Here is a 62,827-nt window from a genome sequence, read left to right on the forward strand (position 1 = left end):
ACTCTGGCATGAAAAGATTGGTTTAAACCAAGGAGGGAAGGGAGATGTTCATCTTTCTGCAGCAGACTATAAATACAGTCTCATCTGCACAGACATCGTGTTGAGCTGAGAAAGCCAACTCAACAGAATTGAATGAAAGAGCAGGGAATGTGTATGACATGGGGCCTATTACACCCTTGATTTCCATCCACATTTTCTGCGAAAGGACAGACAGCTCAAAGAAGGCTCTCTCTGATCTCCCAGAATGAAATGTAAGGAGAGTCACAGGGACTCACTGCTGACCTGCACCTCCTTCTGTGGTGTCCTAGCTAGCTGCCTGGCAGACCGACAATCCCAAATGGATGGTGAAAATCCACTATTCTCCAGTCCATCTGAAACCTCACTGGCAAGGGGGAAAGCAGGGAACTAAACCCCGAGGGCCCCCTGCATGCCACACAGCATTTCATTCAACCCTCCTTCACCTTGAGCGGTAAGGATGACCTCAGGGCAACTGTGAAAAGAATCACCTGAGCCTCCCACAGCTGGCCGATGCAAGGGGAGAGTTCTGAACAGGTCTGACTCCAGATGCCCCACGACGGCCCCACAGCAGGGTAGCTCCCTAGGCTGTCTTCCTCAATCTCAGCTGCGGCCTGCACAGTGAGACACTGAGCCATGGTAGAGACTCGTCTCGGCCCCTGAACGCAGGTCTTGGCTGACAGCATCACCTCGTCTCCGTGCCCACCACCCCTGCCAGCCCTGCTCCAGCTCCTTCTGTGTCAGGGAAGAATCACAGCCTGGCGACCTGAATCCCGCCCCCCACCACCACCTCTCCAGGCACCTGCCTACCTGCCTCAGGCCAAACGCCCCGCTCCCACCCTCTCCCCACCCCTTGTCTGACGCAGCCACGCTCTTTCCAACACCTACACTTCCACTCGGCCATCCCGCACCAAGAGCCCTTACGGTCTTCTCCCACGTCACGCCAAGACTCTGCTCCAGGCACTGCGACCACAGCACTCACCTCACTGTATTTCATCCCAGCAACATTTGAGACATACTTAAGACTAAAAAATATTCGCTCTTTACCTTAAATTCAAATGTAGGTGGGCGTCCTGTATCTTACCTGGCAACCCTAGGCCCTGCACACAGACCGGCCAACAGGGAGGAAAGGGCAGCGCCAGGAGAGGAGGGAGCAGAACACAAGGATGAGACACAAGGTGAACCGGGACGAGAACGATGGGCAGAAGCTACACAGAGAACCGCAAGAATATTAAGCCTGAACCGCGGACCTCGAGAGTCAGTCCTCCACAAAACGGCCCGATCCAGAACTCCAAAGTCACTCTCCAGGGCTCCCTCCAGCAGCCGGGGTCTAGAGCAGCACGTTTCTTTCATGAAACCAGACCCCTGTGCTGGGCCCTCTGCCGGCTTCGCGCAGCTCCCTCCCACGGGCGCGTTATTCCCCTAAGTCCGGTGTCCACTGGTTGAAAACCCCCTCCTCCTTCAAAGCAATCTTGGAGGACAAGCAGCTCAAGTCCCTCGAAGCCCAGCTCAGAGGACCTGGGTCACACGAAGCCCCGCCCCCAGACTGTCCCTCCAGCACCATCAACACGCCCTCAGGGCAGCCACGTGGAGGCTTCTCGGCCTCACCAGGACCGCAAGCCGCATAGAGGAGGCGAGGCAGGGCCAGTGCCAAAGGCATCATTTAAGGACTACACAGAGAAGGGGACCAAACACCTGACAGACAGACAAAATCGGAGCTACAATGTGAAGAGCCCAAGCCACTGCTGAAAGAACAAGTGTGTCAGAAGGAAATCCTGGAAGCGCTCTCGAGACACCTGTTACCCAGTTCACAGCCTGTCACACCACATCCTGCAACTGGGGATAGAACTTCTACTCACTTATCAGTGGCAGGATGAGGATGGAAGAGGAAAAGAGAGGAAAACCATGGCAAATACTTCCTTCTGAGTTCCAGATGTCATGGTGCACCCATCTCTGTGAAAATGCCGAGACTCACCATATAACTCAATTACACTGACTTTGCTGTTGCCAATTTAGGATCATGCTGTTTGTCTTTACTTCGTGAGTAATGTATTACAAAGTCCAAGCACCGAACTTAATTACGTGTCAGAATTTCAATACAATGCAACCAACAGGGTATCAAGAAAATAGAATGTGTAAAACAAATGTTTCTTCCTAATGCTTCATTCTAATTTTTAACAAGTAAAATTTCAGAACAATGTTACCTGATTTAGCAAACTCTGAGCTTCAGTAACAGGTTACTAGTAACATATTAAGAGTAATAGAGACTTCCCTGGTGGTTCACTGGAAGGTGGTCCAGTGGTCCACCTTCCAGTGCAGGGGATGCGGGTTGGATCCCTGGTCTGGGAACTAAGATCTCACATGCCAGCGGGCAACTAAGCCCGTGGACCGCAACTAGAGAACTTGCGCACCACAGCTAGAGAGCCTGCGTGATGCAAACTACAGAGCCCATGTGCTCTGGAACCTGCGCACCACAGCTAGAGAAGAGAAAACTCGCACACCCCAACTAGAGAGAAGCCCATGCGCAGCAACAAAAAGATCCCGCATGAGTCAACGAAGATCCAGCGTGCCTCAACTAAGACCCAACCCAGCCAAAATAAAATAATTTAAAATCTTAAAAAAAAAAAAAAAAAAAAGAATAATAATAGACTCTCATACAAACAGCAAAGCAGCTCACCCCAAACTCAGCAGATGGGGGTCTTCAGATTCTAATCCTTCAAAACTATTTCTTAGGTTTAAAACATTACCCCCCAAATTACCAAATCCTGTCTCTGAGAACATTGCTTACCTAATCTGATTTACTGCAAATGAGTAAGTTTAACTATTTCAGCTTTTAAAACAACCATCCTGGGCTTCCCTGGTGGCTCAGTGGTTAAGAATCCGCCTGCCAATGCAGGGGACATGGGTTCGAGCCCTGGCCCAGGAAGATCCCACTGGCCGTGGAGCAACTAAGCCCGTGCGCCACAACTACCGAGCCTGTGCTCTAGAGCCCGTGAGCCACAACTACTGAGCCCGCGTGCCACAACTATTGAAGCCCACGCGCCCCTACAGCCCATGCTCTGCAACGAGAAGCCACTGCAATGAGAAGCCCACGCACCGCAACGAAGAGCAGCCCCCACTTGCCGCAACTAGAGAAAGCCCATGCGAAGACCCAACAACGAAGACCCAACACAGCCATTAATTAATTAATTAATTGAAAAAGAAAAAAGACACAATGCAGGCAAAAATAATTGAAAACAAACAAACAAACAACCATCCCTTCTAAGGACTTCAAAACACAAACAGATTTTTATAAGAGAGAGAAGAGCAGCATTATTCTGCGCCATAACACTAAACACAGAGCATGGTGCCAGAAGGCAGATCTCCAACTAGCAGCCTGGGACACTGCGGCTGTGCACTCAGGAATTCACAGTCTAGTGGAAAGAACCCAGATTATTCCGGTAGAACCTGGGTTCAAGTGCCAGCTCCACCACTTACTAGTTATGTGGCTCTGGGCATGTTACTCACGTCCAAACTTCAGTCCTTGCACCTCTAGGTGGAGGCTAAGAGCTCCTACACAGGACTGCTACAGGAACCACACCAAACAGCATGCTGCTATCCTCCCTACACCACAGAGGTGAATTCCCTGTACCCTAACTTCTTACTTCTTCTTTCCACCTCCTCACACCACCAGCAGAAAAGAAGGGCTCTCTCCCCCCAGGACAATCCCCAGGGCTGCTCTGCTCCACTCCATCTTCCAGACAACTAAAAACTCCACAGTCCACTCCAGGTGTGTGCCACCCCCTCTGGGGCCTAACCACTGCTGCTGTCACCCCGTGGGGTCTAACTCAGAACGGGCTTCCTTTGCCTTCCTCACTCAGTGGGTCACTAACTTGGACTTGCCCTTCCTCTGTCCCTGGTGTCCAGCCCTCTCCTCACTCGCTCCCTCGCCCAGTGTGAGTCTCCCCACTGGCCTTTCATCACACCTCCTGACACACATCTCTCTCTGAACCTTTCTGCATGCTTTCAATCCCTTCTATCCTTCCATCTTTCTTGTTTTTGAATTGCTGCTTTTTAAAGATGAGATAAAGGTATTGTGGGTTTTTGTAAAAGATTCTTTATTACTTAAATTAGAAAATAACAGAAAAAACTCTGGGCCTGGCTTCCCAGGCCCTCTAATCAATCCTCTCTGCTTCCTGTTTCCCTACGACCGAGGACAGACAGCAAACTACAATCCATGGGCCAAATCCAGCTCATAGCTTGTTTCTGTACAGTCCACAAACTAAGAATATTTCTTGCATTTTTAAATGGTTGGGGAGAAAAAAAAATCAAGAGTATCTTGTGACATCAAAAACTATACAAAATTCAAGTTTTCAGATCCACTAAGAAAATTTTATTGAAACACAGGTACACTCATTCATTCATGTATTTCTATGGCTACTTCTGTGTTGATTAGTTGTAACAGAGACTATATGGCCTGCAAAGTCAAAAACACTTACTACCTGGCTCTTTACAGAAAAAGCCTGTCAGTCTCTCAGTCCCTACTGAGACTATAATGATATGCCTTCCCCTCCTCTCGGTTGACTTTGACTTTCTTCTTCTTTTCTTTTCTTTTTTTTTTTTGGCCATGCCATAGGGTCTTAACCACTGGAGCGCCAGGGAAGTCCCTTTGTTTTTTGGGGGGCTGACTTTCATATAGAACTATAGGTGACTAAATTCCCCACCTCAGGAATGTTTTCCCCTTTTCCAAATCCCAACCATTACCAGCAGCTTATGTGGAAGCAGGTAAGCAAAACATTCCTTGTTACTACACAGATTGAGGCCTTGGCGATGCTGTCCCCGTGTGTACAAGGGACAGCTGACGACCCCCTATTCATTTCCAATCTTTCACAGTGGGCTGGCAGGCTAGCAGCTAGGAAAGAGAGCATGCAGTATAGGGTACTGAAAGAAATGCTCAAGGAAGCCATGGGAATAATGTGTCTGTCCTGTACCACAATGTCATCATTTACGTGTTACCAGTATAGGTGAAAGTCAAAAAGATACCAACTCAAAACAGCAGAATTTCAAAAAGAAATCAGGAAGAAAAAGCTGATGAGGGGCAGAAGGGGATGAGGAGAAAACCGACAACTTAGAGACTCTCACAAACTGTGGTTAGTGGAAAACTGTGGAGACCCTAGCATTAAAGGGGCAGGCAGCCCTCCCCCAGAGGCCAAAGCAGCCTAAGAAGGAAGGTCCCTATGAAGCTGGAACCTCAGCTCATCGGGTGTCCTGACGCCCTCGAGCTGCCACGCTACATAACCCCAGGGATCACTACCTCCTTGCACACCATCTGGGAACAAATAAGAAATAAGAAACCTGGAATGCATCTCTGTGACTAGTCTCAGATAGGAAACCCTGACCTTTTGAAGGCAAAATGTTTTCACCTCAAATTTTTTTCAACTTTACCGAGATATAATTGATAAATAAAACTAACACATTTAAAATGTACATCATGGCGACTGATGTACACATATATTGTAAAAGGATTCCCACCACCTAGTTAATTAATACGTCACCTCACATATTTATCTTTTGTTCATGTGTGTGAAAAGCAGATTTTGGAAGGGTGCAGGTGCTGTCAAAGGTTAGAATCTGATCCTATTGTCCACAAGTTCCTGGCAAGAGGAAAGCTCTGAAAGACAGTCTCTGGAAGACTTGCTTCTGTAGCAGAAGAGGGAGTTTGGGCTTAAAGTGTCCCCACAGCACAGCAGGGCTCTTCCAAGGGTAACAATACAGTCCTGAGCTGAAATAAATCATCTGATTTACACTGTCTGGATCCAGGAAGACAGGAGTCCCAGGTAGACTGTCCTCCTCAGAGGAACCTGGTAGGGTACTGTGTGCAGTTCTAGAACCACACTGTGAGGAGAAAATCTAATAACCAGCCTGTCTCCAGTCCAGAGAGCTCTGAAAACAACTCAAGTAAGTAAGACTTTCAACTCGATAAGTGAAAATAGTCGTTTTCAAACTTCAAAAGGTCCAGAAGGCAGGAATAGGACTAGAGAGTGAAAGTTATCAAGCGACAGATTCCGAGGCAACTAGTAATCAGCGATGTCCCTATACCAACCGAGTGGCCTTAAAACTGGTTGGGTCCTCCCCTCGCCGAAGGCACTCAAGCGGGGCCGGGAGGACTGCTTGTCATCAGACACCAGCTGAATGTTCGGCTCCTGCACTAACTTCAGGTAGCTAGATACTCGGACAGTCAAAACGCTTCAGCTCTCAGGGCTCCAGGTAACAGTGGTGTAACGTCAACTGTTTTAAAGAGCATCACATTGAACTTACACGGGGGAACTTGCTGGGCTCACTTTCTCACTTGCCTGTTTCCTGAGGGAGTCTCTTTCTCAGTGCAGCCACCAGCCACCCCCATCACCTGAAATGTCCCAAGCTCGCTTCTGACGCAGCATGGCACATATATCTAAGCTCCAGGCTCCTGACAATTAAAAAAAAAAAAAGTATGTAGACAAAAGACAAAGAAACCAGTAACTGCTATGCAAAAATTAATCAGCTGTTTGAGAGATAACAGGTCTTTTTCCTCTTGACCTCACTACGCTCTGAAGCTTTACCTGTAAAGATGTTCAGAGACTGAGAACCCTTCACAGAAGTCACTCTCTGGCATCAATACAGACCCTGCTGCTGCTGACCACCCTCTCCCCACCTGCAGGACTTCCTGGCCGGACAAGGTGCAGCACCTATGCAATCACATGCGACGAGGAATGAAACAGCATAGGAACCTTGGGTGGTTATCCCTGAGGATAATGAACCTTGGGTGAGAAAGTAAACACTGCGTTAGCGTTTCAGCAGAGACTCTCATACTTGCATAATAAATCCCCCCCTTAGCCTACCATCACAGGATATATTCTTCAATTTTTATTTCCCGCTTAAAAAAATCACTACAGAAATAGTATTGGAAAAAATTATAAATTCCAAATTCATACTTCACTGTCACTTTATTTAAAATAATGTGTATACTGCATATGTGAGAAAAACGAACCAATCAAACAAAATCATCATTAACTACTATCAAGTGACCATCCCATATTTAAAACTTGCCTCTGGGGGCTTCCCTTGTGGCGCAGCGGTTGAGAGTCCGCCTGCCGATGCAGGGGACACAGGTTCGTGCCCTGGTCCGGGAAGATCCCACATGCCGCGGAGCAGCTGGGCCCGTGAGCCAAGGCCGCTGAGCCTGCGCGTCCGGAGCCTGTGCTCCGCAACAGGAGAGGCCCGCGTACCGCAAAAAACAAACAAACAAAAAATGCAATAAAATATTTGGGGCTTCCCTGGTGGCGCAGTGGTTGAGAATCCGCCTGCCGATGCAGGGGACACGGGTTCTGTGCCCCGGTCCGGGAAGATCCCACATGCCGCGGAGCGGCTGGGCCCGTGAGCCATGGCCGCTGAGCCTGCGCGTCCTGAGCCTGTGCTCCGCAACGGGAGAGGCCACAACAGCGAGAGGCCCGCATACCGCAAAAAAAAAAAAAAAAAAAAAAAAAATTAAAACAAAACAAAACAAAAACTTGCCTCTGAGTGGCTTAAGGAAGAAGAGGCATGAAATTAGGAAGAGAAGAGAGGGGGCCCAGCCAAGCGCTCAGGCAAGAAAGGGTGTAGAAGGAGGAGGCAAAGAAGAGGACCTCAGTAAGACCAGGCAGGCATCAAGGTCAGTCCCCCAGCCATCGTCCTATGACACTCCCACAGGCTTTGTCACTAGTTGCCCCTTCAATTCTTGGGCAGTTTTTCATACGTGAGGCCAAATGTCAGTGCAACTATAACTACCATTTACTAGGGAACCTGCCAAAGCAGCACAAAATAAATCCAGCCCTCTTTCCATGTGAGAGCTCTTCAAATATTTCAATTATAAGAGAAACAATGCCCTACATAGTCTTCTATTCTCCAGGCTAAATGGCACTGTCGTTCCTTCAACCATATGGCAAATGCATTCCAGTTGAAAGGCAGCATATTACAGTGAAAAGAACATAGGACTTTAAGTCAGAAAACTGGGCTCAAGTCCAAGCTTGGCCCCTGGTTAACTCTGTATTCTTAACCTCGTGTCCTCATTTATAAAATTAAGGAAAATAACTACCTTAAGCTGTATAGTGAGAGGACCGTATTTAATGAAAGGTACACATGAAATGTATGCTTTTTCAGCCATGCTGCCATGGATGCTCATTAGATTCCACAGTACTAATAACCTAAACCTCATAAACCTTATGAATTAAATTAGTTTTATAAATAAAGTTTTGGAACCCAACCCAACTAAGCACATGTGTGGTGGGGGAGGACAGCGAGAAGCAAAGGCAGGAGAGGAGGTAACTAAGATCCCTGTACTGCTAGACAGTATGCTGGTTGGCATTTATGTTCTACACTAGACCTTCAGAAATATTACTTTAACATAAACTTGCAGGTTGTGTTTTGGTCTAAATTTTTATAAACGAACATTAGTAACTGAATTGCCCAAAAAAATTTTCTGCAAAATAATGCTTTATTCATTAGAGTGACATTCTGATTATTAATAGATGACTAGCATTCCATCATGATGGAGCTGGTCTGGATGAACAAGACTTTGACCTGGATGGTAACACAAAGGGTGAATAACTGTGTGTCTAAAATGTGCATTTCTGGGCTCCCCTGGTGGCGTAGTGGTTGAGAGTCCGCCTGCCGATGCAGGGGACACGGGTTCGTGCCCTGGTCAGGGAGGATCCCACATGCCGCGGAACGGCTGGGCCTGTGAGCCATGGCCACTGAGCCTGCGCGTCTGGAGCCTGTGCTCCGCAATGGGAGAGGCCACAACAGTGAGAGGCCCGCGTACAGCAAAAAAATAAAATAAAATAAAATAAAATAAAATGTGCATCTCTAACTTCACTTCAAAGTCAAATATAAAAAACAAAATCAGAACCGAAATGCTTATTTTAACTGCATTACCACTAGGGCCAACATAGAAGGGTTAGTGCAGGCCAAACTAGGCTGCATATCAATATAAATCTGCCCTTATTGGGAGGGAATTCCCTCCAGGCCTAACCACTCTAGAGGACCCAGATTATTTTCCCTAAGCATCACCATGAATAATTTAAAGTAGGCTTTACTGGAGGGACAATCTCAATAATTCATAGAGCAATATAACAAACACAGAAAAGTTCAGGAAGAAAACAAGAGTCTTGACTGGGCCCAGATGTTCTGCCATGTCCCCCAAAAGTACTCTCAACTGCATCCATCAGAAACCTCCAGCACACATATCTCACCTGGTTTTCAGGGAATGATGTCTATTACTTGTCAACAGAATAAGAGGATTTGGATACAATTTATAAATGTGCAAACTTTGCTACCAAGGACTCATGTGGATCTCCTAGAACTCCATATCCACATTAACCAATTGGGGCGTTTTTTTTTTTTTTTTTTTTCCTTTTTTTTATTTTATGAAAATGTTTCTACTTTCTCCTGCAAGATTATTAATACTAATACTGACTTAAAGTAACTTGTAACAACATTTAGGGCAATCTAGCCTTTGGTACTTCATATACACTACTCAGAAAGCCCCCACAGACTCAAACTGCAATGGTAAAACCCTAGGCTATGCTACTTGTTTATTTCCTGACTTTCCACCCCTGCCCCTATTAGAAAGTAAACTCTAAGAGTGCAAGGTGTTTTGTTTGTTTTGTTCATGCTGTTGCCTCAGAGCCTAGAACAGTGCCTGATCCATAATAGCCTTTTATTATCTGCTGAATTGAGTGAATAAACGGTATATTTACACTATGGAATATTACTATGAAGCCATTAATCACAATGAGTCAGAATGATACCAGCTGATTTAATGGACTTTCCAGAAGTATTAAGTGAGGAAAACAAAAAGAAGAAGTGCCAAAAATATCCCATGTTTTAAAAAGTATGCCCTGAAAACCCATACATTGATCAGGAAGTGGAGAACTCAGAACTTGACACGCTGCCAGAGGGACTGTAAAATGGAGCAGCTTTGAAAAACAGTTGGTGGTTCCTCAAAAAGTTTAACATTGCTACCATATGACCCAGTGATTCCACTTCTACTTATACACCTAAGAGAACAGAAAACATCTGTCCACACAAAAATTTGTACATGAATGTTCCCAGCAGCATTATTCATAATATCCAAAAGTGGAATAAACCAGGGACTTCCCTGGTGGTCCAGTGGTTAAAGACGCTGCACTTCCAATGCAGGGGTTGCGGGTTCAGTCCCTGGTCGCGGAACTAAAATCCCACATGCTGTGTGGCCAAAAAATAAAAAATAAAAAAAAAGAAAGAAAAGAGAAGTGGAATAAACTAAATGTCCATCAACTAATGAATAGATAACGAAGTATGGATATTATTTAGCCATAAAAGGAATGAAGTACTAATGAATGCTACAACATGGATAACCCTTGGAAACATGCTAAATGAAAGAAACCACACAAAAGGCCACATATTGTCTGATTCCATTTATATCCAGAACAGACAAGTCCAGAGAAAGTAGATTAGTGATTGCCACGGGCTTGGGGGAGTGGAGAATGGGGAGTGACTGTTGCTGGGTACAAGGTTTCTTCCTGAGGTGATGAAAATGCTCTGAAATTAGAGAGTGGTGCTCAATGCACAACTCTGTGAATGTACTAAAAACCACTGAGGTGTGCAATTCAAAAAGCATGGCAATCTAAATGTCGATCAACACAGGAATGGATAAAGAAGATGTGGTACATATATACAATGGAATATTACTCAGCCATAAAAAAGAACAAAATCATTCCATTTGCAGCAACATGGATGGACCTAGAGACTGTCATACTGAGTGAAGTTAAGTCAGACAGAGAAAGACAAATATTATATGATATCGCTTATATGTGGAATCTAAAAAAAGGGAACAAAATGAACTTATCTACAAAACGGAAATAGAGTTACAGATGTAGAAAACAAACTTATGGTTACCAGGGGGTCGGGGGGAGAGATAAACTGGAAGATTGGGATTGACGTATACACACTACTATGTATAAAACATTGATAGATAACTAATAAGGACCTACTGTATAGCACAGGGAATTCTACTCAGTACTCTGTAATAGCCTATGTGGGAGGGGAATCTGAAAAGGAGTGGGTATATGTGTATGTATAGCTGATTCACTTTGCCGTACACCTGAAACTAACACAACATTGTAAATCAACTGTACTCTAGGGACTTCCCTGGTGGTCCACTGGTTAAGAATCCGTCTTCCAATGCAGGGGACACAGGTTCCATCCCTGGTTGGGGAACTAAGATCCCACATGCCTCAAGGCAACTGAGCCTGCACACCACAACTACTGAGCCCACGCGCCACAACTAGAGAGAAGCCCATGCACCACAACTAGAGAGAAGCCCGCACGCCACAACTAAAGATCCCACGTGCCACAACTAAGACTGGATGCAGCCAAAAATAAATTAATTAAATTAAAAAAAAACTATACGCCAATAAAAATTTAAATAAACAAAAAAATAAATTTGACTAATTTAAGTTGGAAAAAAACAAAAAGGATGAACTTTATCGTATATGAATTATACCTCAATAAAGCTGTTATTTTTAAAAACCATACATGTTTGCAAATGAATACATGAATGAATATATGCATACACGATTCTTGTATTCAAATGAATACATGAACGATGAAGAGTGGTATGAAAGGTTGACATTCCTGGTGGTGGAGTTCAGGGGAGGGGAGAGTGGGGTGGGGAGAGGAGACAAGTGTTGAAGCAAGAGGGAAGAGATAAACAAAAAAAGACTAAAAAATCCAAGGCTGGTGGCCTTGAGTGGCGGGGGCCGGGCAAAGTTGAAAAAGTACGCAATGAGGTAAGCTTGATGAATAAAAATGAGGGGGACTTCCCTGGCGGTCCAGTGGTTAGGACTCAGCGCTTTCACTGCAGAGGGCCCAGGGTTCAATCCCTGGCCAGGGAACTAAGATCCTGCAAGCCTTGCAGCTCGGCCAAAGAAAAAAAAAAGAAGAAAAATGAGGGAACTGGGGTTGAAAAATCCAGCAGGTAATTTGTAACGAGGCAGAGAAAGCACACCTGAGTAAGTGTAATGATGTGACGGAATTTGCAGAAATGCAGAGGCCAGAAAGGGAAAAGAACAAGAACACAGGACAGAAGATTTAAGACTGACCCTAACCAGGGACTTCCCTGGCGGTCCAGTGGTTAGGACTCAGTGCTTTCACTGCTGGAGCCTGGGTTCAATCCCTGGTCAGGGAACTAAGGTCCAGCAAGCCACCAGGCCAGGGCTAGGGGTGTTGGGGTGGGAGGCTGGGGGAGACTGACCCAAACCCACCAAGGTTTAAATTGTGCAAGAAGACTCAATAGCTCCTGCTCAAGAACTCTTGGGCCTGGTGGGGTAGAACAAACTATGACCAGGAGACGCTTCCAGGGAAAGAAGGGAGTGGCACTAAGGACACTGGCGTCTCCTACATGGGAGGACGGGGGCATCTCTCCGAAGAAAGTGTCCAGTTTTGACTGTTCTGGAAAAAAGCAGCCCCAACAAACTGCTTCAGGACTTCCCGGGGACGAGGTGCCCCTGGAAAATGGCTGAGTTGGGACTTTCCCCAAGAACATGAGAAGTGAGAGAGGAAGAAAGGGACAACTTTCATTTTTAACAAGTATTGCTTGACAAATCCTAACACTGCCGTCAGTTTCTTTGCCTCCTTCCCAAGCTTAATCAGGGTTTTTTTTTTTTTTTTTTTCTTTTGTACAAACTCAGTTCTTTTGAAAAGAAGTGTATAATATGGGGCTTTTTTTTTTTTTCAAGAGACAAAGTATTTTTCCCCTTTAACATTTCTGTTTTCCCTGGGCTATATGCACAAGAGACGAACTTGAAATTTAATATCTTCATCTCTTAAAACTTTACCATCCAAAAACAACAACAACAACAACAAAAACCACCACCACCAAGATGGAAGGTATACAAGGGGAAAAAGGGAAACAACATGAAACAAATGCACATTCCTTCCAGAGTCTGGAACAAAGGTGATATAATAGACATCACAGACAGTCTCCTCCATCAAGAAATTAGATTTTAATTAGACACTAAGACACAATTAAATGGAGTTTGCACGTTGGTGTGCATGGCTGGGAGGTGTCTCAGGGATGGCCAGGCCAAGTGGACCTGGAGTGAAAAGCTCCTCAGGGGCAGGGACTAAGTGACCCACTTCCTCAGGACCCATGCCTGACAAACTACTCACCCAGCAGATGCAACGACACGCACCCTGCTCTGCACTGCGCTGTCCCAGCTGGTGGAGAAGAGCAGACAAAACCAGGGAGCCAAATCCTAACAGGACAGGGTGCTGGACAAGCCTGCAGGAGACAGGATAAGGGATGCCTTTCAGGCCAGGTCCTATCTGAGCTGAGTTTTCAAGGATGAAGTGAGAGAAGAGCTTTCCAGCAGAGGAGACTGGAGAGAGCTCCAAGGACCAAGAGCTGAACGAAGCACCTAAAAGGAAGTGGGGGCAGGACAAAAGTGGCGGCCAGAGCCCAGTGACACCAAGCTAAGGATCGGTAGATCTGATTGTAAAGATAGTGGGAGCCATTGAAGGATTTTAAATTGTGCAGAGAGCAGGGCAGTAACTGTGAACAGATTAACATTTTAGAAAGAAAGGCAGGGGCAAACCTCAGGATTTAACCAAAAAATAAAGACAGGAACTACAATGAAGATGTGCAAAAAGGTCAGGAAAAACACTTAACAGATCTGCATTCTCTTCTTCTGGACAAATGTCCTTTACAGAGTTTCCATGTTATCCTTTGAAAATGGAGAACTCAGGTGGGTGAGAGCAGTCAGTCCTCCCAATGTGAACATGAGTATTTGAAGAATTACAGATTGCATTATTAATTTTGAGACACTTTTAAAATGTATGCTTGATACACATTATATATTGTAGTTTTGTAAGTACAAAAGAAAATTTACAATAACTCTAAATCTAAATCTAGTAAGATTTTTTAAATCTTTAAAAATTTTTAAGATTTCACAGATACAATGGTCATCTGTTACATTCACTTTGGAACTGGACAGGGTGCTGGACAGCCACTTCTCCCCTCAGCATATCGGAAATATAATCTGTAAGCCTAATTTCTTGATGGTCATGGTGTTCCATAGCAAAAGACTGGGGTCACAATACTAAAAGGTTTCAGAGCTGACAGAGAATCCCCACAGGGGTTCTTTACCTCGGCAGCCAGTCTATTCAATACTAACAATTCCAACCACCAGGAGGAATCTCCCTGCCTAGGCTTATACACACACAAAAATATCCTGACATTTTATATCTGGTAGGAAAGGATGATCAGAATTATCTTTAATACTAAGCAAATTCAACAGAGCCTTCTTAGTTGCCTGTGGATTGGGACAAATGACCACAAAGTAACTCATATTTACTCTTAAAAAGTAATCTATATTTTAATCTTCTCAGTAGCAAAAGCCCCAGGAACTTTTTCACTAAACTCCCTTACAACAACAGAAAAACAATAGATTCTACGTTCCCTTTATTTCTAAAAATACCTTATTATGATAAGAAAAACAACCTGTAGTTGCCATTTATTACAATCTCATTTACCACCATTTACTATCACTTGTTATCATTTATTACTATCATTTATTATGTCATAGAAGATGCTTTAATTTTAATATCAAGAAAATGACATTTTTTAGAAAGGGAAGTCCTAGTTGAATAAATTTAGTTTTATGAAAAACTCCCTACATTGTCCTCGTTTTTCTTAATACACTGAAGCCCACTCAACAGTTCATTTCAGGGGCCTGACCAAGAGTCTCCGAGACTGGTTCTCACCATCTTTACAACACCACCTGGTCTTTGACGAGGGACCACAATGTCATGGAACTGGTGAGAAGGCCCAGTTCTACCCCTGGCTGAAGAGGACTAAGTAGGCAAAGATCCATTAAACATTAAAATTGGCAACTCAAGCTCCTTTCCATCTCCACCCCCAAACCCCACACTTTACAGATAGGGAAATGAAGCCCAAAAAGGAAAACCGACTTGCCCAAAGCCATAAAGCCAAGAGAATTTAACTCACCTACTGACACCCTGCCACTGTTCCTCTACTGAGGTGGAGAGTTTGCGTAATGACTATGGACAAGTTAGCCATGTGATTTAAATATGTATATGGTTATACAGCAAGTCTTAATGTATTATGAAAAACCATCCCTAATAATAATTTTGAACCAAAGCAATACTATCACCTGAGTCATCTAAAATATAAGATGTACTTTATGGAGTCAGTTATAAAGAGAACCTCTGCTTCAGAGAAATCCCGTCTCAAGAGGACACACTGCAGATACACAACCCCAAAAGTTCAAGTTTAAAACAGAAATTTTGATACAAACCTCACCTTAACCAAAACTGCTATAATCACTTCCCACTCACTATGATGCTGAACTGCACACTTAGATATTTGGACTGTTGCCAAGGTGCAGAGTGATAAAGCTTTTCTATGGCACAATATTCACTTTCTTTTCTTTTTTTAAAAAATTTATTTATTTAATTTATTTATTTTTAGCTGTGTTGGGTCTTCGTTGCTGCGCGTGGGCTTTCTTTAGTTGTGGTGCGCGGGCTTCTCACTGCGGCGGCTTCTCTTGTTGCAGAGCACGGGATCTAGGTGCACCGGCTTCAGGAGCTGTGGCTCGCGGGCTCTAGAGCACAGGCTTAGTAGTTGTGGCACACGGGCTTAGTTGCTCTGCGGCATGTGGGATCTTCCCGGACCAGAGCTCGAACCCATGTCCCCTGCATTGGCAGGCAGATTCTTAACCACCGCGCCACCAGGGAACCCCTCACTTTCTTACTGAAAATGAATGTCAAGAAAATCCCTACATACGTAGAGTATGCACAGGCAATTAAAAAGCATTCTCCAGCTATCTCAAGATGCTTGGAGTACACTCATTCAAAGGAGAAAAGGAGACATCTTTCAAGAGAAAAGAATTACTGGATCAGCTATCTCTTTATAGAAAAAAATCTTACCTAGGTCAATACCCTACTTCTCCTTACCCTTCTGCATCGATGTGTCTATTTGATAACCTACCCATATTATAGTGATGTCTGCTGGTATCTACCAAGCCCCAGGCTCTGATTTCATCTCAAGATGCAGCCCCCGGGGTGACAGCAAACATTTTTTAGTCTCTTGCATCTGTTGCAAACTTACAAAACATTATCAATGGCTGAAGATGATTTTTTTTTTAATACAACACAGACATTTCCCCCTGTGATCAATACAGAACGACGAATTTATGGGAATTTTCCCTGGGAATTTTCCTTGCCGGCGAATTACCAAGGACATTAACAAATCAAGATTCTCTGCGCTTGAATGATCACAGGAGTTACTTGGTTTTGTAAATGGGCCGAAACTGAGTGGAAACTGATTTCTTTTCCAGTCATCTCCAGGGGAGCTGCCCAGAAACGAACTCTGATGTCTTAAACGTAACCACTGAAGCCATACAATGACCACACTGCGGGAAAGGCAGAATTTCCTCGGCAGAACACAAGATTATTCACATCCAACCTGATGCAATTAACCAGGTCTGGAGAAAAAAGGATACTCCTACTGCTCCGGGCTGACCCCGCCGGCGCAGCTGGGCGCGGGCGGGGGCGCGGCCCGGCGGAAGCAGAGCCCGCAGGAGGCCCGGGTCGGCCGCCCGCCCTGTCCTCGGGCCCGGGGATGGAGGCTGGGGACTTAAGGACTGGGGGCCAGGGGATATGGGGCGGCGGCCCCAGCCTCTCCTGGGGCGCGAGGAGAGGAGACCGGTGGGCGCGGCCGCAGAACCAGCCGGGCCCCAAGCAGCCGGGACGCCCGCCGGCCAGGGTCGCGGCTTGGGCTGCCCGGGGGCCCGCGAGGGGATGGCGCAGGCGCGCGCCGGGCGGGGGGCCCGGGAGGGGACGGCGCAGGCGCGGGCCGCCGGGGTCTGCGGGGCCGCCGGGGCCTGGCCGCGCGGGCGGCGCTGAGGAGAGGGACGCTCCCGTCGCGCATACTCAGGGAACCCGGCCCCGGCTCTTACCGCGCGGCGCCGCCTCGCTTGCTCGCTGGCTCCGGGCTGGGGCCGGGCGGCGAGCTCGCCCGGTGGCGCGGCCCGAATCCGTTGAGTCCGGCCTCAGGGTAGCAGCCAACCCCGCGGCGCCGTTCGCTCGGCCCGCCCAGCCTCCCTCGCGGCCCACGCCCCCAGCCCGCCCCTTGTCCGTCCCACACGGCCGCCGAAGACTGCGCAGGCGCGGCGCCGGCCCCGCCCACATCCGCCGCCGCGCAGGCGTCTGCAGAACAGCCCATTCGGCTCGCGTCCCTCCCGGCTCTGGATCGCGCAGGCGCCGTACCATCCGGCCGGCCACAGAAAGGCCTCAGGCAGGCAGTGCGCATGCGTCAGGCTTCCTGCTCGAGGTCTGGCTGGCGGATCCTCCTGGAGGATGCACTAGGCACTGCCGAGTGATGTGTTAACGCTCCATCATCCCAAAGGCTCGGCTTAGCCCAGAGGTCCACCATTCAGGGACGTATCTATAGCGTGCCAAGGACGGCGCTGGGCTTGAGCTGGACAGTGGTGGGAAAACACAGAAGCCCTGCCCTCCCGGTACTCCCCGGAGATTTGGGGGGAGATGAGATGCAGGTTTTTAAAAAAAGCACAACTTTTAAAAAAAATTAATTAATTAATTAATTTTTGTCTGCATTTGGTCTTCGTTGCCCCGTGCGGGCTTTCTCTAGTTGTGGCGAGTGGGGGCTACTCTTCATTGCAGTGCGTGGGCTTCTCATTGCGGTGGCTTCTCTTGTGGAGCACGGGCTCTAGGTGCGCGAGCTTTAGTAGTTGCGGCACGTGGGCTCAGTAGTTGTGGCTCGCGGGCTCTAGAGTACAGGCTCAGTAGTTGTAGCGCACAGGCTTAGTTGCTCCGTGGCACGTGGGACCTTCCTGGACCAGGGCTAGAACCCGTGTCCCCTGCATTGGCAGGCGGATTCTTAACCACTGCGCCACGAGCGAAGCGCCAACATTTCTTTATTGGTCCTAAGTCTAGACAGAATTTCTTTTTCTTCCTGTGTCATTTTTACTGAGTTATATTTTTGCAGGAAAGTGTCTTTTGTTAATGTTTTCCAGATCATTGGCATAACGTTCATGTAATTCTCTGATGGTTTTTGTTATAATCATTGTTTCTTTTTGTTTCTGAATAAATTTCTAATATATTTACATATTTCAAAATTCAGAAAGCACCTTCTCAACCCCGTCTCCATTGCTGTAATTCCTCTTCCCAGCTGCAACTAAATGTATTCAGTTTCTTGATAAAAATATTTTTTGAATATAAACAAATATCCAAAATAAGCAGATTGGTTCTTTAGCTTCCTTTTTTTTTTTAACACAAATGGTAGTCTACTATACATAATGATCTGTACCTTTCTTTTTAAAACCGGAATAGCCATGATGGTTTAATAGTCTGGAGATAATCAATCATTCAACATTTGTGTAGGACTTAGGTCATGGTCCTCATCACCAGACAGCCTGGGTTTGAATCCTGGCTTCATCACTTACTAACCATTTGTCTTTGCATTTCAGTTTCTTCATCTACAAAATGGGAGCTGTTATGGGTTGGGGGGATTAAGTGGGATAATGCATGAAGGGAGCTTAGTATGGTGCCCAGCACCCAGTAAACACCTGGTGACTGTGAAGGGCATTCATGTTGCATCTGTTTCAGCATTTACAGTTCAAACAGGACTCAACATCATTTAGATCTTCACGCCAGCCCTGTAAGAACTGCATGGAGGACAAGAGATACTTTTTTTATATTAAAGTGCACAAAATAAATATACAACTCAATGAAATACAAAAAAGTGAAGGTCAAGAAAAAGAACTTGAGCAGTTTGCCAAGTCCCTCCTCTCCCCTGCCAACACTACATCCTCCCCCAAATGTAACCACATTCTGACATCTAACTCAGGATGAATATGGGCTGATTTTGAACTTTAAATAAATGGAATTGTATTGTATTGATTTCCTAGGGCTGCTGTAACAAATTACCACAACCTTGGTGGCTTAAACCAAAAGAAATGTATCATCTCACAGTTCTAGAGGCTGGAAGTCCAACATCTAGGTGTCAGCATCTCTGAGTCTCCTCAGAAGGCCCTGGGGGAGGATCCATCCCTTGCCTCTTCTACCTTCTGCCAGCTGCCTTCATTTCTTGATGTTCCTTTGCTTGTGGCTGCATCATTCCGATCTCTGCCTTGGTCTATGGCCTTCTCTGTGTTTGTGTGAAATCTCCCTTTGATTCTTATATAAGGACACTCATGATGGCGTTTAGGGCCCACCTGGATAATCCAGAATAACCCCCCATCTCATGATCCTTAATTTATCACATCTGCAAAGACCCTTTTTCCAAATAAGGTAACATTTATAGGTCCCAGGGAAAGACTGGATATCTTTAGGGGGCATTATTCAGCCTACAGCAAGTATCTTTTTGTGTCTACCCTCTTTCACGCAACATGAATTCTGTGAGATTCATCCATCTTGTTGCATGCATCTGTGGCATGCAAAATGAATATCATTATGGTTGCTGTATAGTATTGCACTGAATGAACTAACCATTCCATGGTTTATCCATTCTATTGATGGACATTTGGGTTGTCTCCAGTTGTGAACTATTTGCGGAATGAAAATTGGATTAAGAAAAAAAAGATTCCTGGAGTCTCCAATGGGAAGCTATATGCATCCTTGGTACACACCCTTCTAGGTAATCTGATTCTGATTCTGCGGGGGCTTTGGGCCTTATATTGTCATTGAGCTCTTTTGCAATATTGTAGAAAATTGACAGCAATGTGAATAATTCTTGTCCAGGGACAACCCTCCCCCACAGTGGAAGAACCAGTTTTGCCTCCAAGTTCATTTCAATATTTCTGTTCTGTATATGTGTCTGACCTTGGAGTTCTCCTTTGAACTGATGGTAACATCTTACTGGCTCCCTCATTTAATGAATGTTAAGTAAACTCTTTGATATATGTTTATTTTATATTTGTATAAGAGTCATGATTTTACCTTTTTAAAACATTACCCTTTAACATTAGGAATAAAGTTCCTATGAACGTCTTTATACACAGCGAAGTACTTTTAATGAACCAAAACTACTAACCTAGATTTTCTGCCATTGAAATTCCAAAGCAAAAGCATCATTTTCCACCAAGCAGGAGGCTACTGACATTTCCTGAGTAGGAACCAGGTCTGCTGAACCGCACCTGTGCGGTTCAGCACAGGTGCGGGTTGGGTGGGTGGGTGGGTGGGTGGGAGAGGGTACAAAGATGGTTTTGACCAGGTCCCTAGCCTCTGAGAGCCTTCTCTGCCAGGGACAGCAGTGTAACCTGGTCCTGAATCAGGTGAGATGCTGCTAAGGTGTCCCGGAGGGATCAGCAGGATTCTGGGAGGAGGTGGCATTTGAGGAGGATTTGAGGCAGAGAGAGCCTCCCACCCTAGACCTCGGAACCAGGCTTCTATAATGTGGACAGGGGCCGGTCACTGCAGCTTTAGGACAGGGAAGTGACATGTTGTGAGATGTTCTTTAGGAAGACTGCCCTCGTGGCACATGCAGTATGGGGAGGGTGACCTGGGGGGGCTGGAGGCCCGGCATGGCGATGGGGTCAGAGGAGAGGACACAGATCAGAGGGTGGGGTGCACGGAACTGTCCAGACTTCACCCCAGTGTGTGGCTGGGCCTCAGTGCTGGGTGGTCCCATCAGCCTTACCACACCTTGGTCCCTTCTCCTCGGCTTGTCAGGACTGGAGGGGCAGAAAGAGCAGGCAATTTGGGCAGCTGCGGGCCAGGAGCAAGAAGGGAACTGGAGAGGTGCCCAGAGCATTTATCACTGTGCGAGCCCCTTCCAGGGCCCAGCCTCCACGACCCACGACCACCAAGTGGCAGGATTTGGGACACTGTGATGATCAGCCTCAGAGGCTGACACTTCCCCCCCGGTCAGGCCCCGCCAGCCCTGCAGTGCTGGGGTCTCATCACCACTGAGATGGGTGGAGCGCTGCAGCCTGGAACCCCCTTGAGCTCTGTGCCTCTGGTTTCCTGGTGACCCCCTCGGCTCACCCTGACGCTCACCCCCGACACTGACTGTTCCACTTGGGCCCAGCTGCTCTGTCTGCACCACAGCTGGAGGAGCCAAACAGGCAGGGACCGCAGGCCAAATTTTAATCAGAAAACAACTGTTCCCAGCCGTTAGCAAATCATCAGCTCTGAGTGCCAGGACATCAGCTTGGGATTCTTGACATGCCTCTCTTGGAGCCAGGGGTGCGCCGAGTCTCAGGAGACGTTCAGCTGTCAGCTGAGCAAAGATGTGTCTGCAGACAGAGATGGGCTGCTCGCCCTGAGAGGGACTCAGGTACCCAGCAGCCATGGTCTGAACCCCAGGAGACTCCTTGGGATGCCCAGCCGGCTTGCAGGTGATCCAGAAGAGACACAGGAAGGACACCAACTCAGGACAGGTGTCCCCCCTTCCTCACAGCCCACAGAGATCAGAGATCATGAAACCCTCTTGTTTCACAGTCAGAGAAACTGATGTCAGCAAGAAGGGAACCCATGTACCAGGTCTGCTGGTCTCCGGACTTGAGCCCAAGCTCTGGCCGGGACAGCTGTGTGACCTCGAGTATGGCCCTCAAATTCTCTGTACTTCCAGTTCTTTTGTGAACAATGGCAATTCTCCCACACCGGTCAGGGATGCTGGGGAACTAAATAATAGGTCCGCACCCCAATAAGTGCCCCCCTGGACACCATGCTTCTCTGCACACGGCAATCACACGGCTAGTAAACGGTAATGTCTATGGCCCCGGAGACTGTAAGCGTCCCAAGGGCAGGGCCTGGCATGTGGCAAGAGCTCTGGAAATGCTTCCTCTGTCATCTCTCAGCTCTAGGTCCCCAACCACAGAAAGCAGTCACCCTTGTGCAGCCTCCTGGTTCAACTCCATGGGGACCTCAGGAAACAACGGCATATCGTGGTGGGGACATGGAAGACGAGGGATGATGAGCTGGATAAAGGGATTCCACCCAAATGTGCCTGAGGCTTAACTAGCGCTCCTCAGCCTGTGTGTCCCCCTTCCCAGTGTCAGAGTGAGCAAGTCCCGATTTTACAGGTGAGGAGGGAGTTCCCTGGCAATCTCGCGCTTTCACTGCTGTGGGCCTGGCCGGGTTCAATCCCTGGTCGGGGAACTAGATCCCACAAGCTGCGCAGCGCGGCCAAAAAAAAAAGTACAGGTGAGGCTCTGGGAGCTGCATGAGTTGCCCAAGCCTTGGACTCTGGACCCTGGGCTCTCTCCCTCAGCCGCTGGTGCCCCCCCCTTGCAAACTAGTCTCCCGAGAATCTTGCACACATCCCAAGGCTCCGAACATGCCCATGTCTCCTTTGAGAATCGAGAATCATCTTCGGGACTCACAGCTCCCCACCTTTCTTTTTTTGGCCAGCCCTCAGGCGGTGACGAGACAAGTGTGAACTGGAAGAGATTCCAGTTGACTTGAGGAGGAGGAGGAGGAGGAGGAGGAGGAGGAGGAGGAGGGTGACGGCAAGGAGTTGGTGTGTGGACTGAGCCCTTGGTGACCTGGCTGAACTGGCCAGAGGCCCTGAGAAGGCCTGTCTTGGGACATGTGGCCTGTGAGGTCCAGCTGGGCACCTGGTGCATCTCATTTGGGGACACGCGGAGGAGCAGCCTCGGTCCCCCAGAATGTGCTCATCCATGAGGTTCACTGGTGTAGCCTGGACAAGGAGGGTGATAGCCCCCTGCCCTCGGTGTGATCAGTCAACCACCCTGGGACCCTTTAAGAGGGTCGTTAACCCTGAGCAGCATGGGGAGGACCCGAGTTCCATGCTTGGATCCACATCCAGGGGTCAGAATAGTCAAAGGCCACTGTATTAGTGGACTCAGGCCGCCACAACAATAAATCACAGACCAGGGGCTTAAACAGACATTGATTTTTCTGAAGGTCAATGTGCCATCCGGGTTGGTTCCTCCTGAGGCCTCTACTGCAGCTGAGCCCCTTCTCTCCGTGTCCTCATACGGCCTTTCCTCTGTGAGAAGTGGAGAGATCTCTAGTGGCTCTTCCTTTTTTTATTTTCAGCCGTGCCGCGTGGCTTGTGGGATCTTAGTTCCCCAACCCAGGGCCCTCGGCAGTGAAAGCGCAAAGTCCTAACCACTGGACCACCAGGGAAGTCCCTCTCTTCCCCTTCTTATGAGGCCACCAGTCATATCAGATTATGACCACCCTTATGACCTCATTTAACCTTAATTACCTTCCTAAAAGGTAATCTCTGAACACGGTCACACACGGCGTTAGGGCTTCAACGTGTGAATTTGGGGGACACAATTCAGTTCATAACTACCATGGAACACTGGAGTCTAGAAAACTCTGGGGGCCAGAAAGGAGCACAAGGAGGGTGTGGACAAAGCCAGCTGGTGGAGGAGGAATTTACTACCCTCTAGTACCCCAGCATGGCACCACCTGGAGGCGGGGTTAGCATGAGATGGCTTGGGTGGGCTGGGACTCACAGGCTAGAGGCCAGCCTGCCAGGGTGGACAGGCTCCTGCAGCCGCTGCCCACTGACCAGGAGTCCCAGGATGAAGGGCCCTGCTTGGGAAATGCAGATCAGGAGTGCTTATCTAATGAAGAACACAGACAAAAGTCACAGATGCTGTAGCCTGTTCCAACTAACTTCTGATCGTCACCCCGATATTGGAAACGTTATTTTCAGAAAATAGAAGAAACAGCAGCCATTCCCCTCTCCCTATTGCTTCTCCCTCCTTCTGGCCCAGTGACAGTAGGGAGGCTGGGCTTATGGGGGCTGGGGAGCCCCAGAGGGAACCGGGGCAGTGCCACCCAGCAAGGCAGTTTTTAAGTGGTGGTTTTATTTCAACAAGCAGCTGCAGCATCTGTTTCCCTCTGCATGGGTCCCGGTTTCCCACGCTGGCCCTGGTGCCGGGCCTTGGGTTTGGGAGGCCCACCCCCAGGGGTCATTCAAGCCCTCGAGCCCCGGGGAAGCCCCATGTCTGGGGCGGCCACCCTCCTGGTGCCCCCTCTTCCCGGGGCTGCTCAGCCGGCAGTAGCTCAGGACCTGCCTGAGCCCATGAAGACCATGCTCCTCAAGGCCAGAATCTCGGCCAGAATCCCATTTGAACCTCCCCATCCCCAGCTGCTGGGCTCGTTTCCACCAAGTGACTGAAAACCCCGAGGGAGAGTTTCTGGTCAGGTCTGCCCGGTTCCACCCACAGGAGGGGAACGGAAAGAAGTTGGTGTGTGGACTGAGCCCTTGGTGACTTGGCAGAACTGGCCAGAGAGGCCCTGAGAAGGCCTTTCTTGGGACATGTGTCCCATGAGGTCCGGCCGGGCACTTGGTGAATCTCATCTGGCGACATGCAGAGGAGCAGCCTCAGCCCCCCAACCCAGACACGTCTGAGAGACGCAGCGGGGCTCCATCTTCCAAGAAACCGTTTACGTGGCTGCCTGTCTGTCATGCCCTGTCTGGCTTCCCACCCTGGGAGAGCTGGGGTGACGCAGGGCTCTCTCCCCTGGTCTGACAGCTCCTTCACCCAGAGGTGACTCTCAGGCCCGATCTTGCCCATTGACCCATGGCAGCTGCTCTGGGAGGCCATTTGGGCCTCTTCACGAGCTGGTGTGTCTGTCTCCCTCTCACTTTTTCTGTTTATTTTTCCGGAGCTGTTTGTGACAGCCCATCATTAGCTTCATCACGGAAATGCTTCCGTTTAAGGCAACTGGGGCATCCTTTTTTGAGGGGGGCAGGTATACAAGCTCTTCTTTCTACACAAAATCCTGCCCTCCTTTATCTGCCCAGGGTACGTGTGTGACACTGGGCCTCGGCGCAGGGCCCGCTCAGCTGGCCATGTCCAGTCCAGCAGAAAGGGAGCCAGCCTATAGGGATCAAGACACCAAGACCCCAGCCTCTGTTCTTCAACCAACTCTGGGACACCAGGTGTGTGGGGAGGCCTTCGCGCACCTGTTTACCCACCTACCAAGTAAAGGGATTGGATTAAGAGGCCTCTGAGGGTCTTTGAGGTGTAAGACCTCAAATTCCATAGCAGTGAACGGTCTTGCTCCCTGGGCCATGCCACCGGCCGGGGCTTGGCTGCACACAGCCCCTGCTCTCAGGAACATGGGGACAGTCAGCTTGCCCCCCAAAATCAACTCCTAGTAAGAGAGATGCAATGGGGCTTTTTTTTTTTGGAACAGATTTTCAAATAGGAAGGTAGGGATAGAGAGGGCTAAGTAGCCTTTCAGGGGCCAAATACTTGGAGGAGGACCAGTGGCAGCCCTTTCCTTATGAGGTGTCAGGTGGGCAGATGGCATGGTGTACATGAAGACCCTGGGGGAGCCTCGGGGTGATGGCGGACAGGCACCGAGCACAGCAATAGGGGTCCGAGTGGGCGTGGCCCCAGCTCGTCCCAAGCTGCATCAGCAGAGCCCACCTTGCACACCCCTCTCCACCTGGGCGTGGCTTCCCTGTAAGCTGGGTGGCTTTTTCTGTGGGCAAGGCTGGTGACGTATGAGTGACCCATGTCCCGTCTGCTGGCAACAGAAAGGCTGCACCTGGCAGCACCACTGGAAACCACAGAGGCTGAGGGGCTCGTGCAGGGCTAGCCTCTGTGGGGCTGGAGCCCTCCCTGCCCTCGGGCTTGGCACGGCTGGTGCCCCCTCTGCCGTTCATCCCAAACCAGACGGCCCCATGCTCAGCGGGGCGACTGCCTGTGGGCAAGTGGGCGCCCTGGGCCTGACCTGTCCCCAGCAGTGCCCACTACCCTCAGGGAGGCCTCCTGGACACCTACCTCTCCACTCCACCTGCTTCTTCTTCCAGCTCCAATGCCCACCCTCAGCCCCAACCCAGTGGCTCCAGGGATGCTTCCCAGAGGCTCTGATCACGGTGTTTCTTTCTCCTGCAGCCATCACCACTTACACAAGTCGTCTCGGGGAACTTTAACGAAAGTGGCAGCTGTCCTTTCCCCTGTGGTGGTACAGACACGGCCGAACTCAAACTCAGACATGCGGCTGCGGAGAGACTGCCTGCCACCTGCAGCCCGAGGCTGGGCTGCCCCCTGCTCAGGCTCCAGACCCAGACCTAGGGCCCAGACGGCGAGGCATCACTTCTCGTTGCCAAATCCAGCGGCTGAGCCTTGCGGAAGGTCACGTCTGGCCTCCAGGTAATCACCTGCCCACCGGCTTTGCCGACCCTCAGGCCTGAGCGTCAGACGGATGACAGGGGCGCCCAGCGACCCAAAGCGACCGCCACCACTGAGGCTCGGCAAAGGAGTGTTTTGACAGCTGAACAAGAAACAGTGGTCATTCCATCACTAAACACCATGCATCCTACATAAATAAAAAGCAAATAGAGGAAGGAGATGGGGGGAGGGAACAAAAATTGGCACAGACACTGAGAGATTGCTTTCCAGTTTCAATGCGACAGACGCAAATCATGAGACTCCAGGGAAAAAGAAACCGGGGCCAGGTCTAGCTTTTCTAAGTAAAGTGTGTTCCCTCTGCAGGGCCAGACGGGGATGGGAAGCCAGGCCAGAAGAGGCCAGGGACTGGAGGCCCGGGAAACGCATGGATCCCAGAGACATGCAAAGCACAGGGGACCCCGCTCCCCGCCCTCATCCCCCAGGAGAGCAGCACTGCTTTAAAACAGTGGGTCTGCTCTCCTCACGAGAAAAAAGTACAACTAAATAAATAAAGTATGCAGGCTTAAGACCTTCGAGTGACTTCTTTTTCCGTCCCTGCCTCAGCAGGTCCGCGAGCGGAGGGTAGAGTTGGGGGGGCACGTGGCCCCGTGTGCCACGACCTCGGGCAGGAGCTGCCCGCTGACACACCAGCTAAGCCTTCCCACCCCGCCAGGGACACGGGAAGGGTCCTGGACAGTGCCACCTGTTACTGGTCTAATCGCGTGACAAGCAAACGCCTTTTCCTGAGTCATGCCACTGCTTCCCTCCTCCGGTTCAGCTACATCCTCTCTTCCTGCAAGTCCAGCATGGAAGTTTCTCCTCGCCCCCATTCCTTTTTTGAAAAAAGTGATGCAATTCTTCACAGACTTGTTTCTTCAAAATACTTAGTGGTTTCCCCAGTTCTCTTCCCTCTAAGTCATATGGTCAGGAGGGTTACCAGGCACATATCCTGGCTTCTGCACAGGTGTGTGGAGCGTGGGGGGCTCTGTCCCTCCACCTGCTTTGGGATGGGAGCCCCTACCCTCGGCCCAGCCTGTTCCTAATCCCCCCCGACCCCAATTCCAGATGCTCAGGAGACTTCAGAAGTGGCTCCTGATGGAAACAGAGCTGGCGCTCAGAGGAAGACGAGATGCCGCTGGGACACAGACTGTCCACAGAGTACATTCTAACATCTTATTAGGAATCTGAATCTGTTAGGAAAAAAATTAGAAACTATGTATAAAACTTAAAAATATTCAAGTATCAAAAGGCTATTCAGATCAAAGTTTAAAACAAGCTGTCAGTAAGCTGCCGCTGCCCAGAGGAAAACTTTACAAAAGTTTGCTGAGTGTGTGTAGCAAAGAGCGAGGAATGAAGCGATCTGGGGTGTGGGGGGGGGAGTGCGACACGATTAGGGCAAGGGAGATTTGGGGGTAGATGGGCCACAGGCCGGAGAAGGCCAGAGATCAAGGCCTTTCTGAGCTGACGAGGAGAGTGCGTGCCCGGCGGGTCAGTCGGGATGGTGAACAGGATCACTTTCCCTAGACCACCAGCCATAAAGTGCGCAGCCTGGGCCTCCCTCCCCTGGTGTCCGGTCCTGGACGTTATGCAGCTCCGCAGGGAGCTGCCTTCCGAGGGGCACGTGATCAGCAAAAACAAAGCAACAGGATAGAACAGGAAGACCCATTTCTGCACAAATCCTTCTAGAAAGAAAGAAGAAAGGAGGTGAAAGGGGTCAAGCGCTACACAGTGTAGATTTAGCTTTTCAAACCCTGTTACAAACAGGAGTCGAATTTCTAAGTCTGGGAAATCTAAACGCCCCCACCCACGCTGGACAGGGCCTGGCCCCTGGGCACAAAGCAGCAGCAGTTATTTATTCAAGACACGATACCGAGGGAATCTGCTCCTGTTCCTTTCTCCCTGGAGAGGGTGCATCTCGACAGGTGATCCAGTAGAAATCTTTAAACTCTCATAAGTTAAATTCGTAAAAACCACTCCCTTTGCCTGGTCCCGCCCAGGCCCGTGACCGGAGACACGAGGGCTGGCTTGGGGCGCCCTCTGGTGGCGGCGTAGAAAACCACAGTCTGAGGCCAGCCCAGAGTTCTCAGGCCCCACCGGAGGGGGGCCTGGAACTGCCCAGGCCACTTGGCCTTTTGCCTTGGGTAGTTGTCTCTTGGCAGCAGCCTGGCCCTGGGGGGTGGCCTAATGACTCCTCTAGAAGGTTCGGTTCCCGCTCTGTGGATAGCCCGTTTCCCTAGGAGGTTCCCAGGCCGTTCTGCCGGCATCTTGGAGGTGGAGTTGGGCCTTTAGACTTCGGTGGAGAAGAGGATGCTCTGTCTCTTGCTGTCTGGGGCAGGAATGGCCTCCAGTTGCAGGAAGTACAGCAGCACCTGGACCTGCCGGGCAGAGCAGGAGGGGACAGCGGCTCAGAGAAGAGGCCTTTCCAGCAGAGCCCAGGGCCTGCAGACCAAGGGCCCTGCTGGTGACACGAGCCCCTCACAGCAACAGATCTGGTTGCCCCTGAAGGACGGCCAGGTGGGACGCGCCCTGAGAAACCCCACAAAGGTGCAGAGGAAAAAGCGGTGGCCTGGGTCCTCCCCACTCCTCCCTGCCTCGTGGCCCTGGACAAGTCCCTCTCCAAACCTTGGACACCCACCCTGCACAACTCGGTGGGAACCACCGGCAGGATGCAGGGAGGGGTAGACAGAGACCACCTGTGTCAGGCCGGGTGGCAAGGGCCATCGTACCTGGGACATGACCTCCAGGGACCAGCTGTCGGTCATGGAGATGGGTTGGCTGGGGTTGGCGGGGAGCTTGCTCTCCTTGTCTGAGGGCCGGAGCAGTGTGGGGCCGAACACCGTGGCGAGGTTGTGCAGGGACATCTTGTTCACTGTCTCCTTTTCTGCCACCCTGTGGAGGGCCAAGGCAGAAGAGTGGGTGTTGCTGTGACACCACCTTGAGGATGGAGGTGGGTGGGGGGACCCAGGTCCCCCCCGGGGTGGGGGGCTCAGCCCCAGCTGTGCAGAAAGCAGACCCCACCCTGGCTCTTCTGGGTCAGAGGGGCCCGGGATGAAGAGTGCTCAAGGCCACCAGGTGGTGGGGCCGGTTGTGGGATGGATGGGGGGCAGTGGTGGTGGGGATCCGAGCACACCACTCGCCGTGGCAGAGAGGGATGGGGGTGGCAGTGGCTCTGGTACCCAGAGGGGATAACCACAGACCGGGGCAGGTGTAGAGAGAAGGCCCTGGGTGCTGGGGAGTCTGACACCAGGGAGACAGCGGGGCACGGAGGACCCTCCCCATTGCTGCCCTGGGGGTCCCGGAGCCCTGAGCCTCCACATAGGAGCTGGGGTTACCTTTTCAGGTGGTCCAGAAGGAAGAGGAATGTCAGCAGGTTGGACTCCGGGAGTGACAGCAGCAGGTTAAGCATGCAGCTCTCCTTTGCCACGGGGTCTGAGAGAGCTGCAGGGGGCGGGGGGGCAGTTATTTCTCAGGGTCACAAGCATGGGCTGGAGGCCTCTCCCAGGGCCTGTGTCGGAGGGCACAGGACAGCCCAGGTCTGTCACCGTCCTGCCTCACACAGCACTGGCCCCCACTGAGGACACGGTGGTGGGAGCTGGGGTGGGGAGCCAGCCACCCTGGACGCCTTTTCTGAATCTCAAAGTGGTCAACGGCACCAAAGGGACCAGCAGCAGGAGGTGCTGGGCACAGCTGCCCTCCTGGCACACTCGGCCATTCCTGCCTCCTGTTCGGAAGAGCCCAAGGCAGGGGAAGCCGGGCTTGGAATAAAGCAGGAAGAGTGACAAGCAGGAGGGCCGCGAGGCCCCAAGGCCCCCTCATCACATCACCCTGTGCACCCAGGGAGCCAGGTCCTCTGTTGAATGGCCCTGGAGGGAGGTGCGGAGGCCGCAGCTGCCCCATGTGCCAGCGCCCCCCACCCTCCAGGTGGACTGGGGGTCAGGTCGGGCTTGAAGCCCTGCTTGACGGGGCCAGGACCAGGGGTAGGTGAGGAGGACAGTGGCCTCCAGGACCCCGCACCCAGGCGTGTCCACAGCAGCGCCAGCTGCTGCAGCCTCTCGGGCGACTTGGAGGGACCGGGACAGCAGGCAGCCCGCTGAGGATGGGCAGAGGCCTCTCGGGACCGGCTTGGTTCTCGGTCCCCCGCCACACGCAGGGTTTGGGCTGAAACTCGGGTTCCCTCACCTCGCCCCTGACCCCCCTCACTCACCGATGCCCTCGGCGAAGTTGGGGTAGAACTCGTCGGTAAAGAGGGGCTCAGGCAGCTCTCGGAAGTAGAGCTTCAGCGTCCCGGCAATGGCGTTCACGTCCATCTCGCTCATCATCACCGACACGTCCTTGTTGTCTGGAGAGAGCGCAGACGTAGAACAAGGCCCACAATGGACCCCGAGTCACTTCTACCCTCTGAGCCACAGGCCGGGCCCATGCTGGCCACCCAAAGGGAGCTGTAACTGTGGCTGGGCCCACACGTCCAGGGCTCCAGGCCAGGCCGAAGTCCCGGCTCTGCCCCCTTCCACTTCCAGGACCCTCTGGGGTCTCGTGTCCTTATCTGGCAATTGGGGCAGTTCCACCAGCTTCTCTGCAGCCAGACGCACTGACCCCTGGGCTTTGGTTGGCACCTCTTTTCCATTCCCAGCTGGGGGCAAGCAGGTGGAGCCCCGGTGCGAGATGGAGCCGCCCCCACAGAAGCCCCTGGTCCAACTCCGCAAGAGCCACGCCCGTGTGGTCAGGACGGGTTAAGAACTGGCTTGTGCAGAACCTCGTCCCACAGCGCCATTTCCTTCTCGTTGTAACATAAACGGGCACGCCAGGATCTCGGCTTGGGCACTGTGCCCACACCACCATCCCGCACTGCCCAGCCCGACACTCACTGACGTCAAAAGCCGCCTTCAGTGCCTGGATGTCGGTGGCCACTCCGGACACGCGGTAGATGCCCACTTCCTCCATGCCCCGGCGTTCGATCTCCTCCACGCACTGGCGTACGATGTAGGGCACCTTGGAACGCTCCCTCCTGCAAGGGAGGGGACGCCCTCAGTGCCTGGCAGCCCTGGCTCGGGCTGCAGTGGGGCTGATCCCCGCGCCTCTCTGCACACCTGAAGCACCCAGGTTTGGGCACACCCAGAGCCTTCTGTGTGTTCTCCCTCTGTTCTGAGATCTCATGATTATCACTGCTTACATCTTATCGGGGCCTTTCCAACAGCTCCAGATGGCTGGACACCCTACAAGTCACACACGACCTTTGAGGGACAGTCAGGAGGCTTTTCTAAGTGAGGTCAGCCACTGGAAGTCAGTTAAAAGATCCCAGGCCCTGGGTTAACAGGTGAAGTCACAAGGGTCCTGGAAAGCGGTCTGGTCTCCGAGTTGGGTCAGGGGACCCGGTCTCAGCCCTGCCCCCTACCTGCTATGCGAGAGAACAATCCTGCCCCCTTCAGGCCTGGGGCACAGGTGAGCCCTAAGCCCAGCAGGCGGCCCGGCCGGAGGGCCAGCTCCATGGGGCTGCCTCATGCCAGTGCTCAGACTCCTGTGATTCTACACTTTTCTCTTCCACGTCCTAACAATGGACAATTCCAGTAGCTCCAGGCAGGATGCCGGGGTAAGAGCACTTCAAACACAGGAGACTTGCTGTCTGGAGGGTCAGCTTCAGTCTAGTTTAGTGACTGCATTCGGGAGCCCAGCAAAGCTCTGTCCCTCGACACTCCCAAAAGCAGTGCTTCTCTGGGGCACCTGCTGACAGTGCTCTCTGCTCCCGCCCTGAGCCACCCAGAGGTGCTGGGGTGCAGCCGGGAGCAGGGAGCAGTGTTTGGACACAAAAGGTGTCCAGGGAGCGTCTGACGCAGGTTCCTGCCTGACGACCAGCGAGGTCAGGGCCCGGCCAGATTCCAAATCGGGGAAGCGAATGGATTCGGGGAGGAGGCGGCCTGTGTCCCTGAGAACTGCCCTCAAACCTACACACAAGCTTCTCCTGGCAACTGACCCGTGACAAAGGGGCAGCGTTTCCATCATTGAACAGGAGGCCTGATCGTGACCAATTCCGAGTGAGGGAAGAAAACCCTGCCAAGCGCAGCTCCACAGGCAGCACAGGAAGGGGGTGGGACACCCCTGAGCTTATGAGGACACCTTTCATGGTAAACATGGGAGGCAGCTGAGCACAGTGCTCCAAGGGCCTGGGAGGCGTCCCCATGCAGTGACTGTGCACAGAGCAGGAGACCCACACCTGCTCTTTCCTCCAGAAACACCTGGGGAGGGGGTGCCCTCGGTCCTTGGGGACAAGAGACGCATGAGCTCCAACCCCTCACCACTCACTTGGTAACCACGGCGATCTTGACTCCGAAGACGCCTGTCTGTTTTCGGGAAGGCATCCTCTTCAAGCTGAACTCTCTGCTGGTGAACTTGACTGACAGCTTCACTTCAATCTGCAGGTGGAGGGAGCACGACCCTCTCACCCTCCTGGTCCTCACAGTCTGTGTTCCCAGGGCCCCTGGGACCTCAGCAATTCTTTCCACCACCCGCCCCGGGAGAGCAGGGTAAGGTCCAGGTGGGGGGTGGCCCCTAGTCCAACTCAGCAAGAGCCAGGAATGGTCAGGGTAATCTAAGAACCAGCTTCTGCAGAACCTCCCCCAACGACCCCATTGCTTCTCTTTCTTATATAATTCTAACAACAACAACAAAACACTAGAGAAAAAGTATAGAGAATAATATAACAAAAAGATGAATTATCTATCAAATGGTAACATTTTGTCCTACATGCCCAGACCTTTTTTGGTGTGTGGTAATAGTTTTTCTTTTTAAAGTCTAAATCCTTCTGGGGCAGAGTGGCATGGACATATATACACTACCAAACGTAAAATAGATAGCTAGTGGGAAGCAGCCGCATAGCACAGGGAGATCAGCTCGGTGCTTTGTGACCACCTAGAGGGGTGGGATAGGGAGGGTGGAAGGGAGGGAGATGCAAGAGGGAAGAGATATGGGGACATATGTATATGTATAACTGATTCACTTTGTTATAAAGCAGAAACTAACACACCATTGTAAAGCAATTATACTCCAATAAAGATGTTAAAAAAAAAATCCTTCTGGGGCACTGAAGGCTAATCAGGGGTCTTAGTTTCTATGGGCAGACCCCAGGGTCAAGGCACTGTCTGTCCCCATGATGCCACTGGATTGCCATTTGAGGAGGGATGCTCAGTGCCTGGCGGGTGACTGCACTCCAGCCACCAGGCGGACTCCTGCCTGCACACAGCGATTCTGCCCCATGGTGCCTCTGCCTCCTCCAGCCACATTCCCCCTCAGACACCGGCTCAGGCTCAGCCTCCTTCCGACTGTTTTGGAAGAGACCAGGACCACCCCAGCCTTCGGCAGGAAGCGGGTGCCAACACAGCCCCATGGGTACATACCCCATTCATGGCGATGATGGTCCGCTGCCAGTCTCTGTCCTGCAGGGCCTGGGGGTCCAGCTGAAAGCAAGCGGTCATGATTATCAGATGCCCTGGGGTCTGTGCAGAGGCCCGGCCGGGCAGCAGACCAAGCCTGCTACTTCTCCATGTCTAAGTCAAATCGGAGCCAGACCTTGGCCGGCATCTCTATCCAAAGACCAAGAGGGGTCCTGAGAGAGGAGAGGACCTGCTAGAAGCCCCCGGCACCTCAGCCCTCCTGCCCCCAGACCTTCGCTGCCTGTAGCCCAGGCTTGCCCCTGGGATGAGTCAGCACCAGCTCGGGCCCTGTACCCTGATCCTCTGGTCCCTTCCCAATGGGAGCTAACATCAGTGCTGGCAGCCCTGCCGTCCTGCTCCCTGCCCCCACCCCCGGCATCAGAGGTGCTTCACGCAGCTTGGAGGAGGCTGAACAGTCGATTTAGACACACTTTGGGAAGGCCGATTTCAAAAGCATCTTCCTGGGGGGGGGTGTCATCCAAGAGCTGGGGACACTGTCCCGAGCTCTGGTTGTGGGAGCCCGTGCAGGCAGGGTCTCCAGTCCAGGTCGGGCCCATGGCTCAGAGACAGGCCCAGAAGGACCTGGAGCCCAGCTCCAAATCACGCCACTGGCGAGGGGGCTGGACAAAGGCTCCCTGCAGCCCCTCTTGCTTCTATCCCATAGAGCGCTGTCCGAGCGCCGGTCCTCGGGACCCTGCTGTTTAGTGTCACCTGACTGTGCTGCTGTAAGATGCCTTGACCTTCCTGGTCAGGCTGCGTGTCCCCTGTCCACAAGGGCTCCATCTCCCCTGTTCTGGGGAGCACATGTTCTATACCAGCGGGTTGGGCTGGACGAATAAGCACCTGGGAGCTCTTGTTAAAGAAATACCTCCCCAGTCTCTGCAGAACTGACGGCAGCACAACGAAAAACTGCCCAGGTGATTCTGGTGTGAAGCGAGGTCAGGGAGCCACCATCCGACACCACATAACCTGGCACTCCTTGCACGGTGCCCCGGGATTTCATCGCTTGCTTTGGGTGATGGTTCATTTCTGCTACTAGAAAGCTGCTTAAGAGCAGGACCACACTTCACGATTGCTGCACACGCGTGCACCCCACCCCAACATGCGGCGGTACTGCGCACAGTGTGCTCAGGACAGCCATCACGTGTTTATCCACTGCAAGGGACCCAAGAGGAGACAGCCACCTGGGCCGTGTGCAGGGGAGGCAGCTGGAAAGCGAGGCCCCGAAGCCCTACCTCTCAGATGTGTGCACCCAGGCCCTCGCCCTGCCCCGGCTCGGCACAGAGATCGTCATCACAGATACTCCTGGGGGTGGGCCTTCCTCCCCTCCCCTCTAGATCCTACTGGGTACCATTCACAAGGATCTGAAATGCATGGACAGACTGACACAGACAGAGGGAGGCAGAGCATCTCCCTCCTGGGCCGTGTGGTGACAGGTTCTCCTTCTCTTCCAGGAGGGTCTCAGGGGCCACACTCCTGGGCCGTGGGTACCCCACCTTAAGGGGCAGGTCTGTGAGCAGAGAGCAGTCACAGAACACTCCCACATGGTGCTTCCCGACACCCAGCTGGGGTCACACCTCCTCCGGGGGAGGGTGTGTGCAGGGGGGTGACACCAGGGCCCTCTCAGCTCTGGGGCCAGTGGAGCTCCCAGCTCTCAACCAGACCAGGTGGGGCGGGAGGGAAGGACGCGCACTGCTGGTCCCTCACCCCCAACTCCTGTGTCCTGGCTGCCCAGGAAGGAAGGGGGCAGGCACGGTTCTTCCTGCTCCCAAGGAAAGGGACGGTTTCCCTCCACCTCTGGCAGTTGTAAACAGGGAGACATGGCAGCAGAAAGATACCTTTCCTTTCCCTCCAAAGAACGGTAATCACTAAGCCCCTCTCCCCTCCCCTCTTCCCAGGACAGAGACTGGCACACACAGCCCAGCCCCAGCCAACCAGCAGAGGGACAGGGAGGGGAACAGAGCCCGACACCGGGCGGCAGGGACCCTGCCTGGCACCACCCACCCAGGAGTCCCCGGCCCACCGCAGGCCCACCTTGCTCTTGCACACGAGGCTTCGGATGTGTGTCCACAGGGCGGTGCCGCAAGCACATAGGTGCTTTTCGACAGAGGCCACCCGTCTCCGGCCTGCCCGGCTCGGGTGGAGGTACCGCAGGAAGCCCTGCAAGGCGGCTGCACATGGTGTCTCTCGCATCCTCAGCCCTGCTGCTCGAGGGGCTGGCAGCAGGGCAGGGGTGTGATGGAGAGAAGCGCAATGGACAGGAGCGTGGCAGGGCAGGAGCGCGATGGGCAGCAGTGCGGCGAGCTCCTGGCCTCCTCCGCCTTTTGACCAGGCTTCTCAGGAAGCCCCGCCCCTGCAGTCTAGCCAAGGTAAAAGTTTCCCATCACCCCTGAGTTCTACTTTTTGTCTGTATGGGAAAAACACCCCCCACCAGCAGCCTATTGGTTTTGGGAATTCCGATGCGTCACGATTTTCTCCAAAGCCCAGAAAAGCCAAGCTTCCTTCTCAAGTGGCTGGTTTCCTGTCGGTGACTTTGGAGGTGCTGAGTAACCCGTGTCTGCCAGGCCAGTCTGCCTCAGGGCAGACGTGCTCAGGGGACACCCCCCCCCACCTCCCCACAGCCAGTGACCCCATCACGGCAGGCACTGCCGGGGCTGGACTCGGGTGGGAGAACACCCCACAGCCCCCAGAGCACAGCCAGTTGGCCCAGTGATAAGGGAGTTTGGTGCCACCATCCACCCCCAGCACCGAGGTCCAGCCCCACCTCCACCGGGCCCCAGAGGCCGGGGCGCGCACTAGCCCCCAGAGTGCAGACCTGGGCCACGGCGCTGCCCGGGTGGCTCCAGTGGGAAGACGGTCCCCAGGCTGGCTCGGCTCTAACAAACAGAGCGTGCTGAGCAGAGCGGAAGCAGCATGAGAATAACACAACGGTGAGGCTGCGGCTCGGTTCCGTCCAGCCCCAAACACCACTCAAGGCTGGCACGCTCTCTCCTGGGCTATTGAAAGCACAGGGAAGTAAACAAGTGGGGACCATGGAGGGGAGAGGACCGGAAAACGGCAGTCAAGGGAAAACCCAGGGCCGCTGTCGGGATCTCGGCACGGAATGCGCCAACTGCTCAGAATCAGGGCCTGGGTGGGCACAGGGTCTGCTCACACCCGTCTTCCCAGGAGGAAGGTCCAGGTCCCCGTTTATCTCTCCTAGGGCTGGGCAAGGGGGACCTCTGAGGAACAAATGTGGGCAGTAAGCCTGGTGGACGGTTGCCCCAAGGTCTGCCTGGAAGACGGTCCCGTGCGACCGGCCAGGGAGGCGGTGAGGATGGGGCAGGCGCTGAGGACCAGGCACTGCCCTGCCTGCTCTATAGCAGACACGGCCAAATGGGTCACCGACGGACAACCCCGGGGCATCTTCTCACCCACCCCAGCTTGGGCGGTGGCAGGACTGAACTGTCCAAGAAGGAAATGTTGTTCCCTCCTCACCAGCCTCATTGGATACTGTGGTTTCCTCCGGGAAACTGTCAACATCCAGGACTGTCCAGCGGGGCTCCCCAGCCCTCCCGACTGAGCCCCACGTGTCTGCACTGTAACCCACTCCCTGGAGTGGTCCAGACCAGAGACTCCCCCCAGGAGGGGAATCTGCTCTCCTGCTTCTCCTCTCACTAATCTATTCTCGGGAGCTCTATCCTCTACATCTTTAACTCCTTCCTGACCTTCCCTGACCCCAACCAGGCCACAGCATCACCCAAAAAGACAAAGGACAGCGCCAATCAAAAAGACAGATGGTAACAAGGGTCAGGGAGGATGTGGAGAAACAGGAGCCCTCGGACACCACCACGGGGATGTGAGCTGCTGTGGCCTTTCTGGAAAAGCAGGGCAGCTCCTCACAAAGTTAACCTTGGCTGCCTGACATGGCAATTCCCCTCCTGGGTCTCCACACAGGAAGGAGGAAAACATCTGTCAACACACAGACCGTGCACACATTCATGGGGCATTAACCATCACAAGCCCAAGCTGGAAACAACCCAAGTATCCATCAACTGGTGAACAGATGGATAAACAAAACGTGGCGTGTGGATACACGGACGAGATGTGGTCCAGCCAAAAAAGGAATAAAGTAAATGCTCTATGACGCGGGTGACCCTCAAAAACATTTTGCTAAGTGGAGGAAGCCAGTCACAAAGACCACGTCATGGAGTATGGTTCTGTTTATAGGAAACATGCAGAATGAGCAAATCTATAGACGAAAAGCAGGTCAGCCCGGGCCTGGGGGTGGGAACAGGGAAAGGGTTTTGGGTGGATGGAAACATTCTCAAACAGGATTGTTGGTGATGGTTGTACAATGCTGTAAGTTACTGAAGATCATTGACTTACCTACTTTAAAGGGATGCATGGTATGGTGTCAGTTAACGAAGAAAAGATACTGGGTCCCAAACTTGACCACAATGGAGCCAAGGAGGGACTGGGTCCCAGCACCACTCTCCCCATGGTGGCGGAGATATGCTTCTTCAGGACAAATCCCAGGGAATCCGTACAAGGATGTGCTCTTGTGGTTTTACATGTTCACAACTTTTACAGTTGAACATCTAAAATCTTCCTCAAATGTTTGTGAAAACCAATCACCACCCATTTTACAACACAGTCTCACCCCATTCATCTCTGACCCGCCAACGCACCTCCATCCCCAGGTGCACAAGTGGCCCTGGCACGGTGAACGGCCATGTGGATGGAACGTGGATGGTCCTGAGATGATCCTGATGGCAGGTGCGACTTGGGGACTTTGTGACAGGATCAGCTGCCCCCTCCCCATCTCCTTCCTGCCTGACGGGTCTCCAGGGCTCTTATCCACACTTTGGCTGGTGTGTATCTCTCCTGCTAGAATGCAGGCGCCCCGAGGACAGGGCCTTCTCTGTTTCATTCACTGTGGTATCTCTGTGCCCAGACATACATGCATATAATACGTAACGTAAACATGTACGTAACACAGTATTGTGCAACCATCCCCACTGTCCATCTCCAGAAGCTGCTCATCTTCCCAAACAGAAACTGCCTCATTAAGCAATAACTCTCTGTCCACCCCCACCCCCACAGTGGCCTCTATTCTACTTTCTGCCTCCATGAATTTGACTACCCTGGGTACCTCATTCAAGTGGAATCAGACAGTATTTGTCCTTTTGTGACTAGCTTATTTCACTGAGCAGAAGGTCCTCAAGGTTCATCCACGTTGTAGTGTGTCAGAACATCCTCCCCTTTTTATGGCTGCATACTATTCCACAGTATGGTCACGCCACATTTTGTTTATCTACTCACCAGCAGCTGGTGGAGGCTTGGGTTCTTTCCAGTTTGAGGCTGTCATGGTCTGTGCTGCTGAGAACATGTGTGTACAAGTCTTGGTGGCACTTCCACATCTGGTGATGTTGCCAGGCACTCCCCTGGGCTCCCGGGGCACAATGGCCCAGAACTGGTGGTCGAATGGGGAGACTGACTGAGAGTGAGTATACCTCACAGCTTGGTGATGGCTGGAGTGTGGGTGCCAGGACGCCCCAAAAGGGGCACAGTTGGACCCCCTAGCCCATACCCAGTCCAGGTACAAGCTTCCCGGCTGAAGGAGAAGTCTGGGAAACCGTGTCCCACCCCGAGCCGGCCCCGAGCTGTAGTCTCAAATAAAGCGAGGGTCAAACCAGACACCCGAGGCCCCAGTCTCACCCGTGAGGCTCACATAAGACGTAAAACATTAAAAAAAAAAATCACTTCTGATGCTCCCATCAGAACCTGAGTTGTGAGCCGAGCAAGACACACACAAGAGCAAGGGAAATGGGAGAAGACAAAATTCTAGGATGTGATATAAAGCTACCCTCTGAGCAGAAGAGAGGACATTGCACAGGGAAGTGAGAGAAGGGAAACTGAAGGAAGAAATTCACGACAGTGTGAGGCTCCACTTTCCCTGGGCTTTGCTGACCCTGGTGATGCCCCTCGCTCCCTACCCAGGACATGCTGGGGGCACTGGGGCCCCTGTCCTGGCCCGGCGACTCCTCAGACCACAGCACCCCGTACATCCCCATGAATCTGGCTGCTCTTGGAGCTTAGGATGTGCTCATCTCCACCCAGGGAACCAGCCCCTGAAGCCCCAGACGCAATGACCCTCAGTGAAGGCGTCTGTCCTGACTCCTCCCTCTGACATAACTGCACCATCAAGGCCAGTGGCTGCCCCAGGCAGGGCTTGCTCCGGCTCGAGGCCCGTCTGCAGCATCTTCCTTTCTGAGCTCTGGACCGTGAAGCCTGGGGACAGCTGTCTTCTTGTCCTCGGGCTCCCCGGGGCCTGGTGCACGGAGGCCGTCGATCACTAAGGTGGCACAGCGGGCTCCTGGGGTCTGAGGACGGACAGCTCACTGAGCCTCAGATCTGACTTGAAGAGGGAGCTCACTGGGCCCTCTACACCTGCCCGCAATGACCCCGGGGCCACGTCCCCACTGGACAGCCTGTGCCTCTTCCTTCCTGGTCCCTGGCTGGTGCTCTGAGCTAACCAGCTCACCCACCCTGGGCTCTGGAGGGAGAGTCCCCCACCCTCCTCTCGCGGGGGCTCCATCTCTCGGGGAGGGAAGCGGGACCTGGCAACTCACCCAGGACAGTCACCTGAAACGCAGGGGCCGAAACCTGAGAGTCCAGCCAGCGGTTCCTGAACCCACCACTCACCGACACCAACAGGGGGGTAAAAACACGTGGATCTAGAACCCTAACCTGGGGGACTGGGACCTAGCTCCCCAGATGATACTGACACCTCTGGCCCAGGCAGGTGTGTCCGATTTCGATCCCTGGCCCCTTGGGGCCCGCTGACCCCTGGCTGGCTCCCACTTCTCCATGGTCCCCCTTGGACACTCTGGGGTGCTGCACCTTCCCCCCCTCATGGGAAGGGCTCTCCACTCAGCTTCTGAGTTAAGGTGTGTACATGGGGCAGGGAGCACCTGGGGGATGTAGGCATGCGCCGCCCCCCCAACCCCGCAGCAGGACATGCAGGGCCACACACCCCTCGCACGTGGCCCGGCTCGGAAGGCACCTGGTTTTACTGGGAAAAGCCCCAACTCAGGAAGGCTGGGCCCCGGGAGTCATGGACGCCCTCCCCCAGGTGGACCCTCCATAGAAAAAAGGCATCCGTGGGGGAGGGGGAGGGAGAAAGAGGCCTGGCTGGGGCCCCAGGGTGTCGCTGGCATGACCACCCTCCCCTGACTTCCTTCCTTCTTCCTCCTGAGGATCCCGATTCATAAACAAGGTGCCCCCTGGCCGCCTACAGCCTGAGTCACAAACGCCCCTCCTGCCCCTCTGGGATCCCCCACCCCCCGGGGTGATGAGGCTCAAGGGTGGGGTTTCCCACCATGTCTCCCAGGGAAGCAGAGATGAGGGGGCGGAGCCAAAGCCAGCCTTTCCCACTAACAACAGTGACGACAAATAATAACAACAGCAGCAGCTGACACTGAAGGCCCCACGCACAGCTCCATGACCCCCACCCATTTACAGGTGAGGAAACGAGTTTGGGCAGACACAGCTATGACTCACCCCAGGTCCCAGGAGGTGCAGTGGGAGAGACTTGACAGTCTCTCCTTGACTCAAATCTACAGGCTTCTCAGAGCTGCTTTCCAACTACAAGCATCCCTCATTTTTCTGTGCTCTGCAGATACTGTTTTTACAAACTGAAGGTTTGTGGCAACCCTGCATTGTTAGATGCTGCTTGGCATATTTCAGCAATGAAGTATTTTTTAATTGAGGTACTTACAGTGTTTTTTCAGACATGATGCTACTGCACACTTAGACTTCAGTACAGTGTAAACATCACCTTTATACACACTGGGAAACCAGAAAATTCACATGACTTGCTTTACTGCAGTGTATCTGAGGTACGCCTGTAGGTCTTGTCCCTGGGGCATGTCCTCAAGAGGCCAATTTTAGCAAGAATCCTGCTAAGTCAGTTTAGCAAGAATCCCCCATCCTCGCTCGATATCTAACCAACCTCGACATCTGACCAAGCTACTCATTCCCCACCGTCCCCTGGTGATGTCTGATCACCTGGGCTTGTCTTTAGCAAGAATCCCATTAGGTCGGCTTAGCCAGAAGCCCCCTTGGCCCTGGTGTTATTTGACTACTACCATTATTGATGTTCTCAGTCATTTTCCATCTGCTCCCTGTCCCCCCGCGCGGTAAATTCCCACCTTTCTTTGTTGTTTTCAGAGCTGAGCCCCATCTCTCTCCTATTTCGACAGCCCCCTGGAATGAAGTCCGCATTGCTGGTTTAACAAGGCCATGAATGTATTTTTTAAGAGAGTCCACCCCTCCCCCCGCATCTCACATCTGGGTCCTACTGGAAGGAGGACTGTCTGAGGAGCTCAAAGCACCATGGATGGGGAAGCGCAGGCTGGGATCAGACATTGGGAGCAGCAGGGACTCGGGGAGATGCCCCTCACCAGCCCCCTAACCTCACCTCTCATGTCTTCCCCAGATGGGGCAGGCACTCACCTGGTACCCCCTGACTGTCGGAGAATACAAGTGTGAGCATAAGGAAACGTTTTGTTTACGTCAAGATGTATCAAGGCAGAGGGTTTCCAAAGACGGCCTGACTCAGTGAAGGAGGAAAACGAGTGTCAGTTCTTTCCTCTTTTCCTTTCTGAGACCCTCGGTTACCCAGCGGCAGTGCTTAGAGGCCCCAGTTCAAAGTCCACCACCCCTGGGACCCCAGCTGTGGAGGGTGATGACTGGTGTCAAAGGTTGGAGGAACCGGAGCCAAGAAAAGGAGCCGGGCACCAGCCTGTCAGCTCATCGTAGGCTCTGCAAGATGCCTGTGGGTGAGGGACGCGGGGGCTGGGGGCAGGTGCAGACACGGAGGGGAGTGGGAGGGAGCAAAGGGAGCCAGCCATCCTCGGGCAGCAGAGGTGACGACCAAGGACCAGAGTGATGACTGGCATGAGGCAGGTGCCTAAACACGGCGGCACTCAAAGGCATCCAGCTCAGGACACTCACGGAACAGCACCGTTTGGGGACCGCCCTAGCATCCATCAAGAACAAAATGGCCCAGCAGTGCGGTTGGAATCCATGGGATTCCACGTAAAGCCAGGAGGGTGGACAAGATCTATGTGGAAATACAAGGCTGGGTTTCAAGATCACTGCGGGGAGTCAATGCACATGAGCCGCAAGGCAGTAAATATCAGGCAGCACCCACAGGAGCCACCCACGCAGCACCCTGTCTGCCAAGCTCACGCAGGGTGGCCCTGGTGGAGGGAGGGACCTGGCTGGCCACAGGTCCCTGGTTGGGACGCCAAAAGTGGGACGACTGATAAATCCTGGCCTGCCTTTCTGCTTTTCCACCCAGAAGCCCAGCTCTAAACCAAGACCCTAAAACTGGCCCAACGGAACACCGGGCTGACGGGGAGCAAGGAGGGACCATCCCCTTCTCACCCAGGATCGAAGCCACAGGCAGGTCTCAGGTCCAGGACAGCCGCCAAGCGACCCTGGACCAGGAGCCGGCCTTCGTGGACCATCCCCGCCCAAGAGGGGCCACGAGTCCTGCCTTCCCTGTGCCGGGCGAGGCTGCCGCCCTGCTCCCCAACACGCATCCCAACCTCAGTGGGCTCACTAGAGTGTCGTCCCGGACTGGTGTCCCCTCCCACCCTGGGCCGTCTCCACCTAGGAGAGCCCAGCCCCAGGTGTCATTGGCTTCCTCTCCGTGTCTTTGTCTTGCCCTGTGGTGCCAGCTGGTGGGTGGGTGAGGGGAGCAGAACAGGGTGATCAGAGGGGCGTTTTTGCTTTCAGACCTGCTCTCAACGTACAGGGGTCCCCGGAGACCCTGAGCCATCAAATCCCCTGATAAGCTTCCAAGGTGGGGAAGCCAGCCAGCTGGAGTGGTGACTCCCAGACTTGCCAACGGAGATGACGAACTACCCAGGGATGAGTCACCCTTTCTCCTGTCATTCCTGCTGTGAGGATCTTCACTTCCTGCCCCAGGGAAGGGAGGCGGGGCTTCCTGGAGAGCCCTGTCCTCTGACTTGCACCTGGAATGTCCAACCACTCCCCCGCCAGGAGGCCTCATCCAGGGGTCCCGGGGCACCAGGGGTACTGGGGAACAGTCAGGGCCCACCTCCAGGGCAGAGCAGGGAGGGAACCGCTTAGCTGGGTCCAGTAAGATGCCCCGTAAGGAAAGAGGGTGCCGGGGCTTTCTCCACGGTGGGCAGAACCGTGCAGGTGAGGCTGCAAGAAGCGCAAGGCAGGTGGTGCAGCTCCTGTCTGCCAAGCAGTGTGAGAGCCGGGGGGTGGGGGGGGTGCTTCCAGGGCCTGGGTAAACTGGAAGGACTGAGGGCCCAAATGGTTTGAACCTGGGACCCCTCTCTGGTCCTGTACAGACACTCCTGGCCCACCAGGGGCTCCTATGACAACTCCAGGGGGGGACCTGTGCCCCAGGAGGGATACAGCTGCACCCCCTGGAATCTGAGTCTAGAAGCCAGAGAGGGGATGTCAGGCAGGTAGACTCAGACTCTCATGCTTTTCTAAGAGGAAGCTCCTAATTGCCAATTGCAGCCCAGGGCACCAACTCAGCAGCCTGCCTTGGGGTCTTCCGGAGGCCATGGAGGCACTGCAGCCCCACTGGAAAAACAGGTGGATCTGAACTTCCTTTGGGGACAAGATAGGGCATGACAGACAGACAGACAGAGGGGCAGAAAAGGACCCACGAAGGTGCCAGCCCAGGTCTCCCACGGCGGATGATTCAGAGCCAGGCCTGCCTCACCCCCATCTCAGTGTCCCTGGGTGTCCAGTAGGGAAGAACACAGGGCATCTGGAGCTGGGGTGCGTCCAGGGCCGGGGGACAACTACATGGCGGTGGTGGGGGCAGACAGGACCCTGCAGGGAGCAGAGGGCAGCAGCCTCACCTGCACCTGGCCCTTCCCCATGATCCTGTCTGCACTCTCGCCGTCCTCCTTGGTGATCTTGCTTTTGTTGTAACACTTCTCGTAGCACAGTATCCTCAAGGTCTGTGAGCCTTCCAGCTCGATCTCAAACTCCTGTGGCCCCGAGAGAGAAGGAAAGCCCCGAGTTAACTGGGGGGGCCCCGGCGAGTGGGGGTCAGTGCTGCCGGCTGAAGGGGCCTCTGAACCGTGGCTCCTGCACAGACGGCTCCCGAGCTGCCCCGGGAGGCCCCGCGTCGAGACTCTCCTCACTTTCGTCCCGTGATGCAGACCCTCGGAAGCCACTTCCCTGTGAGCATCACACCATGGCCCAGTCTGGATGCTTCTGGAAGCTCTGAGTGCCTCTCAAACTTAATCCAAGCTCCTTAAGCCAGCATCTCGCAGCGTGGTCCCCGCACCACCTGCACCAGAAGCTCTGGGGTGCTGGTTACAAACGCAGACACTCTGTGGTCTTTGGGGCATGTGTCCTCGGAGGTTCACCAATTACGACAAGTGCCCCACTCTGCTGCATCAATAGTGGGGGGGGACAGGGGAACATGGAAAATCTCTGTCCTTTCTGCTCAGTTTTGCTGTGGACCTAAAGCTGCTCTACAAATAAAGTCTATTTGAAAGGGGAAAAAAAAAAAAATCGATCCAGGGAGGCGACCTAGGCGAGAGGGACCTGGGAGGAAAGAATTCTCCCATAGGTTTTCAAGGTGTCTACTTTCTCCTCCATCACCCCTAGGAAACCTTCAGTAAATGCTGCATTTCACACCAGTGCTTTTGCAGGCATGGGTTCTTGCTGGGGAAGCAGCGGGGAGGGGAGAGCAAATATTTCTGAGCCTGAATGTGGGTAGGGAGGGTGTGTATGCCCAGAATCTGTGAGGCCCTGGATAATCCATACACACACAGCCAGGGTGGCCGCCGGGTGGCCTGATGCTCTGAAGCTCCCCACACCCCATGCTTGGTCCCTCGAGCCCCCAGGGCTGCTCTCACACCAGAACCCTCTGCATAATATCCAGAGCCCTGCCCTTGTCGCCTCTGCTGGGTCACGGCCCTCTTGCTCTCCGCAAAGCCTTCTTTGATGGATCCACCTGGCTGTGATACCCCCGTGTCACAGCAGACACCAGCCCTTTCCGTATGGGCACCCAGAGCTATAAGGACCAGGTAGTCCATTGGCTCCCCGTGCCCCAGTCCTATGGAGGCGGCACAACTAATAATCACAGGAGTGATGCTGAGAAAAGAGACTGGGGTTCCCTCCAGCCCAGCGAGGCCCCACACACAAGCAGAGCCCCAGCTTCCGGACACTGAGAGGGTCACAGAGCTCATTCCAATTTCTGAGGAAAAACGCCATGGAAACCTCCCAAGGAAACACTGAGCAATAACAAAGGCCTTAGTATCAAGAAGCCCTTCTAAGTTCTTTTTCCAGATGCTTTGCCAGCAAAACAAGTTTCTTTGTAACTGGGGGGAGGGAGGGGAGTGGAGAATTCTCAGGAACATGGAGATAAAAATCTCTATCTCTTGGCATGCCCAGTCCTCCAGGAGATTCTGGGAATGCTGGCACCGTTGCCTGCGGGGAAGCCCTTGGGGGTCACACTCTCTCCCTGGAAGATGTTCCTCCTGATCACCCAGAAGTCGGGCCTCACCTCATTCCAGTTGGGCTCAGCCGTGTCCCTATAGACGCGTGTCTTGGCTTTATTTACAAAGTAGCCAAAGGAATCCACCTCCAGGGTGCAGTACAGACCTGCAGGAGAGCGACACAGAGAGGGTTACCATGCTGTCCCTTATTACCAATGTTTTTTATAAAAGCAGGTGTTATTTTCTAAATCATAAAAAACAGACGTGGTTTTATTTTTGTCTTGATTTTTTTGGCCGCACAGCGTGGCATTCGGGATCTTCGTTCCCCAACCAGGGATCGAACCTGTGCCCCCTGCAGTGGAAGTGCGGAGTCTCACCCACTGGACTGCCAGGGAAGTCCTTGGTTTTCTTTTTAAAACAAGACACCAAACCAGTGGCCGGCAAGGTTAGCAGCACCTCACAACGGTGCGCAGGGAACCGGCACCTCTCAGAACATTTGCTCCCCTGCTCACTGACAGCAGCTCGGTGCTGGGAGAAAAGTGGGCGCAGGGGCGCGGCATCCATCAGTGTACTAATAAAGTTAGTAGAGGGTAAAACGAAAAAGTATTTGTATTCAGACTTATTCATCTCTAGTTAGTGAGATAATTTATTCAAGAGATATTGTGTTCCATTCTTTTTTATTAAAGAATGTCTTTACTGAGGTATGAATTATATACCTTAAAGTTTACCCACTTTAAGTGACCAATTCAATGCTTTTTGTTCAGTTTACAGAGTGGTGTAATCACTACCACTATCCAACTGTAGCACATTTCCATCACCCCTAAAAGATCTCCTATGCCCATTTCTCCCATTCAACCACAAAGCTGTAAATTTGTTTATGTCTATCTGAATCTCTTGCTCATTTTTTAAAAACTGGGTTGTCTCAAGCATTGCGTTGTAAGAGTTCTCTACGTATTCTGGATACAAGGCCCTGATCATATATACAGTTTGTAAATATCTTCTATCCTGTGGCTCGTCAGGGATTTCTTGTTTGGTTTTGTAGCAACAGTGGGAAGGTCAGCAGAACGGTGCCTGCCCTGTGTCCTCCTCTGAGGGACCCTGAGAACTTGGTGCCAGGCTGACAGGTGAGCGTCTGCTGTACCTGGGCTGAAATGCGACCAGCCCTCACCACTCTGACAGCTCAAGTGGCTGGGAGAGGTGCCCCCAGGGGGAAGTATTAAAAGGGTATCCCTCTGGCTCATCAGAGCGGCAGAATCTCCTCTGCTGACCAGGGTCAGGGTGCCAGCCCTCAGCCTCCCGGCTTCCTGGCAACCTAGGCAGCGTTTTCTGTCTATAGCAAACCCCAGCCCCTGCAACTGCAGGACTCGCCTGCAGGGGGCAGCTCCCCAGCTCGCAGGGTCTGAGCCAGGCGCTGGCAACGGCAGGGTCCACCCCAGGGAAAGCAACCCCACACCCAGTGGGCGTCAGCCAGCACCGCACCTCCGGGCGGTCAGCTGCTTCTCTGGTCCCCGCACCCTTCGGCTCAGTGTCCGGCCGCCTTCCTCCCCAACCCAGCCGCTTACTAGAACTCTGCTTAAAGCCAGTGGCGGAGTGGACGATGACATTCAGGAACCCGTAGAGCCCGGGAGATTCATCATCTGTGCGAGAGACCAGAGAGGTGAGCGTCCGTCCTCCTGGGAGAAGCAGGCAGGTGACAGGTTCTGCTTCAAGGTGACCCTCATGGGGGCCCCGTGTGACTGTCACTTGCTTAGCAGGGGACAAGGCAATGTCAGGAGCAGAAACACACCCATCGTGGCCTCTGTCTCGGGGACCTTAGGATCTAGTTGGGTTCACAACATAGGCAAACCAGGGACCGAGAAGAGACGTGACAGATTCTCGGGACAGGAGAGGGGTCGGGGAGCATGCCACATGGATGGGGTGTGTGTGCCTGAGTGTGCAAAGCATACCCCTGTGTGTGGCTGCACGTGCACAAGTGTGTGTAACAGTGAACGCAAGATGCAGCACAACCACAGGTGGGGGTGGGCAGCACCAGGCTGAGGGGTGGGCGGGGGGATGGGGAGCGGGGCCCAGAGCACAGAGGGTCTGAGGAGCGGCTCGGGACTTGGGGCCAAGTCATCGGTTTTCTCAGCCACCCGGTGGCCACCGCCTGGGAGCAACCACCCCTAACCCGTCCCGTCCACACCCCGGAGAGGCCGACAGGCCCTCAGCAGCACACCCAGCCTTGGAATGGACATCTCTGGTCTCAGGATGGCACTAACAGCAGAAAGGGACGGCGGCCTGGGGGGTACAGCCCACCTTCTTTGTTGATGGTCAGTGGGATGCTGTGGACGGTCTGAAGTTTGACGCACGAGTTGGTCAGCATCTGCAGCTCCACAGACGTCAGGGAGAAACTCTTGAAACCTGAGATGGGGGCACAGGTGTACCAACTGGTGAGTCTGCCCAGCTCTCGGACTCCCCAGGACCCCCATGGGGTGTTCTCAGACGTACCCCCACTGGGTCCTCAGCACACCCTGGTTAGAAGGACCGCAGGGGCCACCTGCTCCCAGGGAGGAGCCGGTAAGGGGCAGGTGAGGCATGGCCCCGGGGGGCCCAGGCTGGGCTCAGAGGGCGGGAGGAATCTTCGCACAACGCTCACAAACACAGGGCCGCCCACCACCTTGGCACGGCCTCAAGGCGGTTGCGAGGGGGTGATCTGGGGCACCTTCCTGTGGGGCTCTGTCCCCTGCTCCCCCCTCTCTCCACCAGGTGGGGAAAGGGGACTATTTCTGAGCAGACAACACATGCTGTAAATGGTCGGGGCCCCTGGTTACAACCGGACACCTGGGACAGGAACTCTGGCAGGGCCCCAGGCACTGGCCGTCAGAGTCACCAGGAGCGCCCGTCCTGCCCCCGGAGGCAGTGGCACTGGTGTCTCAGCACAGGCACGAATGACAACCCTGGGGGGACAGGCGCTCAGGATAGGGCAGAGGCGTGCGGAGCCCCCAACCTACCTTGGGGGGCACACAGGGCACACGCGGAAACCTTTTAGCAAGGATGGCTCGGGAATCCCAAACCGTATGGCTGGGGGCGGAGGAGGGAACCAGGCAGCTGCAGCCCCAGGACCTGGGGCAGGGTCTGCCGTCCCACCCTGAAGGCTGCCAGGCAGGACGGGGCAGCTCTGAGCTGAGCAGAAGGAAAGAACTGCTAACGGCGGGAAGCGCCCAAAGGAGGGGCCGTCCAGAGGGGAGGGGGCGCCCTGTCCTGACAGCGGTCAAGCACAGGGGAGCAGGGCCAGCACAGTGTGGCTGCCCAGGTGGGCTCAGTCGAGGGCCGTATGGCATCAGCATCTGCTGGGGTGTGTGGCAGGCCTGGGGGGAGGCAAGGTGGGTGGGCCACGTGCGTGGCAGCCTCGGAAAGGCAGCAGGGGTGCAGGGGGCCCCTGGGGACAGGCAGGGAATTCAGAGTAGCGAGGTCCAGAATGCAGGTGGGAATTCAGAGAAGGCCAGAGGAGCACAGGGCCGCCCACCACCTTGGCACGGCCTCAAGGCGGTTGCGAGGGGGTGATCTGGGGCACCTTCCTGTGGGGCTCTGTCCCCTGCTCCCCCCTCTCCACCAGGTGGGGAAAGGGGACTATTTCTGAGCAGACAACACATGCTGTAAATGGTCTGGGCCCCTGGTTACAACCGGACACCTGGGACAGGAACTCTGGCAGGGCCCCAGGCACTGGCCGTCAGAGTCACCAGGAGCGCCCGTCCTGCCCCCGGAGGCAGTGGCACTGGTGTCTCAGCACAGGCACGAATGACAACCCTGGGGGGACAGGCGCTCAGGATAGGGCAGAGGCGTGCGGAGCCCCCAACCTACCTTGGGGGGCACACAGGGCACACGCGGAAACCTTTTAGCAAGGATGGCTCGGGAATCCCAAACCGTATGGCTGGGGGCGGAGGAGGGAACCAGGCAGCTGCAGCCCCAGGACCTGGGGCAGGGTCTGCCGTCCCACCCTGAAGGCTGCCAGGCAGGACGGGGCAGCTCTGAGCTGAGCAGAAGGAAAGAACTGCTAACGGCGGGAAGCGCCCAAAGGAGGGGCCGTCCAGAGGGGAGGGGGCGCCCTGTCCTGACAGCGGTCAAGCACAGGGGAGCAGGGCCAGCACAGTGTGGCTGCCCAGGTGGGCTCAGTCGAGGGCCGTATGGCATCAGCATCTGCTGGGGTGTGTGGCAGGCCTGGGGGGAGGCAAGGTGGGTGGGCCACGTGCGTGGCAGCCTCGGAAAGGCAGCAGGGGTGCAGGGGGCCCCTGGGGACAGGCAGGGAATTCAGAGTAGCGAGGTCCAGAATGCAGGTGGGAATTCAGAGAAGGCCAGAGGAGGGGAAGGGGGTTCATGGGAGGAGGTCAGAGGGCAGGCAGGGGGGCACAGAGGGCAGGGGGCCCTATCAGGACAGCCCGTCCCCCATTATTTCCCGTATTCAGGCTCCACGGCACATCTCACTTGGATAAGAGTTCCACTGTCCCTTGGGGAAAACAAGGTTTGAGACCATGGGAGGTGACCATCCAGCCCTGACGCTCCCGAGCCCACATCCCGGGTGCACAGGCCACTCACATTTCTTCTGCTGCTCCCGGATGTTCTCCCTCCACTCGGCCCGCTCATAGTCGGATGAGATCAGGAACGTGTAACTCTGGAGGAGGGGAGAGCACACTCGTCATCTCCACCCCGGCTGAGCGGGCGCCCAGGGGATCCAGGGTTCCGTCCTGGTCACCGCGTGGAGCCTGCAGCACGCCCACAGGAGGCATGAGCATCTCCGCGCTGCAGGCCGGCGGAGCTGGGGCGGCTGTGCTCACAGCACTGCTCGTCCCTCCCTGCACCCTCCACCCCTCCTGCTGCGCCTGGGTCAGGGCGTGGCAAATCAGAGTGCAGGGCCACCGGGGTCACCAGGTGGGACCTGCAGAGGGGAGGGCTGATGCCCACAAGCTGGGCCCGTGACGCAGAGGCAAGGCTCCCGCAAAGCCCACTGGCTGCCCCCCACCGGCTGCCCCCTGACAAGTGCGTGATGCCCATGGAGGGAAAGGCCCCAGCTACAGAGGCAGCAGAAGCCACTCAGGAAAGAAGCTGTCTCTCTGGCCCAAGAGGTCCCGGACAGCATTCCTGCACCGAGGGCTGGGTCTGCACAAACCTGCAGGCCCCCCGCTCTATTGAGACTCCCTGGAGGCCCCACCACCTCCCAGCCATGGCGGCTCCGGCCCAAAGCCCCAGAGAGCGGCCCGTGTGCCACGCTGGGCGCTCACCTTGCCATTGCGGCTGTGCACGCGGAAGGCCATGCTGGGGGACATGAGCAAGAGCAGCGACTCCTGCTCCGAGAGCTTCTTCCTCAGCCTCTCAATGGCCTTGCTGCCCTTGTTCGCTCTCTGTGGGGAGAGGGCACGGTCACGTTTCCAGTTCTGGCCCAGCGCAGCCCACTCCCAGTCTGCCTGCCCCACCACCCCTGATGCTCGGTCGGTGGAGGACGGGAGACCGTCTGGCAGCCCAGTGTGGACAGGGTCTTGGCCACAGCGTCCAGGCCTGGCATAGACTGCCAGACGTGCTCAGCCCATCCTTCTTAAGGGATTCAGTTCTTCCTCTAATAAACCTCCCTTTTTTCACTTGCTCCAAACTTAGACAATGTGAAAGGGCCTGTCGTGACCCCAAAGGCCCCTCCCTGCTCCCGGATCTGCCACATTTCAGCATCAGGTCCCCCGGGAGTGACTGCGAGGGTCCTGATGGAGGGTGACATGCACCCCCAGGACCTGGCTGGGAAAACCCTCCCTGCCGCGTGTCGTGTTCCTCCCTCCTGAAGCCCTCTGTCCCCGGGGGGAGGCTGTGCTGCCTGCCACTAGGCAGAGGGCACGGCTCGGATGGGTGAGTGGTAGCAGAGAGCTTGACAGCCCCATGGATGCAGCCCTGGCTCCCTTCTGCCTCGGGACACTCTGCCATGGGGGCCACGGGTCCATCGGGACGAATAAACAACCCAGAGCTCATGCCGGTCCTGGGGCTCCTGTGTTTTCCTCATCCTGCGGGGTTTGCAGTACAGAAGGTTGGGTAGGGTGAGGGCTGAGAAGGACCCCTGTTCTGCTGCACCCACCTCAGCTAGGTGTCCCTGGACATCAACCTTCTGAGGACCCACCTTGTCTTTGGCCACTGTGAGGCACCCGCTCTGGCCTGGGCTGACCCTACAGGCGCAGGGCTCATCCTCACTGTTCCTCCAGAACACAGTTCCTCTCCATAAACAACCAGGGGCCTGCTGGGTGCAGTCCAGACCCCCTGGGGGGGCTGTGTTTCCCCCCAGCCTGGGATTCGCTCCGGATCAGGGCAGTTATAAGAGGGACAGAGGGGCCCCTCCCCCTACGCCATCCTGGATAGCTCCATGCCTGATGGGAGGCCTGGCACTGTGAGGGTTCACAGGGGTCCCAGCAGGTCCCAGAGACCAGCAGTGGGGTCAGATGCCCTGCAGAACTCGCCCGCCTGCCAGCGTGAGGGGATGCTGCCCACTCGAGCTGCAGAGCCCGGCCTGACACCACCCCCCAGCCCCACCTTCTCTCTCTGGATGTCACTCTTGATCTGGGAGATCTTGATCTTCATGGCATCCAGCTCCTCATCCAGCACCAGGGGGATGTTGGGTGCAGCCTCCGAGTCGTCTACCGTCTGGAAGCTGAGATCCGTGAGCGGGATGTACCATTTGCAGTCGTATTGCTGGGTTTTGCTGGGTGGGGGGAGGGGCAGGTTAACAGGCTGACCACCTTCCTTTGCTTAAGTCACTGCTTTCGACTTTGGGGAACCCTAAGTTCATGGCCACGAAGTTTACCTGACCTTCTAACTCTGCTCATGGTCCCTGAGACAGGCTGGGATAAGGCCACAGGCAGACACTGGCGACCCAGCCTCAGTGACCCCTGGGGAGGGGCATTGTACACGTGTGACCCAGGCCCCACGGGTCTGACAAGCCCTCATCCACCCTACTCTGTGCTGACAGTGGTGGCTCATAGGCTCCCTGACACGGGAGACCACCTAGGCCGCCAATGACAGTCAGGAGAGGACTGCAGACACGTCCAGAGCTGTAGAGTTGGAGGGGCTGCAAACCTACCCGGTGTAATCCCTCCCTCGACAGATGGAGAAACCAAGGCTCTCTTCTGATTAAATCCACTCAGCGTGGCGATGGCAGAATGGGGTGAAGAGCCCAGTTCTGGTTCTTCCCAACGTGACCTTCTTTGCTCCATTCCAGCCACTGCCTCCCCCCACCGGCCCCCCACTGCTGCAACCTGTGTGGTCTGATCCCTGGGGGTTTGGGTGGGGTCTGCAGGCCAATGCTGAGAATCACTTAGAAGCCACCATGATCTCGGGAAGACAAAATGTAGGGATCACCTAGTGATGCCCTCCGAGGACGGGGGAGGGGTAGCCAGTGTCCATCCCCCACCTGCACCAGACCCTGCAGCCCCCTGACCTGTCTGGGTCACGACATGACAGCCCCCCAATAGCACCTGAAGTCATAGTCAACAGCCTGCTCACCCAACCAGACCCTGAATGTCTCCAGATTCCTAATGATGAACTTTGACCTTGAGCCTGGCATCACGTCCAGCTGGAAACAGAATGTAGCTTAACGAGAGCAGCCCGGCAACAGGTTACGACCTCTCGAGGCTCACTGGAAAGAACACCAGGTCTCCTCCTATAGAAACCACCCCATACCCCGGGGACTCTCCTCTCGGCCGGGGCCGCACGGTCACTCACCCTCCGCTCTGCTTCTTGAGCTTGGTGCACAGGAGCAGGTCAGTGAAGAGGAAGACGTGCCGCAGCTTGCGGGCCCCCTCCACCAGCTCCACCATGAAGCTGTCCTTCAGCAGCTGCCGGTGCTGCAGGAGGAGGGCGGGGGGGGCTGGTCAGGGCAGGGGCGGCCTGGGCCTCCACTCCCCCCACCTCCAACCCTCACGCCCACTTCCCAGCGCTCCTTCCACCTCATCCGCCCACAAGCACACACGCCAAACGCCTTGCTCTTTCTTCATCAAAGTTCCCAAGCCCCAGAGTCACAGCCACTGGCCTGGAGGCCGGAGGAAACATTGCAGCCAAGGCGACGGGAGAGCTCCTCTGAGCAGGGCGGCCCATACATTCCCAGGACAGGCCTGTGGAGACCCAGGCAAGAGGCCGGCCACGTGGAGAGGGGACGTTCTCGTACAGGGACCGTCAAGGCTCAGGTAACAAGAGCTTGGTGCTCGGCCTAGAGGGGACTGCCTGGTAAGGGGGAAGGAGACGGGCCGGGAGAACTCCGAGAGGGGGCAGTCACGCTAAGGGCTGGGCCTGGATCTGAGGGCATCAGGAGGCTGGGCAGGGGTCCCCCAGCTGGGACCCCACATTCTAGTCCTTCTGAGGTCAGTGCCCACTGATGGGCAGGGGCCCACATCGGGGTTTTACACCTCTGATGACCACCCCTGACCCTGAGGCATCCTCGAAGGAGCAGGGAGACTAGAGGCACCAGTCCCCAGCAAGCCCTGTGCCTCTCTGCCCCTGGGGGCTTCATCTGAAAGACAAGGGATGGTCCCATGGCTCACAAGTTTCCAAGGCACATGGAGGTAAGTCGGTAATTCAGCTGACAAACAGTGCCCGCCACCTCATCCGGGCTGGCGCTGTGCTGTGCCGAGGACATAGACAGGATGAGAGGCTGCCCCACGCACGCCCTGGGTGTGCTGTGCCAGCATGTGGCCTGTCATTGGATGTGACCCTCCTGCTGTGGGTGAGTCCTCGTGCCCACTTCGAAGATGAGAAGCCTGAGCCTCAGGGAGCTCCACCATCCACCCCAGGCAGCACAGGGAGCGAGCGGGGACACTCAGGGGTCTGTGCCCAGGAGGAGAGAGACCAGGTGCTCATTGAGGACCCTGCCCGCCTGGCCTCAGGGAAGGCCCCCCAGAAAGGGCAACTCCCCACCCCTCTCTGTGATGGCCTGGGAAGGGTCCGGAGGGTCAGGCACACACACCACAGGGGGCAAAGACCCACAGTGTCTCCCTACCCCTGTCACCCCACCGCCCTCAACACCACCCCTCAGCAGGTCTGGGCACCTGGCTCCACTGCCACCTGCTGCCTGAGGTTCTTCTCAGGGAACCTGTACCTCCCTGAACTCCCCCCACACTCTCAGCAGGAGCCTCCCAGAAGCAAATGCAGCCTGGGCCAGGCCCCGCAACACTCCCACATCACCGTCGTGCGCAGCTCGTCTCACAGCAGCTGGCCAGGCCCTGGCACGGAGACTGGATGATTTACATGGGAGCTGCCAGTGCCAACCAGACCATAAGTGGGAGGGCAGGAGGGCTGCCCACGTGCCCAGGCCGTGACACATCGTCACTGCCCTCCCCCACCTGCCCTGGGCATAGGCAAGCCCCGCGTCTGCACCCATGGGAAGCACAGAAGCATGTGCACCTGGGGACACAGCCATGCAGCACTGGGGACCTGGGCAGCCTGACTGCGGGGTCTGTGCCGGGGGGCAGGTCCTGGGACACTGAGGTCCTCGAGGAATGCCCCCTCGGCAGGGACACAGCAGATGGTCTTCAGCCCAGGAGGCAGGACCAAGGGACCTTCTGTGAGGGGGGGACTGCAGTCCTTTCTCCACACAAAGGAGCTGAGCTTCTGGCCATTGCCAGCAGAGGGCCCCCGAGGTCCAGCTCAGAGGTGGATTTGTCCCCTCTGTCAGCAGGTCAGAATCGTCCAGGGTCCCAGCCCTGATGGAGCCCCCTGCAGGCCCTTCCCCTCCTCCCCGCTGGGTCTTGCCGCTCACAGGTTCATCCAAAGTCCCACCCCAGCCACCAACTTCATCCTCCAGAGGCCACCAGTGTCACCCTGGCACTTGTGGCAGCCTGTACATCCACCCATCCGTGTTAGGAGACACAGGCTCAGACGGCAGCCCTGGGGGGCTCTGATGGGTGGACTCAGTTGCCAGGCCCCTCCCCATGCACCCCTGCCTGTGCAAATCCTCATCTTTCCAGGAGAAGCCCCCCACCCCATGACGTCCTGGCCTGAGCCTTGCTCTGTGCTGCACCACGTCTCCGAGGGCCACACGAGGTGCACAGTGCGGGGAGTGGACGGTGTGGCTGTCCTCTGAGCGCAGTAGGACTTTCTCACCACGAGCTTCCCCATCGTGGCAGATGTCGTCCCTCCCAAGGAGGCCTCAGGCCTCACTTCAGAACCCCAGCCCACCCTGGGGTCCTGCAGTGGCTCAAACAGAAAATGCGCAGTAGATGGGCAGGAAGGGTCTCCCAGCTCCAGGAAAGCAGGGCCCCCAACCACGATACTGGCAAATCCACGAAGGGAGCCCGGACCCTGGCCCAGGGGTCAGGCCTCATTCTGTCTCTATCTGTAGACCCCAGCCCCCAGCTCTCGAGGACGTCCCAGGCAGGGGTGTGGGTGTGGATCTGCCTGCATCCTGGTCTAGCCGCCATCTATCTCCCTTACTGTGTTCCTGACGGAGAACCCTGAATGAAGGCGCGTGCGACTCAGACTCCCGACCTTTCAGGGTCACCGCCCTTTCTCCCCCACTCGTGGCTGAGGCACCCAAGCGATTCCCCTCAAGGAGCAGACACCACAGGTCAACGAGACCAGACGCTAGTGGGGATGGGGTGGGCGCAGGTAGAAGCCCTGCCCCCATGAAGCACCGGCCCCTACACACTTCCCACTCAGGCGCCCCGGGACCCCGACCATGGGTCCACAGGGAAGGAGGCCTGGGATACAGATGCGGGCTCAAGGGCCTGGCTCACAACTGCCAGGCGACATCTGATTTTCCTCAATTCCTGAAGGCAGCTGCTTCCAATGATCCGAAGAGCAAGGAGGCACTTCTCCCCGGGGAACCTAAGTGTAGCGGGAGACACAGGCGCAGACTCAGCACCCACAGAAGGACTTGCACAGCTGCTTCCCAGGAGGGCAGTGCTCTTATAAAGGAATTGCCTGCGAGACAGCATGGTGTCCCAGGAGGGGAGACCAAGCAGCACGAACCCGACAGGGACAGGAGTCTTGGCGGCAGCAATTCCCGAGTCTTGTGAGACCATGTCAACTGCTGACAAGGGAGGCCGAGCACTCAGGTACCACTTCCCACACAGGTGTGGAAGCACAGGGCTGAGAGCAGCCTGCCCGCCAGCCCCAAGTCCTGGCAGGTCAGCCTCGGCGCCGCTGAGCCCCTGGCACACTAACGGGAAGAGGAGTGGCTCCGAGCGGCAGCTACAGTAAGGTTCGCTGCCAGCCCACGTGTTGCTGGGCCATATGGCTCCTGTCCCTGCACGAGATCCCAGAGGTCGCGGGTCCGCACCCCCGCCCTGCCCCGCGGTGCCGCTTCCAACAAAAGATGCTCACACTAGATGCCGCGCCTGACTGGCACACCTCTGCCATCTTGCTGCAAGCTGCCTGGCACCGGGCTGGGCCCCTCCCAGGAAGGAGCGGAGGTAGCAGGGGTGGCATCTGAGCCCCTCTGTTCCACACCCTCTCATCTACAATGTGCAGAGAGATGGAGACTGGGAGGGGCTGTCAGGGAGGGAGGGAGGAGGGGAAGGAGAGCCCTCCTGGCCGAAGAAGTCAACCACGTTCGTTCTCCAGCCATTCTCCAGCCGCAAACACAAACCACACCCCCCTCCCCTTCATCCCCTTTAAAGTCCTTAAACCCACTGTTAACTGTATGTTAATGAAAGAACACTCAAGAGGAACCGAGTGGTCCCCAGGCACACAAATGCCATCCTCCTTCTCACCGGTCTCCTTAGCTGGGGACCCTGATCCGGCAGGGTGTGCGGTGCCCGGGACATAACCCCCCAGGTGACGCCCGCACACCTGAAACCACACCCCGATGCCCTGCACACCGGCCTGGGTTCACCCTGCCAGGGTCAAGGGCCCCCAAGTCCAGGTGTTTCTGTGTTGTGCTGAGCTGTGCGGATACAGTGGGCCCCACGCCCACCTCTGCTCGGCCGCCATGCTCACCTCTCCCTTCTTCACGGTCATGGACTGCCGGCGGGGTGTGATCTCCTCGTTAATGCTGGACAGGAAGTTCTGCGAGATGCGGAGAGCGTCTTGCAGCAGCAGGTGGTCGGGGTGGCCAGAGGGGGTGTGTTTCAGCAAGTCCTGCATCGGACGAAGGATGGAGTCAGAGCAGCCCCGGCATCTCTGCCGTGAGAGCCGCAGACGCTCTGGGTGTGACCTGGGGCCACCTCTCACCATGGCCTGGGCCACGCGGCAGCACTCGTGCGAGCACTGTGCCGGGAGCAGGCCGCTAACGGCGCCCCACTGCACGTTGCAGAGAGGGGCTCCACGCTACAGGTCTGGGGCAGGTTTCTCTATCCAGGCCCTGGCGACATGCAGGCTGGTTTTGGTGGGGGCTGTCCGGGCACTGGAGGATGCTGGCACCATCCTTGGCCTCTGCCCACTCGATGGCAGTGGCGCCCCCTCATGTGTGGCTGTGACAAGCAAAAATGCCCCTGGACATTGTCACAGGTCCCCTGGGGCAGAACCCATCCTGGTCCGCTGGTCCGTGTGAGGTCAGGGGAAAGCCCCTGACCTTCCTGGCTCCTCCTCTTTTAGATCAGAGCCTGAGACTCCTTCTCTACTGCGAATGCACGTAATTCGTGCTCAAAGTCTACGGCTTCCTGGTTCAGAGAAACAAAACCCTCTTAGCTCCCAAATCCTACAGCAAAGAGAACCTGGGGAGATGAAATAAGCTCAGGGGAGGCTCTGGTGTTGGGGATCGCAGGCCCCGCCCCGCCCACCACTCCTGGTGGCTCTGGCTTCCCCCTGCCAGGCCTGGGCTCATCGTGGTGAGGGGACCAAATAAAGGGTCTCCAGGACTCTGATGGACCACTGGCCAGAGCCTCCCAAACCGCAAATCTCAGCTTATTTCCCTCCATCCAGGAACTCTTAGTTGGAGGATGGTAAGAAGTTACAAAATGTGCACTGGATGGAAAACCACGCAGCTTAAAAATGAATGAGGGGGCTTCCCTGGTGGCACAGTGGTTGCGCGTCCGCCTGCCGATGCCGGGGAACCGGGTTCGCGCCCCGGTCTGGGAGGATCCCACATGCCGCAGAGCGGCTGGGCCCGTGAGCCATGGCCGCTGAGCCTGTGCGTCCGGAGCCTGTGCTCCGCAACGGGAGAGGCCACAACAGAGGGAGGCCCGCATACCACAAAAAAAAAAAAAAAGAATGAGGCAGAGCTGTTTGGGCCAAAGTGGGACAACTGCCACAATATAACATTAAGGGGTAAAAAGCCACATGTGGAATGGTATGCACAGCACAACACCGTCTGAGTGATTTAGAAAGATGCCACGTGTGTCGGCATCTTGGTTGTACATTTTGGTTGTACATTTTAAAAAAATGGTTGTAATTAAAAAAATTTAAAAAATTGCGCATGTCGGGCTTCCCTGGTGGCGCAGTGGTTAAGAATCCACCTGCCAATGCAGGGGACCCAGGTTTAAGCTCTAGTCTGGGAAGGTTCCACATGTCGCGGAGCAACTAAGCCCGTGTGCCACAACTACTGAGCCTGCGCTCTAGAGTCCGCAAGCCACAACTACTGAACCCGCGTGCCACAACTACTGAAGCCCACGTGCCTAGAGTCCGTGCTCCAAAACAAGAGAAGCCACCGCAATGAGAAGCCCGTGCACCGCAACGAAGAGTAGCCCCCGCTCGCCGCAACTAGAGAGAGCCCGTGCAACAACGAAGACCCAACATAGCCAAAATAAATAAATAAATTTATTTTTCTTTAAAAATGCGCATGTAAGACTTGCTCTAAATACAGATGAATAGGGTCACCTGGCAGTAGGATTGGGGGCCTTTTTTTTCCTGCTTTTGTTTCTCAGTATTAAGACGACCACTTAATAAGGTGCAAGTGACTCCCCACTGCCTTCAGGAGCAGCCCCGCCAGGTGGGCCTCCCTGCACACCCTCTCCGCACACACTCTCCCGGCTGGAGAATGTGGTCTGACCACAGCCCCGGGATGCACCTGCCATTGGTGCCCCAACCTGTGCTATGTGTCCCCGCCCCCTCCCCCGGGAAGCTTCTCCACCTGCAAGCCTCTGCCCATGTGGGACAGGATGCTCCCTACCTGTACCCGCTCTGATGAGGCATCTGGAACACCTGGAGAGCCTGCTGCGTTCCCCTCTCCCACCCCCAGGAGCCCAAGGATGGCAGAGGTGCCTCACTTCTGCATCCTCAGTACAGGTGTGTGGCAGAAAAGGGGGCAGGCGGGCAAAACTGACAGACATCAGCGTCAGCCCCAGGACAGAAGCCAAGAACCCCAGGGCGAGGAGGCCCCGGGCCCGAGGGACTCACATGCAGGACCAGTGTGCTCCTCGTGACCCGGTCCACAGGCTTGTAGAGCAGGGCTGCGGAGAGACTAAGGGTGAGAGAAGGCGGACCGCCTGCCTGCCCACCCACCCTCACTGCAAGGGTGGAGGTGGGGGCAGCCCCAGCCTCCACATCCCCTGGGAACCCCAACTCCCCTCCGCTCAGTGACAAGGTTGAACCCGATGCATTCCTGGAAGGTCGGAAACATGGCTGTGAGCCTTCAGTCTGTGACATCAGTGCCAGGTCCAGGGCTGATGAGAACCCAAGTGGCTGACTCAGCAGCAAGCATTCAAAGGCCTCCCTGTTGACGGCCCTCCGGCCTGGGGTCAGGGAGCTGGCCAGCACTCTGGGGAGGAAGCGCCAGCGCAGATCCCAGGCCAGGGGGTGCGGACCAGCACGCTACTCTCCATGTGTATCCAAGCCTGATGCTGAGATGCGGCTCTTGGTTTTATAAGCGTTTTTGGACCCCTGGACGCCAGCAGCATGGAGCCCCAACCGGCCAGGGTCATCCCCGCTTCTCCATGGTGGGCACAGCCCATCACGGGCACAGGCGATTCATGTGTTCTCACATGTAGGGTGCAGCTCCGCCCGTAACCCCCACGACTAGTGCAGGGCATGCACTGTTATCCCCATTTTACAGAAATGGGGGAAACCGGCTCAGAGGGCGGTGTAGCTGTGGCCCCGGCCCACATCTGCTGTTCTCTGTGAGCGTAACTCCTCCCAAGACCCTAACAGCCAGAAACGAGAAGTCCCTCGTTGTTCCTGAGCTCACCCTGCCCAGAGGGATGAGGGCAAACACAGGCCCAGGAGCCCGACTGCTTGGCCCTGACCCCTGCCCAGCCACTCTGAATCTGCGTTCTACACGGTCCTTTCCACTCTAAACCTGTTTTATCATCTGAAACAAGGGAAGACAAGAGCCTCCTGCAGGGCCATTGGGACAACAAAATGACACTGTAAATGCCTGGCAGTGCCTGCTTTGTGGGTGTCAGATAACTCCCACCTCTTCCTGGTTCCCTGCCCCACCCCCCACCCCCCATTGGTGGCAACAGGTCCTGACCCCGTCCCTCCGCACCCACCACGGCCAGCGCTGCTCCCTCCCCATCACCCCACCCCCCACTACTGGAAATCTGGAGCAGCAGAGGGGCCAGAGTGTGACCCAGCTGGGTGCCCTGGCTGCTCCTGTCTGCTGGCAGCGGCTGCCACCACAGGGGCATGCAGGGGCCTCGGCACAGAGAACTCACTTTCCAGAGAGTTCTTGGTCGTTTGGTCCTTGGCATCTTTGTTGCTTCTGGCTCTCAGGTTCTGCAAAGAGAAAAGCACGTTTTCCACAGGGCAGATGAAGCAGCTCTGATGTGGCAGCGAGTTCACGGTCAGGAACCTTCAGCAGAGCTCTCAACCTCCTCTCACCGCTGAGAAGCCCAGATGTGGCAAACCTCAGGGCTGTGTCTGGGCCACAGCCTGCAGAATGGGGCCAACTGAGCACACGCTCGCCCTGGATGACGCTGCTGACATTAGGATCAGAAATTCTCTATTCTAAGGGGTTGTCCTATGCACCCTGGGATGTTGAATAGCATCCTATGGGTGCAGCAGCACCCTCTCCTCCTTCTGTGACAATCCAAAAGGTCCCCTGGCATTGCTAAGTGTCTCCAGGGGACAAAAACAGCGCTGGTTGAGAACCTCTGACACAGAGGATCCTGCAAACCAAGGCAACTGGCAACGCCCCCCCTGGGTGCACAGATCAGCTTTCTTGGAGCAGTTAAACAACGTGCAGGGGCTGGTGGGTCAGAAAGAAGAGCACTCAGCTTCGGGGAGGCCAGGGCAGGGCGCTGGCATGCACTCTGCCTCCACCCCAGCCTCCCCTCCCCTGACTTTGCAAACGTCCTTGCCCAGGAAGTAAGCAGAGCTTTTTAGTGGGTGGGTCATTTTTCAACACAACCGTGTCAAAGGCACTGCTGATTTGGTCCAAGGTACCAAGAGAAATGTGGATAAAAGGTCCCTGTGTGCCTGAAATAGTCTCTGGAAAGAAGCTGTGGTTAATCCCAGTACGAGACTTCTGAGCGAACAGAAAACACAGCACAGGAATGGGAAGGGGCCTGGAGATGACCTTCCCAACCTCTCAGGCTGTGGGAAACCTCTTGGGACTAGAAAACATAGTGTATTTTAAGCTCACGGGGGCCAAACTCACAATGCACCTTGGTGCCTCTCCTGAGAATTTAGCTCCCCTCAATGACTCCATCCGTCTGCCTCAGCAGCTCCCAGAGGGTGGGCGGGGGGGGGGCGGTGAGTGGGCATGAGAGCTCAAATCTGCAAAAATTAGGTGCCGCTCACATGAGCCAGGGCAGCAGCCCACGCGCCAAGGGCCCCTGGAAGGTGCAATGAACGTGGGCACCTTGAGCATCTCAGGGCTCTGGGAGGTCTG

General features: G+C 54.6%; 2 protein-coding genes across 8 annotated transcripts in view; both read right to left on the reverse strand.

The window, feature by feature from the left end:
• SPECC1L (sperm antigen with calponin homology and coiled-coil domains 1 like) overlaps positions 1 to 17,112 on the reverse strand; it is a 144,917-nt gene extending 127,805 nt beyond the window's left edge. For 2 of the 6 annotated variants that reach the window (XM_028480481.2, XM_028480483.2), the window contains exons 1-2: positions 17,031 to 17,084; positions 6,348 to 6,460 (exon numbers count right to left, since the gene is read on the reverse strand). In XM_028480481.2, the coding sequence (XP_028336282.1) occupies positions 6,348 to 6,397 (50 nt within the window). In that variant the 5' untranslated portion in view covers positions 6,398 to 6,460; positions 17,031 to 17,084. Of the gene's footprint in view, positions 1 to 6,347; positions 6,461 to 13,221; positions 13,241 to 17,030 lie in introns of those variants that run through there. The other 4 variants (XM_028480482.2, XM_028480485.2, XM_024120510.3 and 1 more) reach the window with 4 other exon arrangements.
• A 9,181-nt stretch (positions 17,113 to 26,293) lies between these two features.
• On the reverse strand, positions 26,294 to 60,440 carry BCR (BCR activator of RhoGEF and GTPase). 2 transcript variants are annotated; one of them, XM_055080615.1, is made up of 18 exons: positions 60,394 to 60,440; positions 58,057 to 58,197; positions 53,848 to 53,969; positions 52,660 to 52,828; positions 51,378 to 51,497; positions 50,695 to 50,770; positions 48,418 to 48,522; positions 47,685 to 47,795; positions 46,191 to 46,288; positions 44,530 to 44,661; positions 33,593 to 33,652; positions 32,502 to 32,611; positions 31,070 to 31,209; positions 30,409 to 30,543; positions 29,537 to 29,642; positions 28,931 to 29,093; positions 28,075 to 28,579; positions 26,294 to 27,886 (listed from the first exon to the last, which is right to left on the reverse strand). In XM_055080615.1, the coding sequence occupies exons 2-17, from the start codon at positions 58,075 to 58,077 to the stop codon at positions 28,490 to 28,492; spliced, it is 1,758 nt and encodes a 585-aa protein (XP_054936590.1). In that variant the 5' UTR covers positions 58,078 to 58,197; positions 60,394 to 60,440; the 3' UTR covers positions 26,294 to 27,886; positions 28,075 to 28,489. The 2 variants fall into 2 exon arrangements, with proteins under 2 accessions (XP_054936590.1, XP_054936591.1); XM_055080616.1 differs by lacking the exon at positions 60,394 to 60,440 and adding an exon at positions 56,853 to 56,943 and having other exon boundaries at positions 26,295 to 28,579; positions 58,057 to 58,167.
• Positions 60,441 to 62,827: the final 2,387 nt, after the last annotated feature.

This window comes from Physeter macrocephalus, chromosome 19 (assembly GCF_002837175.3).
Source record: "Physeter macrocephalus isolate SW-GA chromosome 19, ASM283717v5, whole genome shotgun sequence".
Taxonomy (NCBI): domain Eukaryota; kingdom Metazoa; phylum Chordata; class Mammalia; order Artiodactyla; family Physeteridae; genus Physeter; species Physeter macrocephalus.

Bases quoted from the DNA above. Each gene is read 5' to 3' on its own strand.
- BCR (XM_055080615.1), bottom strand. From the start codon at position 58,077: ATGACCGTGAAGAAGGGAGAG. The intron at 44,662-46,190 runs GTGAGGCCCGAC...TCGGGGCCACAG, and splicing joins CTGAGCCCAACTGGAATGAG to GAGTTTGAGATCGAGCTGGA. The intron at 30,544-31,069 runs GTGAGTGTCGGG...CGCTCTCTCCAG, and splicing joins GAAGGCGGCTTTTGACGTCA to ACAACAAGGACGTGTCGGTG.